General features: G+C 40.6%; 3 protein-coding genes across 4 annotated transcripts; 1 reads left to right on the top strand and 2 right to left on the bottom strand.

Moving 5' to 3' along the window:
- Positions 1-2806: 2806 nt before the first annotated feature.
- Positions 2807-9765, bottom strand: tdrd6 (tudor domain containing 6). The gene is made up of 3 exons (XM_061705100.1): positions 5698-9765; positions 3708-4524; positions 2807-2817 (listed from the first exon to the last, which is right to left on the bottom strand). The coding sequence occupies exons 1-3, from the start codon at positions 9763-9765 to the stop codon at positions 2807-2809; spliced, it is 4896 nt and encodes a 1631-aa protein (XP_061561084.1).
- Positions 9766-17417: 7652 nt separating this feature from the next.
- On the top strand, positions 17418-21228 carry sf3b6 (splicing factor 3b, subunit 6). The gene is made up of 4 exons (XM_061704362.1): positions 17418-17545; positions 18283-18401; positions 19627-19765; positions 19937-21228. The coding sequence occupies exons 1-4, from the start codon at positions 17516-17518 to the stop codon at positions 20024-20026; spliced, it is 378 nt and encodes a 125-aa protein (XP_061560346.1). The 5' UTR covers positions 17418-17515; the 3' UTR covers positions 20027-21228.
- A 1978-nt stretch (positions 21229-23206) lies between these two features.
- vsnl1a (visinin-like 1a) lies at positions 23207-51148 on the bottom strand. 2 transcript variants are annotated; one of them, XM_061704360.1, is made up of 4 exons: positions 50767-51148; positions 45518-45684; positions 26649-26864; positions 23207-23541 (listed from the first exon to the last, which is right to left on the bottom strand). In XM_061704360.1, the coding sequence occupies exons 2-4, from the start codon at positions 45677-45679 to the stop codon at positions 23344-23346; spliced, it is 576 nt and encodes a 191-aa protein (XP_061560344.1). In that variant the 5' UTR covers positions 45680-45684; positions 50767-51148; the 3' UTR covers positions 23207-23343. The 2 variants fall into 2 exon arrangements, with proteins under 2 accessions (XP_061560344.1, XP_061560345.1); XM_061704361.1 differs by lacking the exon at positions 50767-51148 and adding an exon at positions 31150-31232 and having other exon boundaries at positions 45518-45607.
- Positions 51149-59464: the final 8316 nt, after the last annotated feature.

Below are 59464 nucleotides of genomic sequence, written 5' to 3'. Positions count from 1 at the left end.
ACATCATTGTGGGACAATCAACTATTCTTAATAAATCCACGAGCTAATTCTTTTGGCTTGTTATATCTATTTTAACCTATATTATTATATCTAATTGAATCAAATTTTAGACTGTTATTCAAGTTACCGTGGACAAGGTAAATATAGAGATTTTACGGGTGCTTCATACAGACGCAATGTTTTATCTATTTCCAATATTTGTTTTTGACTTCATTATGTAAGATCGTTCAAATGTCCAAATAGATCACAGTCATGTCTTATTTATTGAATAAATCTATGAAATATATGTTTTCACAACTTTTAATGTCCCGTGTCTTGAGATGATACACACCAAGTTTGAAGCAAATGATTAGCCGCGAACGCCATCCCGAGAGTTAACCGCACTGTTAAAACGTTAGCGGCGGCCCTGACGTGTGTTAACTTTAACGTCAAGTTAACAGCCAGTTAAAGTTAAGAGTTTTGGACAACAAGATAACGGTGCCGTTAAAGTTAACGCTCGGTTAAGTCTACTTAACCAGTGGTTAAAAAATAACAGTTTTGAACAACCGCGCCCAGGTCTGTTATAAGCAAATGGGTTCTACACATGCGAAGATGACAACCTGTTTACACCTTATGTTTTGACTCCAACGCAAAGACTCATGAACAGAATGAAAAAAAACAGCAGATGTGTATGAGGAAACCGTGTGATGCAATTTACCATGCAATTTACCATTTCCTCTCCAGTCACAGTGATACAACAATGGTTGCTCGCAGCCATTACGCCATCAATCTGCTCATTTGGATCTGCAATGCAAATGTGATATTAGGTTATTTAATCTGTTTCCTAGCAGCAAATTAGTTACATCTTGAATTGAAGGTATTTTGGAAGTGTTGCATATTGATGGATTATTTTTAAAGTTTGGCATGCATTAGTAGAATGGAAATACTGCTCTCTACTGGATGATAATCTCATGACATGTCAATCATCATCTTGAAGTGTTCCATTATCAACAACCTAGTCAATGTGTCATCAGAGCGTATTCCTGCATGTGAGACTATGTAGATACCAGTCAACCCCTCAAAGAAGAAAATGTTTTGGTTTTTTTATACAGAAATTAGGTATTTATGTAAAAACCCCAATTCCAATTAAATTTGGGACGTTGTGAAAAAATAAAACAGAATACAATAATTTGCAAATCCAGTTCAACCTATATTCAATCAAATACACACAAAAAAATGATTTGTAATGTTCAAACGGAAACTGTTTTTTTTTTTTTTTTTGCAAATATTCACTCATTTTGAATTTGATACCTGCAACATGTTCCAAAAAAGCTGGGATACTGGCAGGTTTCCCACTGTTACATCGGCTTTCCTTTTAATAACGCTCAATAAGCGTTTACAAACTGACAACACTAATTGTTGAAACTTAAGCCTATTCTCTTTACTTTTAATAATGTTGCAATATTGCATGCATGTCTTGTCACCAAGCCCCCTTTTAAAATGCACTGAATAAACATTTTGTCACCGACTTCTGATTTCAAAACTATTTATCCATCAATTTGTTGTGTATATGTAATAATATGAGGCGATAATACTTTTTTTATGGGTTCACAGGGTTTAACAGCACTCTGAGGGAAACCATAACTACGATGTGGCCCACAACAAAAATGAGTTTAACACCCCTTCTGTACAAAACGATGCCATTTTTTTTTTTTTTTTTTTTTTTTTTTTTTTTTTAAATCCAGTGGCGCCTCAGGGATCGAAGGTCACGGGCATTCAACGTTGGTTTTCGTTGTTGCAGGCATCAGTGTTTCCCCTACATAGGCTTTCCTTGGGCAGCCCGCCAATGTATATTAACAGTCTCCCAAGAAGATGAAACTAGATTTAATTTCTAATTTCAATCAAAATAGCACAAAGTGAAAAATGTCAGTTCATTTTCTTGTGCCATCTTCTAAAATGGTTATGCAAGAGCCTCATGCTGCATGCATGAGGATTAGCATAAATGGACGTGACTTGGACTTTCAACGTACGTGCAATAAATAAGCATAGTTCATAAACCTTTGACTAGATTATTTTGAATGCATTTATTACACATTACGGCGCGACCCTGCACCACCCTGCCCATCACAAGTAATTTCTCAACCTCGGGGCAACACTGAGGCATTAAATTCACAATGAGGGAATATTTGCAAAAGAACAATAACATTAATCAGTATGAACATTAGATAGCTTGTCTTTGCAGTGTAGATGATTGAATATATGTTGAAAAATATTTGCTAATCATTGTATTGTGCTTTTATTTACGTTTCACACACTCTCCCGATTTAAGCACAATTGGGGTTTGTAGGTTTAATGGATCTGTATAAAGAGCTTCACTTTTTAAATTGAACTCCAGTGTGTGTGTGTGTGTGTATATATATATATATATATATATATATATATATATATAAATAAAACTGCTATAATTTGCACCTAATTATTCAAATTTAGTTAGGTAAACTGCTCACCGTGTAACTGCTGCACAACAGGCACAAGGAAAGGCAACACTGATTCACTTGGAACCTATGAATAAGACAGCAATATAAATACATTTCACTCCATCTCAAAAATGCGACAGAGCATAGAGGTGAGAATTTAAAAAAAAGTCCAACTAATGAAGCAAACTTTTAAAACAAGTGAGCTCTTCACTTAAAAGGAAATTAAAATGTATTTTCATATACTGTCAGCAGTGCTGGATTTAATTTTTTTTTTAAAGCAAGATACCAGTTGAGAGTCTGCAGAAGTAGTGTCAACAACGGTTTCATGAGGAATGTAGTTCATCACAGCATCACGGGCGACCTTAAAAAGGTGACAAAAATGTCATTTAATTTTGGGGATGATTAACAAGGCAAACAGGATAAAAACCTTTGACCATTCATTTACAGAGACTAAAATTTGATTGATTGTTAAAAATATGGTCAATTGTAAGGAATTTATTTTGGATTATTGTGTCTTCAAACATTTGGCAATGGCACTTTCCTGGCATTGCGTTCTCTTTGAAATCCACATATGTTTGAGAATGCCACTGAACCCTTGCCAACCTGGTGACCCGTCGCATTTCCTGTATGACAGCGTACACCGCTGTAAGTCCAACGTTCTAGTTCTGCATCAATTTGAATTGTATTCATTTAAATTTTAATCACCCACTACACCATTTTATTTATGTTTTACGCATGTTAGTTATTATCCATGCTATATTTTCATGACTTTTCCAAAACTATATATATTTAAAAAAAACAATAATAATAATAATAAATCCATAACTTTTCCAGCACCTGGAAAATATATTTTCAAGTTCCATAACTTTTCCCAGGTTTTTCATGACGGTGCGATCCCTGATTATAATAGTAACTATATTAATTTTTCTACCACTGTGAGCTCATGTGGTTGTATGTGGAACAGAGTCACACAGTTGAAACTGCGTGCCACCGTTCTGCCATTTCAAAGACGACACAGCATCGTGCATTTGAAGACCCCGATTTTCGGTTTCGATAGAGAATCGTTACAGCCTTAAATAAAATATAAACGAATTTTACCATTTTCACGTTGGTCCCACTCATAACTGGATTTGAAATTACATCCTTGTTGTCATCAGTAGCAACTTTTGGATCTGTAAATACAACATAAAATATCCAAAACTTAACTGTATATAGTTCTGACATGCATTATACAAAACATTAAGGACTTACCAGCAGAATAGGTCCCAACTTTATAGCAGCCTCTCATGTTCTGGATATCCACCACTTCAAATGGGGACAATGGAATCCCACAGTCATCTGCGGCCTCCTGAAGGTTCTTGTCTGGTGGAGATTTTATCTCATCTGACAAAGTTGTGTCCAGCACAGAGGCAGCTTCCTCAAAGTTTTTGTCACTCTCTGCCACGTTTGTGTCCATATTTTGCCAGGGGTACACATTTTCTTCTGTTCCACTATCAATATGTGAAACATTGGATTCCATATCATGAATCAAAACACTGGGGACTGTGTTTACCCCTTCACTTGTTTCACTTTTGCTCCAGCTTTCAGATAAACACTTGTCTTCTTGTGGGGACTTGCTGGAAAGAATTGAAGTGTGAAGATAATCCACAGGGCTCTGAAAGTTCTTTGGAGAACTTGTTACCACAGAGTACAAGTCAGCATCATTAGGACATTTACCAGTGTGAGCACCAGGAATAGCAAGTCTTGTGTCTTCATTCTCAGAGGTTTCGTTTTCTGTCTCTTTCGCAGTTGCATCAATTGGGCCTAGTTTTTCATCCAGTAAGCACTGTGGGACGTCCGGTTTGTTTTCGAGTGTGGAAGTCATCCACCACCTTTTCATAGTCTCATTTAACTTCTGGCCTTCACATTCAAGTTGCACAAGGTGCATGTTCTTTCCATCTTCTCTGGATAGCTTGGTGACAGTTAGCTGCAATAATTTGTCTTCTGCAATTGAAGCTAATTCATCGAAAGCACTGTCACACCAAGAGCCATGCGACTCATCAAAACCTTCAAGCTTACACAAAAATGCCTGTGGATGAGTTTCTAACAGGTTAACGCGTATTTCCCTCACATCTGCGCAAGTAACTTCAGCTGTGTTTCCATAGTCGACAAACAGAACTGACAGCTCATCTCCATCTTTATTCAGTACTTCAGCACGGCACCAAAGCTGGTCCTCTGCAAAAAATGCAATGCATGGAGTGCCAGGTAAGAGAGCGCTCATGCTGAAATGTGTATCATAAGCTGCATTTCCGAATTCAGAGAGACTTTCAGATATATTATCAAGTGCAATCGAGTCAGCAGGCTGACACCAAAATTTATGAGTGTCAAATATAGCTGAGATGTAAACATCGAGCTGTTGTCCCTCTGTAAATTCTATATAATGGTAACTGAGAGAACGAAAATTCTGTGATGTTTCTGAGTTCTGCACATTCTTTCCCATATTCTCTTCAGTGTCAGATGGGATTTCAGGACATTTTGCTGGTGCTTCAAATGGAGACAATGGAATCCCAGACTCATCTGACAAAGTTGTGTCTAACAAATTGGCAGCTTCCTCAACGTTTTTGTCACTCTCTACCACGTTCTTGACCATATTTTGCAAAGGCAACACATTTTCTTCAATTCCACTATCAATCTGTGAAACATTGGTTTCCATGTTATGAATCAAAACAGTGGGCACTGTATTTACCCCTTCACTTGTTTCATGTTGGATCCAGCTTTCAAACAAACACCTCTCTTCTTGTGGGGATTCAGTAGAAAGAACTGAAGTGTGAAGATAATCCACAGGGCTCTGAATGTTCTTTGGACTACTTGTTACCACAGAGTACAAGTCAGCATCATTATGACATTTACCAGTGTGTGCACTAGGAACAGAAAGTCTTGACTCTTCATTCTCAGGAGGTTCATTTTCTGGCTCTCTCGCGGTTGCATCAATTTGGCTTAGTTTTTCATCTAGCATGTGCTGTGCGACGTCCAGTTTGTTTTGCAGTGTGGAAGTCATCCACCACCTTTTCATAGTCTCATTTAACCTCTGGCAATCACATTCCAGCTGCACAAGGTACATGTTTTTTCCATCTTCTCTAGATGTCTTTGTGACAATCATCTGCAATAATTTGTCTTCTGCAATTGAAGCCAACTCATCGACAGCAATATCTAACCAAGAGCCATGTAATTCATCAAAACCTTCAAGCGTACACAAAAAAGCCTGTGTTGGAGTTTCTAACAGGTCACTGGGTATTTCCCTCACATTTGTAATGGTAACATCAGCTGTGTTGCCATAGTCTACAAAGAGAACTGACAGCTTATCTCCATCTTTATTCAATATTTCAGCACGGCACCAAAGCTGATCCTCTGCAAAAAATGCAACGCATGGACTACCAGGTAAGAGCGCGCTCATGCTGACGTGTGTACTATAAGTTGCATTTCCGATTTCCGAGAGATTTTTAGATATCTTATCAAGTGCATTGGAGTCAGCAGGCTGACACCAAAATTTATGTGCGTCATATATAGCTGAGATGTAAACATCTAGCTGTTGTCCCTCTATAAATTCTATATGGTGATAACAGGGAGAACAGAAATCCAGTGATGTTTCTGAGTTCTGCACACTCGCTTCCACTTTCGGTTCAGTGTCAGATGGGATTTTAGGACATTTTGCTGGTGCTTTACATGTGACCTGCACACCATTATCCTCAAGAGTGACTTGCCACACTACCTCAGACTGCTGCACAAATTGACATTTCAGCATTTTCTCTGCATTTGAGCCAATATCTCTTTTCAGAGTGGACACCACTTCTGCATCAAGCACCTCAAGAGATTCAGCTTCACTTAACATGCAGTGTGTGCTGTACCTTGGCAACTGCTCAAAAGCCTGATTGAGTTTGGCTAGTTTGGAAAATGGTAACTGAACTATGTTGCCAAAATCAACAAACTCAACAACAGCCATAGAGCTGGACAGCACTTGTTTTACACATGCCCGGTACCATGAGGAATCATCAGCAAACTCAGCTTCAACGAGGTCACCTACATCTACTTCAGTAATGCTGATTTTGGGGGTGGATAGTGGGTCATTAAGCTTGTGAACTAGGGAGAATATTTCATCCTCTTCTCTGACAAGCTGCACATAGAAGCTTGACGGGCTGTTGTAATGTGAAACATAAACATCTGCCTCCATACCCAATGTGATCAAATCTTTGGGCAAGTCTTCAAGTTTAGGGAGTTTTGAATATTTGGCTTGGTGGAGCACATTGCCAGACTCTTTAACAGGTGATTTACAATCCAACTTTGAGTCGTTTATGACTGTGAGATTTTCTTTTCTTTCATTATTACTATTTTGCTTGCTCTGATGTTGCCTTTGGTGTGGTGTTTGGTACAGTTCTTGTGAGGTTTTAACCCTCTGATCATTGTTCAAATTCTGTCTTGAAGATTGTGTCGCTTGTCTTACTTTATGTGCTGGTTTTGAGACAGGTACATTGTTTTTGGGGATGACTTGAGGAGAAACAGGTATTGCTTCTTTTTCCTTATTTGCATAAGGAGTCTCAAGAGCTTTCTGACGCTGGCAGAGAACTTGACCTTCAGTCTTCACCTCTAGCTGAAAGATTTTCTTCATCTTTGAATTGATTTGAGTGTTTTTGTGATAAAGTTCAACCAGTAGATTCCCACTGGGTTCTTTGGCTACGACTAGAACTTGGAATTTACATTCTGTCACAGATGTTTTAAACCAGTTATTCACCTCACTGTGAACATCTGTTGGGACATCAGAGAGACCGCACACTACTGCTTGTACAGGTATAGACATTATGTCATTGGCCTCTTTGGGCACTGGAAGCAAGTCTGATTTGTCCACTTTAGCTGTATCGCCATAATCAACAAAGTGAACCAGGATTGATGGCTTAGTGGCCTTGATCTGTGCCCTGTACCACAGCCCATCAGTGTACTTTGCAAAGCACAATTTCCCAAATACTGTTGGGGGCTTCACAATGCCAAGCTGATGGCAGAGATTGTTGACCTTCACATTAAGATCCTTTAGAACATCAGCATTCCTTTCAAGTTGGCAGTAGAACTGACTGACACTGTTTACACATGTGACTGTAACTTGTTCTTCAATTCCAGTTTTGATATTGTGTGTTGAGTAGTAATGTGTGTCCAGGCGGAAAGATGGTCTGGGGACTGTCCTGCCAGGCGCACTATGGGCAAGAGTGGCCATACTTTCAGAGATGCTCTCAAAGGGGGTTTCTAGGTCCACAATGTTCAATGCTATTTTCTTTTCATTGTACATGACTGCATATATGGTGCACTTTAATGTCACGGAGTTGGAGGCAGCAATTTCCACAAATTTGTAAAACTTTTCCTTTGCCTCATCATTCCAATCATTTACAACTGACATGAATTTGGGAGGGTTAAATAGACTGCATCGAAATGCTTGACTGTGCAGATTAAGAAATTCAGGATTGATCGTCCTCAGTTCGTGGAGAGGGACTGTCTTTGTTTGGCCGTAGTCCACAAAAAGAACAGTCACATGAGTTGTTTCGTGTTTGTGAATTACACGGGCTCGGTACCAGATTCCATTGTCAGGGTGGTGAACAACACAAACTGCTTCTGTAAGAGGCTCATAAATGCTGCCTGCATAGTGTGCTTGTATGCTATGCATTAGCAATTTCAGCTGCCAAGAGTTCCGGGCGAGTTGGCACCAAAAATCATTTGGGCTCTCAATATAAGACACGCTGACATCAAGGACAGTACCAATAGGAAACATATGTTCCTTGAACTTTCCAATTTGTAACTCTTTGCTTGAGGGGTCAACATTCTGGGTCGGAAAAAAAACCTCAGTGTTTCCGCAAACACCCAAGAGTCCAGCTTCTGAATATTGTGTGAAGATTTGGGATGTTTTTTCAATCTCATTCCTTTCAGCAAGGCCAGAAGAACACAGCATCTTACTGGTATCCCTTTGTCCTGGTGAGTGATCCTGGCTGCTGTATTCCCCGTTTCCAATAGCATAATCACCAAGTGTTTTTTCACTCTCCTGCAGAGCGTTCTCCTTGGAACAAAACATGTTGTTGAGGTTTTTATTTTCATCACCATAGAGTGTAACATAGTAAACACCCTCTGAGATACTTTGGTACTGGAATTTGGCAATGAGAGTCTTGTGCAAGAGTAGGGATTTGAGATATGTAATCTGAGTGCTTGTCCATCCAATCCCTTTGTCAATAATTCCATGGAGTGAACATACATAGGTCACAACAGGCATTCTGAAGAACTCTGGAGCCAGTGGTCTTACATTTGCTATTTGAACCAATTGTTTTGTACCATAGTCAACATTGAGTACTTCCACCATCTGGTTTACTGGAAATACTTGTTGTAGAACACAGCGGTACCAATTGCCATCATTTCCCCTTGCAGCACAAGGATATCCTATCATTTCAGGATCTACAATGCAATTGACCTTTGTGCCCCTACAGCGCTGTGTGATTTGCTCTGAGAGTTTATTTAACTCTTGAGAAAAAACCTTCAACTGGCAGAAAACCCGCTGTGGATTGGTCACTTCTGTCACGAAAACAGTCTCTACAGCTCCTGCTGACACCTCTGGATACATGTACAACTCCTCCTTGTGCAATTGCTTGACTTCGCCCATGGAGGTTTGATAAAACTTTTCAGCTTCACTTTTAGGCTTTAGTGACTTGAGAACAAAGTCCAGGAACACGCTTGGTTCCAGTTTCTTCGCTAATCCCATTTCATACATTTGTCTGGATATGCATGGAATGTCCAGAAGAAGCTTTCTTTCATGTACTAGTACATCTTGCACATGTGCCTTTACTGTCTGTCCTCGAAGAGACTGCAGGAATTCAAGTGCGACTGGAGACCACCTATTTTCAGGAGACAGTGGAAATACATTGGCAAGCACACACAACTCCACTGCAGGTGACAGGTGGAAGTGCTCCCTCTTACCCAAAGCCAATAACTTTGTGGTGGTGCTACATGTGATCCCTTCGTCAATGAGGAAGACTTTGCAGTTGGATCCATTTCTTGTGACTATGCGGGACCTATACCATGTACCATCGATCTGAACCAAGCACAAGTCACCAGAATTTCCTTCAAACTCCGGAAATGCGTTTGCAGGAGACTGAATGTTTTTGGCCAGGGATTGATAATCCGCTGCCCTTGCCTGGGCAAAATTGGCCCAGAATTCTATGAGCCCACAAATGGGATATGAGTGAACCCTGGTAATCAGGATTGTAACAGTCGAGCTTTGTGCCGGAAGTCCAAGGATGGAAGCCATTGCGGCAGTTTTACTTGCTCAAACTCTCCATTATTTGTCACTTTCAATCACTGTGTGAGAGCAATGGATGTGATCTGGAAGATAGAAATTCACAAACATATTACATATGACCATCAGGTATGGCTGGGTGACATGGCTTTAAAATAAAATCTCAGATTTTTTTCCACAAAAAGCTGATTTTGGACTTTAATCGATTTCTTTATCCTTTAACAGAAAGGGAACTGACATTGGGGGTGGGCAATATGTGCAAAAAATAAATTATATATATATATATATATATATATATATATACACAGACCCTTTCCAAAACAAATTTAATATCATGGAAAAGTTCATTTATTTCCATAATTCCTTTCAAAAAGTTAAACTTTCATAGATTATAGATTCAGGGCCCACAATGTAAACAATTTCAAGTATTTGTTTATTTTTACATAATTTGGGCTTCCAGCTCATAAAACCCATGAAATCAGGAATTCAAAACAAATTTTGAATAATGTGAAGAAATCAGTCAAAATTTTGCAGGCCATAAATGTTTTAAACTGAGTGTCACACACTAATCATCTACTAAACTCAAAGCAGCTGCACAGGTTTCCCCGAGTGTCATTAAATTGCTTCAGTTTGGTTCAATTGTCTCAGTTGGGTTCAATATGGGGAAGACTGCAGAATTGACAACTGGCTAGAAGACCATCATTGATGCCCTCCATAGCATGGGTAAGCCACAAAAACGTCATAGCTAAGGAGGTTAGCTGTTCACAGAGTGCTGTGTTCAAGCATATCAATGGAAGGACAAAAATGTGGCAGTAGAAGATGCACCAGCAAATGAGACGATCATGGGCTTCAGCGGATTATCAAAGTGAGAAGATTCAAGAATCTAGCAGAGATCCAGAAAGAGTGGAATGAGGCGGGAGTCACAGCTTCAAAAACCACCAGATTCAGACTCATCCGGGAGATGGGCTACAACTGTCGGGTTCCTCGGGTCAAGCCACATCTGAGTCTGAGCCAACCAGAATGGTTTAGAGGACTTTATAATTCCTTCTGCTGATGATCTGTATGGCGATGCAGATTTCAGCTTCCAGCAGGACCTGGCCCCTACCCAAACTGGTAGAAGCACCAAAACCTGGTTTGATGCCCATCCCATCACAGTGCTTGACTGCTCAGCCAACTCGCTGGATCTGAACCCCATTGAGAATGTATGGGGTATTATCAAGAGGAAAATGAGGGGCACCAGACCCCAAAATAAATAAGAACTGACAGCAAGCATCAAGGAAATCTGGGGTTCCATAACTCCCAGGCAATGCCACAGACCGATTGCCTCAATAATATATAATATATATATATAATATATAACAATATATATAATATATAATATATATATAATAGCTGAGCTAGGCTCCAGCAGCTCGTGACCCTAGTGAGGATAAGCAGTAAAGAAAATGGATGGCTGGATAGCTTATATAGTGGGGGACGGAAAGTATACGCCCAAACCTCTTAACGTGACAAGGGTGTTTTTAAAGCTGATAAACAAGTTAATAATAATAATAATGACAATAATATTAATATAACTGAGTTTTGGGGTGGAACAGATTGATTGTATTTTCCATTCACTGCAGTGGGAAACATTACCTCAGTTTACCAACATTTTGGGTTACAAACGGGGTCACGGAACAAATTAAGTTTGTAAACGAAGTTCCAGTATATACACAGTAAATAAAGAATATCTAAATAGATACAATATGTTGCTCCATCTTGTGAGCAGTTTGTTTATCGGTTTATTGAAACTCGCTGATTGGTCCATAAATCCTGATCGTGTAAAGCTTAATTTTAACTGCACTAAAAAAAAAATTCCTGTAGAAAAAAAAAAATCCGTTCTGCTGGCAATTATGTAACGCAAAGGGTCCAAATAACTTCCAAAAATTATACACTGCAATTTGAATGCACTTAAAAAAATACAACAGGTTTGTGGCCACTTAAAATCCAGAAAGCCTCGTGCATGGCAAATTCACGTCACTCGCTTGGGTTTGTGAATCAGCAGGTATGTGCATTTATTTTTGAGACAAACGTAATGCAGTTTTCCGGTTTGGAAAAATTACAAATAAAATAAAATAAAAACACATCAAAACTCAATCATCCACAAATGCACCATCAAAACAATTCACAGGCAAATTGAAAATTGACAAGTTATGATAAATGCAGACAAGATTTTTAAAAACCTGTAAATCGAGGACGTATTTTGGGATTTGAAGAAAAAAAACGCTAAAATCGCGGATATAGTTGTGGATTTGAGAAAAACGTTAAAATAATTTTTTGACATATCTCTCCATATATAAATACGTCGGCTTCACCTCAGATGAATGACGAGCACAAATTTGACACATTTAACACACTTTAAAAACAACAAGATTTTAAAATAAAATAAGTTTTGTTACTTGACACAAAGAAAAATCTCACCTTTTGTTATTTTTCTGGCACTGTCGCGACTTTGGTGCAGAAGATGGCGCCGATCGTTTCACCCAATGAACTTCCGCCAAAATGCACGCTGGTGCCGATGTGCTAAATTGTTAGCAGGCGCCCAAACGTCGCGGAATATAACCCGGATGATGTTGCTTTCGTCCACGTTTTTGTACTGCCGTGCACTATTTAACCAGATAATAAGGAAACTGACTCATAAACTACTTCAAGGTGAGAATTTAAACTAGCAAACGTCGTCAATAAATCGAAGACTGCGTCCCCATGCGTGTAGCTACCGTAAAACACGCCCACTTTCTTTTTGACCCGGAAATTACCTACTTCTTCCTTGGCGCTTATTTTTCATCGTTTAATTTTTTTTTTTTTTTTTTTTTTACTCTTTCAGAAACGTGAGAGGATTAAAATAGATTAAGCTAAAAAGATAGCGAAACACAACTATTACATTTGTCTCTTGTGGAAATTGTTTTAACAATGTTGTCTGGGATGTGAGGGTTTTATGGCCTCTCTTATTCTTGATCATCCTTAGGGGGTTAAAACAAACTTTTTTTCTGTGCAGTTATTCCCCCCCCTCCCCCTCTCCAATCATCACAAATTGTTTCCATAGCAATTGCCGTTAAGAAATGGAATCACCGATGTAGTTCTAAGTAAGAATACCTGTAAGAACTATTACTGTCAATTAGTATGTTCAATACCTGTTTTAATAACTTGTTTGCCACAACACCAACAACAAATTTCCCTCTTTTATTAACTTTTTTTTAGTTTTTGCATTGAGAACCACGAAAAAAAAACAAAAAAATACACTGGACACAGCTTTGCTGAAAGCTAAATTCTTATTGGATAATTAGGATTGAACTGACAACAGACGCTGTATGCGCAAAACAAAACAATATCACACAAAAGAAGGTAATTTATGATAACAACAATGCATAAAATCCACACTACTCACATAAAGCTTGTGTCTATAAAAAAAAAAAAAAAAAAAGCCTGGCACAAGACACCACACATCCGCCACGTATCATTTTTTTCTCATAATCCAAATCTGTTGCGTCATCGTCGTTAATGCTCTTTGGTTCCCTGATTCACTAATTCCCTTTCCCTGTTTTGCCACATTATACTGTGAGTCCCCAATATCTTAATCAATCAAGCAATCAATCAAGTGACTTTAGCTGTCTATTTACACCGTGTCATCCATCATCCACGGAGGTTGAAAAAAGTAGGTTGTCCATTTGGACAAAGGTGTAAGACATATAGATATCTGTTTTTGAATGCAGGAAGTAGACCTAAATGTAAAAAGTAATCAGAAAACTAAATACTCAAGTAAAGTACAGATACCTGAAAAATCTATTTAAGTCCAATAACTACAAGTATTTGTATATTAGGCTACATTGGTTTACAATATATTCCATATTCCTTTTGGGAATAAAACATCAGTGTCATTTTTAATGAAAACGTAGTCCTACTACTCCACTGTTATATTTTAATGTCGGTCATTCTGGTGGTCCTTGGAGAGCTAAATGATAATCCTGCCTCTTACAGCTCAGTCTTGAATACATGACACACGAAAGGCAGTCAGAACACAAGAGTGTCAGCGAACCCGACTGTCAAGCTCCTGAAGTTTGCAGATGACACCACTGTCATCGGCCTCATCGAGGACGGTGACGAGTCTGCATATCGACAGGAAGCGGAGCGGCTGGAGCTGTGGTGCGGGCGACACAACCTGGAGCTGAACACGCTCAAGACGGTAGAGATGATCGTGGACTTCAGGAGGCATCCTTCGCCACAGCTGCCCCTCACGTTGTCCAGCTGCCTTGTGTCAACCGTCGAGACCTTCAAGTTCCTGGGAATTACAATCTCTCAGGACCTGAAGTGGGCGATCAACATCAACTCCGTCCTCAAAAAGGCCCAGCAGAGGATGTACTTCCTGCGGCTTCTGAGAAAGCACGGCCTGCCACCGGAGCTGCTGAGACAGTTCTACACAGCGGTCATCGAATCGGTCCTGTGTTCTTCCATCACAGTCTGGTTTGGTGCTGCTACAAAAAAGGACAAACTCCGACTGCAACGGACAATCAAAACTGCTGAAAGGATTGTCGGTACCCCCCTACCCACCATTGAGGACTTGCACGCTGCCAGAACTAAGACAAGGGCGTGCAAAATCCTCTCGGACCGTCTGCACCCCGGTCACCAGCTCTTCCAGCTCCTTCCCTCAGGTAGGCGCTACCGATCAACGCAAACTAGAACTAGTAGACATTCCAACAGCTTCTTCCCTCTTGCGATCAACTTCTTAAACACCTAACCTATAATTCCATTCCAACAAGCTGGCAATTTTTTGACTTGAGTTCGTTGTCACATTTCTGTGGGGCCAATTATGTATTACTTGTGCACTCACTGTAGTTGTTTCGCCATGCTGCACTATTTGCATATACTGGCCACTCATGCCAGAGTAGCATCTGCTCCATTTGCACACTGATTGAGGAGTATCTGTAACATTTGCACAACCGACATTGTCCCAGATGATCGCACTACTCGTCACTTTAAACCGCATACACTCCTTGAAGTCTCAGCGCCCTTTGCACAATGGTCATTGCACCGGACTATTGCAATATTAGTCGTTCGAACTGCTCTAAGTGCTAGAGGACTCTGCATCTTTTTGCACAATTGTTTTTTGTCAATGTCTTTATGTCCCCAAAGTGTTCTGTAAATTGACTGTTTGTTGTACTAGAGCGGCTCCAACTACCGGAGACAAATTCCTTGTGTGTTTTGGACATACTTGGCAAATAAAGATGATTCTGATTCTGATTCTGATTCTGACATGGCAATATTTTTTTTTACTCACTTGTGGGGTCGCTCACATTTGTAAAAATCGACTATGTTCGAACTCGGTATGTGTGTACCCTGCTCGTGTGAATTTTAAAAAGCAAACAAAGATACATATGCACTTGAAAGTGAACTTCCGTAGAACCGACTGATGTCAAGTAAGATATTTCTCTCCCTAAAAAGAACGACAGGGAACATTACACTAGGGAACACAATTTTTGTTGAGTTAGGTCTGACAGCTGTTTTTAACAAATGTTTGGGTGCGGAATCCAAAAGTGATCTCAGTTTTTCTCTATCACGTCACGTTTTTGAACTATAGATCCCCATTTTCTTCATAAATATGAAAAACTCTGTACTTACAGATATGTGCTTGTTTTATAAAACATTTCAAATATTGACATAGAAACAGGCATGATTGCAGTGTTTATATAACACTATTATGTTAGACAAAGGATATGGCACAAATCCAATTCAGTCCTACTATGCTAGCTTTCTGTTTGCAGATACTGATAGTACTGACCTATTGGGAGCTGCACGCACCTCTCACCGCACTGACTCAATTGTGACTGCGCAAACAAGTTGCTGCATAGCTGTAGATGAGTCTAATCGTCATCAGCTGTCATGTTTTACTACAGCTAATCAGTGGAATTTTGCTTATCTGGAGGGTAAGCTACGGAGAAAAAAACTTGATGTGCTAGAAAAAAAAAAACTGACTGACATTTTTGGAATCAGCATGCCGATTTTTAATTCAATAAATTTTTAATCAGCATAAAAATCTAACTCAACAGATTTTTTTTCTTTCAAATTGTCCTCCAGTGTTATTAGACCACGGCAATCTGAAGTCCAAACTGACCAAGGAGGTTATTGTTTTTGCTGTCTGAGTGTAACTCATGTTTGGAAATGTTTCAACTATCCAAACCATATTGTTGAGCTTTGTGTAAAAAGCTTTAGGTTAAACATACAGTATTTATGGTGAAAACTAGTTGGATCCCTAAATATAGGATGTAGAAAGGACGGTATAGCTTGATTCATGGTTGCTTCTGTTTACTTGTTTTGGATAATAATGTTGTTACCAGTTAGATCTATTTTTTTATTGTTGTATTGTATTATACCAATGATTCTCAAAATGTGATAATAGTACATCTTTTGGTACACGGACTCCCTTTAGTGAAATATGAAGTAATCCCTGTCTAAGTGCAGTTCAGTTTTATTTACCTTTTTAGGACAAAACATTTGCATTCAATATTTAAGAACTGTTTCTTTTGAAACTTTTATTGAGGTGAAATTTTGATTTAACTTCACGACACATTTGAATTGAATCACTATTTAATTTCAGGTTTGCTATGTTTAAGCGCAGTGCTAATGTTCAAACTGTACACAATGTTACAGTGGCTTACAATAAAATTAAATAAAATCTGTGCTTCATGTTTGATGAACGCTACGCTTTTGTATTTTGATGTCGGTCATGATGGTGTAACTTGGAGAGCCAAGTATTTTATTAGGTGGTACTTGATGTAAAAAGTTGGAGGTACCGAGGAGGACTAAACGGAGGCCTTGCCGGTCCATCTCTTTGGAATAATCTCCCTCTAAATATTAGGCAACCCCCTCACTGTCCATTTTTAAAACTCGTCTTAAAACCCATTTTTATTCTTTGGCTTTCAATTCACTGCACGTTTTTGTTGTTGTTGTTGTTGTATTGTTTTTAAGGTTGCTATTAATCTATTGTTTTAATTTCACCTATGTTTAAGTATTTTTATTTTTTATTTTTTATATAATGTACAGCACTTTGTGTGCAGCTATGTTTGTTATGAAGTGCTTTATAAACGAAGTACAGTTGAACTAAGATTTATAATATAGAGTTACAAATGAGAAATAAAAACCAAGAGTACTCAAAGAACCATAACAATACTTACAGGCTGTTGAGACACTGAATGTCCTCAGTTGATGTGCAGTACTACATTTATGCCACAGTGAGGCACTAGATCACAGGCGATAGGACGTACACCTGTGTCATCTTTATCCATTTTATGTTTGCTTTCTTCCTCTGTCGGTTTTTCTTTGAGGCCTTAGTTCTTTGATAGCTGTAGTCTCCGTGAGGCTGATGTGAGCAACAGCTCCTTATTAAATATGCCATGCTTGGCGAAATATAGTTTTATTCTAAATCGCCCATTCATCCGAATGGAACGTTTAAAAAAAAACTTACGCAGGCTTATATAAAAAGTGGGACAAAATATAGCAAACATATTGAATACTGTGCAGGAGAAACACATTTTCAACATTTATTCAGTTTGATGAGATTTGTTTTGGTTTTCTTTTTCCTGTAGGGGGCAGGCAAGCCCACATCGGATACCGGATGTCATGCGTCACCAACATGCGACGGTGCCTTTCTTGACACTGTACGCGCAAGTGTTACTAGTCTGCTTCTTTCTATTTAGAGTTCCTCCCTGAAAGACAAGAATATTTAGTCATCATGGCTATGCAAGCAGCAAAACGCGCTAACGTAAGTGTTTTCTTACTTTATGCTGTTTGTGTATGTACATTCTGACGGAAATGTTACACTTTTACGCACAGTTTGTGTACGCAGTTAGCTAACTAGCTAGCCCACTAACGTAGTTAAGCTAAATTTACTGAGCAATATCCATTATTCGCCACTCGTTTTGCGTCTCAACACCATCAATTAGTGAAGTTACTACCCCAAAAACATTTTACTTTGTCACTCGTATCCATCTTCACGCTCCGGGAACGTTTGATATGTTTGTATACGCATGCTACTCATTATTGATCATGCGGTTTGTTCATCAAGTCGAAAAGCTACCATTTGTCAGATAAAACGAATGATGCCGTTTAATTTATTTCATGTTTGTACAGCTTCGTCGTAGCGTCGTTTTACTGAAAACGTACATACTCTTTAGGATAATAGTACTGTAACTAATGCGAGGTTTTGACTGGGACCCTTGTGTTGGTATTATCGAACAACACGTTATTGTGACAACCGCTATCAGTTGTTTAGCATTTGCATTGTGGTGGAAAAGGTTTGTAGTATATACCTTGACTTTTGGTCACCACTGTGACCTAGAGGTTAGCATGTCTATATGTACCCTGTGACTCAGTCCAGGGTGCTTCTCACCCAAAGTCAGCTCACCTGCGACCCGAATGAGGACCAGCACCATAGAAAACAAATGGGTGGATTTTACTTCTAATGTTGTTGGCCTGTGAATCTCTTTGTCCTGTGTGCAGATACGACTGCCCCCAGAGGTCAACAGGATCCTTTACATCAGGAACCTTCCCTACAAGATCACAGCGGAGGAAATGTATGATATCTTTGGAAAGTACGGACCAATACGTCAAATCAGAACGTGAGAACAACACACATTGATTTGTCAGTGCCACCTAAATATACAATGTTACTGTTGAAAGGAAATGTCTTGCTTGAGGCAACACAGTGATGAAGTGGTTGGCAATCAGCCTCAAATTTCCGAGGTTCAAATTTTGGCACAACTAAAATATTGTTTCCCGGGTACCGAGCTAGATGCAAGCACTATTAATGTAGTTTATATATTGTCTTACAATTACTATTAATAATGTCTTACAATTATACTTGGGCCTAACTGTGTCATTTAATATGTAGATGAGCATGGCGAGTCTCAATGTCACTGAAATCACGAGTGCAGTGAATGAAAGGAGATTGCCAGCAGTCTCTCAAATATTCACCCTCTCTCCTTTATTCTCACCCGTTTCCTCTTTGTATTATTATAATATAACTACAGCGGCCAAGGCAATCCGCCTCTTCCTTGACAATCGTTCCATGTTGTTTGTGGGTCAATAAAGTAATATATGTGGTGCCTGAAAAGATACGAACGCCAGGCGTTGTAGGTTTTCTGTTGCAGCGAGTTGGCAGGTGTGTGACAGTCATTTGCCAAGTGTGCGAGGGTGAGTCGTCCATTGAAATGTATTCACGATTGTCCAGTTCCGTCGCCTTCGGCTGCATCGCTGGGTGTGCCGCTGGCCTCAAAAACATTCAAAGTTCTTGGAACACATCACTTAGAGAAACTAAAAAGAAGACTTTCCCCCTCAATTTAGAAGTGTGCTTGGTTCAACCTGTTTACAGTGGTACTCTGACCAAGCTCGTAATTCAATTTAGTTGTATATCGAATAAATTGTCCTTATTGAAGTGAATTGAAATCCCATTAATCTACTCCAGCCATCCAAAAACAATTCCAAAAGAATTCACTCCTCCTTCGAGAGTGCAAATAGCACTTGTTCATTCAATTTCGATTGTGGGTAAGAGCACTCAGGCACAAAACTACAGCTACTGCAAACCAAATGTTTTCACTTGGGCTATCAAACTATATAAATTTGTGACATGAAAGGCCGTTATCTTAATGCTAACATACAAAACGGGGGAGACGGCTAACGGAAGTTAGCATAGATGTTACTGTAATTATGACACTGCATATGAAATATTGATCGAATTATTTTAGCACAAGAAAGCAAAGGTGCAGAGTGGTTGCTACCCTTTTATTTTCCTTGAAGGATATAGAGCAGCTTTTATTCATTGAGCATTTTTTTTTTTCATTTCAGAGGAAACACACCTGAAACAAGAGGAACAGCCTATGTGGTTTATGAAGATATTTTTGATGCCAAAAATGCATGTGATCACTTGTCAGGCTTCAACGTTTGCAACCGCTACCTGGTGGTTCTCTACTACAACGCAAACAGGGTATGTGCACACGTTTTGTTTGATCCATATTGTAAATCAGCATAATTTTGTTTCTTAGATTTTTGAAGTCACTGTTAATCTTAATATAGGTCTCACCATGTAAAGCATAAGATATTATCAATGCATTTGGTATTTTAGGTGGCTAATTTTTCTTGTTTTTTTTTATAACAGGCATTCCAGAAAATGGACACAAAAAAGAAAGAGGAACAGTTGAAGCTCCTAAAAGAGAAATATGGCATCAACACAGACCCTCCCAAGTAGCATTCAGAAAACATCCTTCCTCTTTTTGTCTCATTGTTGTCTCAAGCTAGATTTTCCGGCTACATTTGTGGCAGTCAAGTACTTCCGCAGTTCATCTTCATCATCATCATCATTACAAACATAATCTTTTTTCTTAATTTTTATTTTGTTAAGTTCTTTTTTAAACAATTATAATTAAATATGTGAAAACGTTAAGGTTAGCCTTGTAACTTTAGAATTAAAGTGCAGGAATGCTGTTTTGCGTCCTGTGATATGGTTTTACCTGTATTTAGATTTTAGTTTTTTTTTTTTTTTTTTTTTTTTTTTTTTTTGCAACATTACAACCTGACTTTTATGTTTCCCCTGCTTTTTCAACAATCTTTGACTTTAAAATAGCCTTGATTGGAATAATTTCTTGCTGTCTGTAAAATATATTTTCTTTCTCTTAAGGCCATTGTCTCTTCCCTCATTTACACATTTTAGATTTAATCGCAGTGTAAATATTGGCCTTTCTATTAGCCACTCACATTAGTATATGTAATAGTTTACACTAAGTATGCTTAAAATCCATCCATTTTCCCTGCTGACATTGGATGAGAGGTGGTGTACACCCTGGACTGGTCCAGCCAATCTCAGGGCACAGACTGTATCGACAAAGAACCATTCACACCTATGGAGAATTTAGTTTGTGAGGTAAACATGGTGACCACTAGGCGGTATTTTGCATAACATCCAAATTTTAATCAAGTCATTATTATTATTAATCAGTTTATTTGAAACTCATGAACTAATTTAGCTCTTCTTATTGCAGCCTATCCCTAAATTTAGGGATTGGACCCAACATCATGTTTAGATAACAATTGGAGTGAATGTTGTAAGCTATCGTTGACACAATTTCTTTTGTTTTTGGGTTAATGATTGTAAAAAAATTGTCTTGTTATTATACAGAGCACGTGTCAATTGTCATGTATGTTAATGTTATGGCAATATGTTAAACAATTTTGTAAGTCTGGGTCTTGGGAAGGAACCAAATTTATAATTTGTTGACATTGCACTTCTGTTTTGTAAGAAAAGTAAAAAAAAGACTATTTCTACAGCATAGAATTCTTTGGTGCCAGTTAAAAAATATTGACCAATACTATCATTTATAATTTTTTTGTGGCTCGTTGATTGGTTTGTTTTTGTGTTGTAACAAGAGAGGTGAAACAGCCCATAGAGTTCCTTTTATTAGATTAAATCACAACACAGGGTATGTAGTGCAGCCATGTCATCAGGAACACAATACATGCTACAAAAGAATCCTTCTGCACAATTGCCTTTTGCTTACATTTGGTATCTTGAGCTTTGCAATAACAGACTTGTAGTTAGGAACAGCAAAAAAAAAAAAAAAAAGGTTCAAAGAAGATGAAACCTACAAGGACAAGTCACCTTGCTGAGGAATACTGCTGTTTATCAGGACATATAGGCTAATAAAACACAAGGTTGTGTTGAGTTAAAGCAGGTCATAATGAGGGCAAGGTGGACCTATTTACTGAAAGATAATGATGGGCTCTCAGGAGGCACCGCAATTCCATTGACCTTTGCAACACTGGCTACTTTGCAACCATACAAAGAGAGAGAGAGACGGGTAGTAAAAAAGTACAAAAAGGTTTAGTTTGGAGGTGGGTAAATTGTTTAACCTGGCTCTACATGAAGCGATGTCTTCTTTTGACTGTTAGTCAAACGCACTTGTTGGAACTGACTGGGAAAAAAACGTGTTGAAATGCAGGCCTAATTTTCTTCATTAATTGAACTGATATGCAACCTGCAAACTCTTGATGATGCCAATGAAGGTGAAACTAAAGCTTGGAATTACTGATGGGCATAATATAATCAATAAATAGTTGGGTAAGAATGTCAATGATGTGGCATTGATTGTTGATTAATGTTAAAGCAAGCGAGACAAACTGAAATGCACTATTTTGATTCAGTCTCGATCACATAATATTGAAAACAAAAAACATCAAGGATGTTTAGCTTTGTACCGTGTCTTGGCCTGTTTGGCACCTGAAGCTCAAGCACAGCACCACACTTTCCTGGCCCAAACATTTTTTGAAGAGGTGGATTTGACTATGGTATGCTTGTTCATGCATTAGCACAAACACGCACTACACAGGTGTAGGTATAATTGATGTGACTTTTTCCTCCTCTCACCAGTTATTAACAAGCATTAGAATATTGTGCCAAACTATGGTATGGCAGAAGAGCCTCTGTGTGAGTGCACACTTAGTCAAGTATCCTACTTTGAACCTCTCCAACTCAATGATTTCTCTCGAGATAAAAGTGAAAAGTAATTTTTTTTCCAACTCTAATCCAACTTGCTTGTGATTGTTTTTAATTTCCCCCTTTCTCTCCACAAACCAATGCCATACAATTTTGCAAAGAAGGTTCGTTTCGACGCTCAAGGTTCGGGGTTGGGGTCTTAGCGACATCTACGACGGCTAATTTACAAGGACACATGCTCCCACAGTTAAAGCAGTCAGGAAAAAATTGTCACCAAACACACGACGTCCCACAGTAATGTGGTGCCCCGCCCTTTTTGTTCAAACTGTTTTCTTCACAGGTATCAGCTTTGATAAGGCTTTCTTGTCTTCAATCGCAGGATGCAAAATGACGAGAGTTTTAAGGCAGAACCTAAAGGCATGCAAATTAACTACATTTACATTTTTTTTAATCTTGTAGTTTTGTAGTTGTTTTAACTGACAGTACAAGCATGTTTGAGAAGAAAACGCCAGACAAACCACTTCTCTGTTTTATTATCTAGAGCTAATATTTGACGGATAGAGGCAGATGCATTAACAGGAATTTGGTTTGGTTGACTTGAGTAAACACGTACAACTAGCATCAGTGGAACAACAAATATAGTATAAGCGGCAAATCCAGTGTAGGACATCATTGATGTTCCAATAGAATGAAATTGGAGGGGAAAAAAACATAGCACACTTCACATTTTGGCATTTGTTCTTTATATATATATATATATATATATATATATATATATCTTTATATATGATTTGTGCGTGGTATTTAATATACAGTGGCATATTTTGTGTGTGTATGCATGTGATTGTGTGTGTTTATTGTTTGTTAAATCAAATAACATTCTCATGCACACAAGTGTTTCAAACACAAGAAGCAAGATCCATTGAAAGGTTGTCCAAGCATTTTTTTTTTTTTTTTTTCTGTAGTTGTTCAGTGGAAATAGCTGCAAACTGAATGGAACATGAAATTCTTTCTTTGCAGTCTGTGGGAGGAGCGGCGGTGTTGTCTGGTCTGGGTTGCTCCGCTCAGCCTTCACCTTATTTCTGGAGGTCACACTGCAGGAGTAATACGATGGAGGGGTCACTCTTGGCCGCCTCTTTGAACTCCTCCAGCGAGATCTGGTCATCGTTGTTCTTATCCATCTTGGAAAAGATCTTGTCCACTCGCTGCTGGGGCGTCAGACCGTCCTCATTCATTTTCATCATGATCACCGTGCCCACCATTTTGTAGATGGCCTGCAAGAATGAAGACAAAAGAGGAGACAGTTTCCATGTGAATTTGTTTTTCTGTCTGCATAGCTCTCTGTAATGAATAATTCACTTAAAGGGGACATACTGTATAATGGAAAATGTTCTTTTGAATTGCTTGTATACAAATAGTGAGGTGTCTGCACAGTGGCGGGAAGTAACTAAGTACGTACAAATATTTTTTTGACTTTACATAAGTAGTTTTTCAGGTATCTGTATGAACTTAGATCTTGTTTGGCAGAACAAAAACAAGACAGCAGTTACATGGAGGAACGTGAACCACGCAGCATTAATGATGATGTCAACAGATTCGTAGAAGCAAGAGATTTCCAATTCATGGCCCTATTTTAGAGAATCCTATGATGTTGTCGGTTACAAGAATTATTTGTGACAAATGTGGCATGCCCTGCAATAAAAGTAAGGTGTAGTTTTCAGTTGTTATTAACAGCTAATTAGCATTTTTATGTTAGATCAGAACGTTAGCAAAGTTATGGGAAAATGTTGTTTTGACAGCATCCATCCATCCATTATCTCATCCTCACAAGCGTCACGGAAGCGCTGGAGCCTATCCCGGCTATCATCGGGCACGAGGCTGGCTACACCCTGAACTGGTTGCCAGCCAATCGCAGGGCACATAGAAACAAACAACCATTCGCACTCACATTCACACCTACGGGTTATTCACACCAACCTACCATGCATGTTTTTTGGGATGTGGGAGGAAAGTGGAGTGCCCGGAGAAAACCCACCCAGGCACGGGGAGAACATGCAAACTCCACACAGGTGAGGCCGGGATTTGAACCCCAGTCCTCAGAACTGTGAGGCAGATGTGCTAACCAGTCACCCACCGTGCCGCACAAGTAGCAACCAAGTTGCAAGCACCGGAGTTATTAAAATAGGTATTGTATTTGACAGACAAAATTCATTCTTACTGTTTTCCATTTCTGACTTAGTTTTATTTATTTATTTTAGTACAAGTTAAAATGCTTTTTTTTTTTGTCTTTCCAGGGAATCGCTTTTTAAGATGACGAAAGCCAGCCCGCCAAGCATTATGCAAGAGGAGACCAAACCAAAAAAAGAACGAAAGTAAATGGAGTCGATGCCCAAAGTTGAACGCCCCTTGAGGCTTTCAAAATGTAAGCAAAACAGTGAAAACATGGCTTCTAAGTCTTATTTAAAGACTTCAAACTGCCGCCCGAGATGTCAGCATGTCCCGTGGTACAGATCAAGAGATACAGCAAAAGATACCTCACGGGACCTCAGCTATTTGGACACTTGTGCCAGTTGATTCATTTTAAAATGCTACTTTGAATATCTGTATGATTAATTAAAGTTTTATAACAATATATATGACTCTGGAATGGATTACAGTATTTCCATCCTTGGGTCTGTAACTTCGGAACAGATACTGAACAACTTCAGAGATTCCAGAGTGTAGTCTGATCTACAGGATGTTCTAGTTCATTCCATCCATCCATCCATTTTCTGAGCCGCTTCTGCTCACCAGGGTCGCGGGCGTGCTGGAGCCTATCCCAGCTGTCATCGGGCAGGAGGCGGGGTACACCCTGAACTGGTTGCCAGCCAATCGCAGGGCACAGAGAAACAAACAACCATTCGCACTCACAGTCATGCCTACGGGCAATTTAGAGTCTCCAATTCATGCATGTTTTTGGGATGTGGGAGGAAACCGGAGTGCCCGGAGAAAACCCACGCAGGCACGGGGAGAACATGCAAACTCCACACAGGCGGGGCCGGGGATTGAACCCGGGTCCTCACAACTGTGAGGCTGACGCTCTAACCAGTCGGCTAGTTCATTCCAAAGTTGTTTATTGGGGTTGAGGTCTTACATTCTTCTACATCAGAGCAGACTGCTCCAAGCATGTCTTTATGGACCTCGGTTTGAGCCCTGCAACAGAGCCGCGCTAGAACTGTGAAGGGGCGTCCCCAAACTGTTTCTACAAAGTTGGAAGCATAGCCAACATACTGTATCTTGCGGAAACGTATCATTAAGATTATGCTAAAATAATCAAATAGTCCTACATCGTATTGAGTCATTCGCACAGGAAAAGGTACAGTCACCTTGAAGTCTAATAATTTGCCCTATGTTGTATATTAATGTAGATTGTCCCTCTTTTACCCAAGTTCTTCAAGTGCACCATGAACAACTGCTGTTACGCCGCCGCCCTGTGGGAGGCGTTCCAGGACAATGAAAACTCACACGGTTTGATTGGTTCACACCTCCCTGATTTTCCCCTTGCCTCTTTTTGGAGCTCCCAGACAAAAAAAAAAAAAAAAAAGCCCAAGGCTGGAAGGAAATGTGTGAATTGGTCAGCAAGATCCAAGATATCCAGCAGGCTAATATGATGACTCATACCGACAGTCTCCCTTGTTTATCTCTTGTCTAAGTGTCTCTTTGTCAGTGACTCCATAGTTTCACATAATGTCTCCATAGCAAAGAACGAAATTGGCGTACATGAGTTAAGTGCAGTTTTGTGTGTGCGAGGAACCGGTAACTGAGCTTGCCTTCTTGTGCCGCGTGATGGCATATTCATGTGCCGCTGCGCAAACTAGTTTATTGCGTGCCATTCGTAACCTAGAATTGCTGTATGTCGAGAAAATCGGGAACGGAGGACTCCTGCACACCTTATTCCAAGCCACTGTCCTTTTTATCTACAGTGGACCCCTACATGCTTGCAGTTCGGTATCCGCAGATTCACCTATTCGCAGATGTTTTTCCTTTATATAAGTTTTTCTTATTTTCTCTGTGTTTCTTTGTTTTTTTTGTTTTTTTTTTGGGAGTGGGGGGGCAACCCCAGACAAACGTATTGGCGGTTTATCCTTGATTATTCAAGAATGTTTTGGGTTAAAAATATAATAATTTAAATGCAATTATAATGGCCGTCAAATAACAGATTTTCGCAATTCACTGTCCCTATCCCCTGTGAATAGAGGGGTCAACTGTATTCTAATTTGGAATTTACATTTCATTGCAACATCCAGCATGTATATGTTATTTAACAGTTGTACAGTGCATGTGTGTGGTGCACGTTAGACATAAAGCTAGTTCATTTCCCTTCAAGATATCGTCTTCCTACCTCGATGATTTCCAGCATCTCCACCCGTGTTATCTTGCCATCTCCATCCAGGTCGTACATGTTGAAGGCCCAGTTGAGCTTCTGCTCAAAGCTGCCCCGTGACGTGATGGACAACGCACAGATGAACTCTCTGAAGTCGATGGTGCCATCGCTGTTCTTGTCGAAAGTTCTAAAGGCGTGCTGGGCGAACTTGGACGCATCACCGTAAGGGAAGAACTACCGGGAAAAAGGAGAAAAAAAAGGTGAATGTTAAAATACACTTTTCGCTTAAGCTCAAAATTGAATGTGTTAATTAAAATCTAGTTGACATTATAGAGGATATGTTATATTTTGTCATATTTTTGGTCAAGTGCACAACAACACAATATAGTATTTGCACATTGAGACAAAAAAGTTAATTTTCAGCCACCCTTTAGGTATCATTCGGGTGCACCACTGGTTTTGGCACCCCAAATCAAGTGTGCCCAAAAGTGATAGAGTTGAATAGAAATTAATTAGTCACTGATGGTGTAGTGGTATACTCGCCGGCCTTTGGTGCAGGCAGCGTGGGTTCCGTTCCCACTCAGTGACGGTGTGAATGTGAGTGCGCATGGTTGTCCGTGTCTATATGTGCCCTGCGACTGACTGGCGACCAGTTCAGGGTGTAGTCCGCCTTTCGTCCGAAGTCAGCTGGGATAGGCTCCACCGCCCTGTGACCCTAACTAGGATAAGCGGTGTTGAAAATGGATGGATGGATAGTTTTACAGCTTTTGTTAAGGAATATAACATGTATTGATTGCTAGAAATGCGGCTTTTTGTTCAATTTATAGGAGAACCTAAGTTAGCGAATGCCACAGTTGCCCAACAACACGGTTCACGAACATTTTTGAGAAAAATTGGCTTGGTTCATGCATTTTGCTTCGGTTCACGAACAGTCTTGGAAAGGACACAGAAGCCTCAGTTTTCTTGCACACTGTCAACCTCACCTGCTTTGTGTGTCATGAATTGCAGGTTGTTTTTTATTTTAAATTAGCCATCAGTACGGCTCCAAAGAGAGTAAAAAGATGTGGTCCCCGGGCCTCGAGTTTGACACCTCTGCTATAAAATGTGAAAAGGCTAAGACGTTGAACAATTATTTGCGAGCGAAGACTGCGTTATTCCTTCATAATAAAGCGTGTGTGCCCTGGTTTGTCATGGTAACAGAAGTTGAACTCGCCATTGGGGCGGGATGGGGGCCAGGTCACTTGCATGAGACAGGGCCTCTTAAAAAATCCCAAGGTACTTCAGACTAATTAAAATCCATTAGCTGGCTCGGTCAACAATTCACTGGTAGTTTTCAACAATACCTCAACACTAACTGACTTTATTGGCTGTTGTAGCCTGGAATGACAGATGAACTACAAAAGCACTCAGTAGAGCGCATATGCCCACCGAGGCTGAACATTCTTGTCCATCTGACTTGTTTGACTGAAATCTCATGTCGTGCAAAACTCAAGCCCTGTAGGTGTATTTCCATCAACTGGAGCTTCCAGATATGAATTACATCAAACTTAAGCTTCCTACTCTAATAACGGCTCCTTCTGTTCTCCGCATTTAGTAAATGGAGGTGTGTGTACTTTTTTCCCCAGACCATTCCACGCTGTGTCCTTGCTTGTGTGTGTAGCAGACACTCTAATGCTACAAGGAACACGACAAGGACACTGGACTAGTCTCGCCTGAGCGCAACTGTGCCAGCACTGTTTGGAGTCACGACAGCAGGAAGAGAAAGATCTGCAGGGTCAAATGAAATCCAATACAAGAGCTGTATCAAAATCTGCCTATATAAAGATAATGATTCCGTGTTTTCATGGGCACTGTCAGACAGATATTACTTTTCTCAATGGTGAGCCAAGAATTTATACTGGTAGTCTGCATTGCCAAATGTTACACGTGAAAATGTAGTAGCATCAGTTCTTGTGAGTTAAAATTTGAATGCTACAATTTTGTTCCAACCCACATCAGTTGCCAACAATTTGATTTTAAACTACCAACACTACTGCAAATGCAACCACAATTAAAAATCACTGTTAAATTAAATACCTCTCTGACAGCGTCAATCAAATCTGAGCATTATTATTTTTTGTCGAGGCACAATTTACACCTCGTGTATTCGCTCTGAGCAGAGTGGACACGTGAACCTCATGTTGTGTCCGGTTGACTATATTTTACAGAAGAAGTATGAGGGAGTGTGACAGCTCTGTTTAGGAGACAACCCACTGATTTGTGAAGAAAAGCCCAATGAAGAAGTAAGTGACTGCCTCACACTCTCCTAACAACACACGACAAGGACCTGCCTCTCCTCATGCTGCCAAACCATGGAAGAGGGAACAGCAGGAGATGTGGGGTTGGGTTGGCGTGCGGATGAAAGCGGAGATGAAGGAGGGAAAAGGAAGCAATCTTTCTTAAAGGGTTAAGAATCTGCAAAGTTATGAAACACATTGTGTTATGTAAAATCATAAAAGAGAGAGCGAGAGAGAGAGAAAAAAAAAGTGGGACGAGAGGGTGGGGGGGGGGGGGGCATGAGACTGTAATATTTTCGCAAATGGAATAGTTTGACTTTTAGAAGCACAAAGTAGCAGCAGATTGCACAGGAATATTATTTTAAATAGGCGTGAGCATTTGACCACATTTCCTTGATCAACTATAGGAACAGTTACCAGTCAGATAATGGATTAATTAAAGGAAAAAGAAAACAGTCGGGCCTAAGGCCTAGCGCCTCACTGAAAACCCACTGTACATGACTCTACAGGCGGTCTATGGTGGAAAATTGGGGAAAACTGTACTTGATGCTTGCGCAACACCTGTCTGTTTCCATCACCATGTGAGGTCCGGCCATGGAGATCTATCATGCAAATTCTATGGGTCCTGCAAAAAAATCATATGCACTGCATACTGGACGCGTATTTCTTTTGTATGCCCGAAGTAAGTCAGCATGACTGTTTGCTTTGCGATGACAGTAAGACACACAGTCATACAAAAGTACTCCACACTTAGGCCTACTTTGTATGCAGACCCCAAGACAGGAGTACTGTATGTCTCACTTTCGCCCCCTAAGTCTGCCATGCGCACAGCACTTGACATGCACGCAAAACACGAACGGCAATACTCTCTCTGTGGAACCCCATGCATGTAGCATTGAAGAAGTAAAGACAATGTTGACATTATATTCCCGAAACAACTGAGGGAGTTGGCCCTCTAAAGGCAGATGCTAGAATCTGAGGCGAGGCACAAAGAGATATTGGCTTTGCTAATACAGGGACAATAACATCAGAACATGAGGCTGAAGAGGCAGTGTTGGCGCATGGGTACTTTCTGTCATACATGTGGATACCTCCTGACCAGTTTACACAGCTAATTGCATCCCCCTGGATCATGGCTTTCATCACATGCAAGTGTGTTACCCAGGCTCCTGGTGTGGAAAAAAAATGGCATTTTTAAGGGCTGATGCATTTCTACGGGCTGATGACACATTTTTTTCCCATGCCTCCGGGAAGTCAGGCATTCAACCAGAATGTGATAAGTACTATCCCCATACTCTTTATTGAACCTTTATGTTGGGTTCTCCATAACCGTAAAGACCGGTTGCGAGCTACCAAACCTTGAGACCTGTGCACATCCAAAACACTTATGGTGGGTTTTGTGTGAGGCATAACTAAAGCAGGATACACACATACCAATAATCATGGCGTGCTTTGCAACCCCCATGATCAAAGTCAAGAAATGCCAGATTCTTGGATGTCTCTAAAAGATCATTCTGAACAATTATTCTGTGGCGTGGGGTGTGTTGAGAGTCATTTTTCCTTTCTGATCTGCTCTAAAAAATAGTCGGGGTGACAATTGTCAATTTGTTGAAACCTGTTTAATATTTACAATCGCGAAAACATATGTGTGGTCAACCATGAGTTTGGCCAAGCCACGGACTCCATGATTGTGATGTAAAACTGAACGATAGCCAATTAAAGAAGCGACATGAAGATTGTTGCTGCAAAGAGAGGAGCAACCGATTGTGTTGACTCGTTGTATAACATCACTTCCAAGTCATTCACCACAGTAAAAATGACAAGAAGAGTTCATGCAATGAAGTTACCAGATAAGATAACAGTTAGCCTAGCTTCTTTCTCTATTTCTACTCTTTTTATTTATTGATTTATTTTCTGGATGCCCTGTAGCTCAATGCTGCCTCTCATAGGTCAGTCATGGCTTCTGGTTTGGGAGGGGAGACTCATGATCAACGGCTGAGATATTGTTACGTGTTTGGTGTGCTGTGTTGGTCATCTCGAGTCCACCACGCACTATAAGGGCAGTAAACACAGACACAGACTTGTTTTTTCTCTCGTCATATGTGGGCTCTCACATTTTAAAAATAAATTAATATGTTAAAAATCAATATTTGTGAACCCCGCTTAAGTGGTTACCATCTCCATTAAGTCTCATCCCTATCCTGTGGTTGTAGTTCATGGTTGTGTGATGAGGTCGGGCTTACAAGTTGAATGTCAGGCTTTCTACAGGCACAGCTGGCTTGATGAGAGAACATCAGTGGTTCGTGTGAGCCTGGCACAGGCCAGTCTGAAGAACACACACAAAAAACACATACACACACTGTTGTTAAGCAGAACATTAAAGCCTCTCTAATCAGGCAGCAAGCTGGCACTGGTGCTCATCCAGACAATTTGATTGGCAGAGAAGGGAAAGGAGGAGACACTTAACGAGTTGCACTTCAGAGAAAGCCATTTCTTACAGACTGGATGCAACGTCGAAGAACAGATGCATAATTCAGTCCACGATGGAGCACCCACACTGGTGGAATAGCACAAAGAAGCTCATCAAGAAGTGAGAAAAGGATTTAGCAAGTTTGGGTTGAAAATAACCCCCTTAGCAGCAACCCCCAGATCCACATTTGTGTTTGCTTGCTGCTCTTCAGATAACAGCTAAGCTGGACAGACATCTTGCAGCTTAAAAGCTTCCAGTGATGAGCTTGCAAGGGTCAGGATTTAAAACTGGGCGATTTAGTTATTTTATGCGCATTCTGTTGCAGTTTGGGGAGTTGCAGATTGCATGTAACTGGATTATATTCGACAGCAGTTATCTAGAAACTAAAAAGGATCAGATGGAGCCAAACTGTAAAAAAAAAAAAAAAAAAAAAAAATCCCTCACAAATGAAACTGATCTCCAATTTAAAACGATTAAAATTTCCTCCCTTCACTGTGCTTGTCTTGTACAAACTAATGTATTGTGTTTGAGGTTCCACTTCATCTCTTGCTTGATTGTTGTCAATAATTAAGGAACGTGTTGAAATACATTAACAAAAGTGGAAAGGAAAGTGTGATGACTGTGTTCCTGAACACTGAGTTTCTCTGCTCATGACATGGCAAGTTAGGTTGGGAAAATATCCAGAGCCACTTTCAAGCGATGGCTGGAATCAAGATGTTGGACTATAATGCAAAAATACACATATCCCTCACGGCTTTGACACCCCTACGTACAATGCCAAAGCCAAAAGGTAAGCAGAGCTGCTTTGCGATTTGTTGGATGCGCAGCTTAGCATTAGCTATCAGTGTTAGCCTATGATAGGTGGTGTATACTTGATGGCTCAGTGAAGTTGTTGACGTGGGCAGTGTCTATTTGTGTTTGGTGATGCAGAGCTGCCAACCTATAGAAATTTACTTCCAGAACAATTTGTCCAAATGTGTCTGAATTTGATCTCCAGTGACGTATTAATTCATTTCCGGTTCAGAGGCCGTGAATTATTCTACATTTATATCTCCAGACTGGTATTAATTGGCTTGTTATTTTGTTGTTCAAACTTGGGTTACTTTCTGCTATAACGCGGTTCCAGCCAGACCTATGTAACAAGTGTAATGTATCACCCAATCACTTATTTGGGTGTATTGCGACTTCATGACACGATAGCTTAGCAATTAGCATCACGCTTTTTCGTATTTTCTTAGCCACTCCTCGCCCTCCCTTCATGATAACGTAAACGATACGTCTAAGACGCTTGGTTATGAAGTGAAGTTTTTTTCGCTAACCTGAAGGCGATTATTAGTGACTTACAATGCGTTGACACAAGACTCAAAGAGAGCTTTCGCCTCCGCGGCTTGGCAGCCGGGGGGCATAATAAAATAGCGCGCTCCCAACCAGTTTTTTTTCCTCTCCTTTTTTCAAACAATATAGTGTTGATTTCATTGAATTCATTGATGAACTTTACATCACGGTGGCCAGTCACAGCGCCATACTGGCTGGTAATGTTGGATGCTGGATTTTTTTGCCTCCAATATCCGAAACAATTGATGTTACGGCCGTAACGAGTCAGCGTTTAGTGATTTCCGTGACAAAATACGGATGATGTGTCCATGCGCCACAAACACACTCGTGGATGTAGTGCTGCCTCCACGAGTGCTTTGATTGTCTTTACATTACACTTGTTACATAGGTCTGGCTGGACCCGCGTTATAGCAGAAAGTAACCCAAGTTTGTCTTTACTTTGTTTTTTTTTTTTAAATAACCTCCATTGTGATAATTGTCGTGACGTTCACGATGAAGTGTGCGCGTCATGCAGCTGCTCCAATTAAATGTAGCGCACATCGTGGCTGTGTCCGAAATCACTCACTAACCACTATATAGTGCACGATATAGTGGTTACGCCATTTTGTAGTGGTGTCAGAGTGCTTAGTGATCAAATTCAATGCCCTATATAGTACACTCGAAATTTCCCACAAAGCATAGGAAAAAGTAGTAGCAAAAGACCAACTGATGGTCACTCACCGTAATACAATGCGTCTGCGTTTTTTTAACCAACCGCAACAGCCTACTTTGTTATTGTGCGGCAGCTGTGACATCATTAGCAGAGCGCCGTGTAGTGTCTAAAAGCTGTTAATGAATGAGCTCACTATATAGTGCAACCCTACATGGTGAGTAGGGAGTAGTGAGTGACTGGACGATTTCAGAAACAGTACACGTACTGTATATACCCGATCGGAATAGATCACGTCACATGTAAACAGTTGACCAGAAGGATTTCAATCGGAATGACAAAAAAGTCTCCATGTAAACCCGGCTACTGTGTGGTTGGTCCGCTGAAGACAAGCCCTTCCATCAACTATACTTTGACGCTGGCTGTAGTCAATTGCTGGCTGAATAACGTGTGCCACTGAGGTTATGCTTGATAAACAGTTAACATTCCCATGTTTGTGTTAATTGGGGACTAACACACAACAACTCGGAGAGGCAGCGACGTTTTAAAGGACATTGCTGCGGTGGAGTGAACTGTTTAGCTCCTTAATTCGCTAGCTCGTTAGCTCACGGCCGGGCTAGCGAACACAACAAACAGTTAACTTTCTCTTTAGTGTCTCAGTTGTCTGAATCTACACACTGCAAATAGAGCAACGCTGTGGTGGAGTGGACGGAGCCAACACTGGCAAGCGTGTACCAGTCCCACCAGCATGCCATGAGCTCACTAGTGGCTAATGACACAGCCGTCCAACTCTGTCAGCTCACTGTGTGAAATATCGTGACAGGCCTAGCTCAAAAGTTGAAGACGTCTAAAGTTTACCCTTAAGCCACTGGATGCGTGTACTTTGTCTTTGCTACAAAATGAATCACCCTCCAACCATCAGTTGTTTTCTTTGCTTTCTGTCAGTCTTGTCTGTAACCAGAGGGCTGCGTAAATAATGCCTTAGTCTCATGCATCACTTTACAAACGTTGTCAGGTGCAGTGAGGGACCTCAGGCTGACTGCACTGGCTGTCACTGCTTGGTTGTTACATTTTTTTTTGCATGGATTCTTGGCAGGGAAAGAGCGTGGGAATACAGCACATGCATAATCAATTGCTGGGGTATTTACAGTGTGTCATTGTAGTGTATGTGTTCGAGTGGGTCTGCGTGAGAGGGACTGAGCCTGCGTTCACTCTTACATAAACCCTCAGTGACACGCAAGGCACAGGCTGAAACTCAGCCAGCACACTGCTATTGTTGCCACTGCTTCCAAGGCTTCAGGGTCTTCACACAAACACGTGTGTAAACACACACACAAATGCAAACACACTCCAATATGCTCAGTTCTTATGCTCAAATTCTGCAGACATGCTGAACTGTCTTGGAGTAATTAGTTCACAACCACATTTTTCACCTATTTATATGTGCAATTAACATTTTGTTTGTGCACCAGCAATCAGATTTACAGGTATGACAGTTTTGATGACTTTTCCTTAACTCACGACAAATTTGAAATAATAAAAATGGGATTTCATTGTACTTGAACAGAAGCAAATTATCCACCTGCACTGTGAAATGCCATCATGTTAGTTTTGGAGCATTTGGCTGAAAGTGAGCAGAGAATATAGCACTATACATCTCACAATTTATCTTATTTCGATAAAGACCACTGAGGACTGTTTCATTAGCGCTCATGCATGCCCACCATAACAATGCCTTGAAGGGTCTCTGACTCGTACTCATTATTGCCTTACTTATCATAATTAATGGGCATTTTGGCTCTAGTCCAACAGTGTATGAAATAACGGGTAGCCCGACTTGCAAGCTAGTGGCAGAAATAGGCCCCGGTGTCCAAGATACTAGAATAAATGCTATAAATGTAACTGTAAAAGTGTAACTTTAACAGTATTGGTTAGCAAGCTTGTTTCACAGTTCTGAGGTTCTGTGTGGAGTTAAATGGTTATAGGTGTAAATATGAGTGTGAATGTTCATTTGTCTATATGTGCCCTATTATTGACTGATGACCAGTTCTGAGTTTACCTGGCCTCTCGCCCAAAGTAGGTTAGGAAAGGCTCCAGCTCACCTGTGACCCGAATGAGGAAAAGCGGAAAATGGATGGAACGTATACTGTAGATGCCCCTGTTAAATAGATTACAGATCATTTCAGAGGAATTTGGTGCAAACCTGACACTGAAATTTGTCTCTTGTTAATAAAATAGACTGCATATGGAGTGAAAAGGACAACTGCAGATGCCGCTACTGAATGTGGAAACAAATTCTATAGAACACATTTTATTCATCTGATATACTGTAAATGGGTAGATTTACAAAGAAATAGATGAAAGAAGGAAGCTGTGTGCACATTTGACCGTTTTTTTTTAACCTTAAACTCATAAAACATAACCCCACTGTGAATGATTCCCATCAGATTTCCCTTTTTGGCTTGAGAGTTGTATTCGTCAACATACCAACCTGACAAACGAGTGCAATATTCACACCGTTGCCGTTTCCTGCCTCCGCCGTGCTGACTATGTTCTAAATCAGATACAGACAGGCAGCCAAGAAGGGCAGCAGGCAGAGTGTGACGCATTGCCTGGCTGCCAGGTTTGGCAGGTAAACCTGGGGTTTACTCTCCGCTCCTTGTGACGCAATTTGCTTGGCAACATACATGTACAAGCAACTTGAGTGAGGTGAGACCACGTTTTTAAATGCGCATCGTCAGCTTTTAACCTTCTCACGCTTATTCGGGCACAAAACCTATGCCAGAGAGGAGCGAAAGCAAGAGAGGGTAGACTGAGAATTCATGCGTAAGAGTGACATGTGATGCAACAGTAACACACAACCTCTTATTCATTTTCCGAATGTCCATAATGTGTCTCCATCATTTATACAGCGCCCCACGTCATTCAACTTTCTACTTCATTGTTGATATGATGCATACAGTAAATCAATAATACTGTACATGTCATGTAGAGTATATGTACTGTAAGACTGCATGTGTGCCTAATTTCTGATGTACTGTAACTATTGTCACGTACAGTATTTGTTGCAGTATCACAGAAATGTAAGCCTTAATAATAAAATGTTGTTAATAATATGCCCAATTAGTTGCCTCATGGTATTACTTTTCAATCCCAGAAATATTTAGTAATATTGCTTCACTCCGGCGGCACGGTGGATGACTGGTTAGAGCATCTGCCTCACAGTTCTGAGGACCGGAGTTCAAATCCCGGCCCCGCCTGCGTGGAGTTTGCATGTTCTCCCCGTGCCTGCGTGGGTTTTCTCCGGGCACTCCGGTTTCCTCCCACATCCCAAAAACATGCATGGTAGGTTCATTGAAGACTCTAATTTGCCCATAGATGTGAATGTGGGTGCCAATGGTTGTTTGTTTATGTGTGCCCTGCGATTGGCTGGCAACCAGTTCCGGGTGTACACCGCCTCCTGCCCGATGACAGCTGGGATAGGCTCCAGCGCTCCTGCGACCCTTGTGAGGGTAAGCGGTTCAGAAAATGGATGGATGGATGCTTCACGCCACTGTGTCTTGTGTTTCTGTTTGTCCCACCTTCCTGTATTTTCTGAGTATATTTTCATTGGTCAACTTTTAAGTCACTGTTCCACCAATTACCCAAAAGTGTATATGAATGAAGTTATTTAAAATTAGATGAGCCATCTGATTATTAGGAGTAATTAAATATTACTCCTAATATATATATATATATTAAAGGTACAAAAAATGGTTTATGTTTAATTAATGTCACCTCACCTTACCTCACCTTAGAGTACATTTGAATTATTCATAAGGCCCAGAGTGCATTGGGATGCAGTGCAAAACACTAATAAAGTGTCTGTGGTTTCTAACTATTTGTCATGGTTGTGTTAACATTGTGTTACAATTACTCTCCATAACGGAATGCTTATAGTGTTGTAGCCTGACTGTTTGTTATGGAATTCCCATGAGGGGTGTGAGCTGGAGCTACATAATAAAAGTAGAAACACTCATTGTAATTACAGATTTACCTAAGCTTCTGTATGTGAGGTTAATTGCGGGACTTTTTGAGTTTTGCACTAAAAAATGTTCAACATCAGAACGGTGCTGCCTTCAAATAAACTTTTATGCCTTCGCTCTACGTTATGATATAATCAGCCTTCAAATGCAGCCCCAGAAGGATGCAGCCCCTAAATCGGGAAACTGTTTATTTCAATACAATTCAACACATAACATCATAAATTAAATTCTGCCAGTGTATGTAAACTTTAATAAAAACAAAGTATTACGTGTTCAAATAAAGTCTTAACGTAGGAATAATTATTTTTAAAAAACTACCAAAATACAGCTAATACTTCATGTTTTGATCATATTGGAAGAAAACAATCACTTAAAAATTAGTGATATAGCAGGAGTTCACTGTATTGTTAAAGGGATACCTCTCTGACATTGGTCGTTGTCTGTGTCCATGTTTGCATGTTTGTAACAATCTCTGAGCGTGTGTTTAACATCAAAGCAAAAAGGAAAACTTTTGGACAAAGTCTTTCATGCCAGTGTTTCAAGAAACATCACCAGCTGTCGTTCCAAATGGCTTACAAAGCAGCTGATGTGTCTGGGATGTGAAATTTCACACACTGTGACATATAAGCACCTCGTTTTATGAATTGTCACAACCAGCCACCCATCCATTTTGGCTGAACTGGCGTCAACAATGGCACTGCATAACTCCAACTTAATTTGAAAGTCAGACTTTCCATTCATTGTTACTGACCAAGACATTTTCACATTAATTAAGCTGGAAATCATTTGGGACATGTTATTCATCCATTCATCCATCCATCTCCTGCCCATTCACACCCTTCACACTCAAATCAATTGAGCTTCTTCAACGTACTGATAATACATGTGTTTGAACTGCAGGTGAAAGCCTCAGTGAACCTATAACAATGTCCAAATTATTGTTCATTATTTTCACAGAATTCATTAGTGAAGCTTTTTCTTTTTAAGGATACTTCTGCAAAATCCAACTACAGTATATTCTCACATGAACAGGATTTAGCACCACAGCTCAGATTTATTTTTGTAACGTTAATAATAATAAAAAGTTAATAATAATAAACCAGTTGAGTGAAGTCAACAAGCACTGAGACAAATAGCAAAAATCTACGAGTAATTGACTCCTGACTCATGTTCTTCAGAATTGCCGACATTGACAGTTTAAAACAGAAATTATAATTCCAAACCACTTTAATATTATTTCAAACACATCATACATTGAACATTGGTAAGTAACAGTTTATTTATTTTGACTTCCCTAAGGCGGCATGGTGGCCGACTGGTTAGAGCGTCAGCCTCACAGTTCTGAGGACCCGGGTTCAATCCCCGGCCCCGCCTGTGTGGAGTTTGCATGTTCTCCCTGTGCCTGCGTGGGTTTTCTCCGGGCACTCTGGTTTCATTAATTGGAGACTCTAAATTGCCCGTAGGCATGACTGTGAGTGCGAATGGTTGTTTGTTTCTATGTGCCATGCGATTGGCTGGCAACCAGTTCAGGCTGTACCCCGCCTCCTGCCCGATGACAGCTGGGATAGGCTCCAGCACGCCCGCGACCCTAGTGAGGAGAAGCGTCTCAGAAAATGGATGGATGGATGGATGACTTCTCTAATGAGATGCATAATTAAAATGTTCTGACATGGTGGTTATAGTTTAATTAAACTGAAATATGTCATTTAACATAGCAAAAACTTACATTATATTATACTTATATTAACTTTATATTACCTCAAATTTCATATTTGCTACAGACAATTTTTGCATCAGTCTGCCTTCTGAATGGATTTCCCTTTTGCATTTAAATAAGCTATTCCATTTTTAATTAAACATGCTAATAGACATTCAAAATTGTGCTACCATCTCTTTTATTTCACAATCTGAATAGCATAATGGCACTGTACTTTAAAATCTAGTTCAATTCTTTTGTGATAATGCACCATGAGATAAGACTCAGCTCCAATTTTTCACAGATAACGTTTGAGGCAGCACAGTGAAATGGTGGTTAGCTGGGTTCCAATCTCACTTTGAACATTTTTGTGTGGAGTTAACATGTTTTCCCCAAGTTTGCGTGGATTCTCACCATGGACCCCTGTTTACACCCACATCCCCAAAACATGTGTCTTGGTTTAATTGAAAACTAAATTGCCCATAGGTGTGAATGTGAGTGCGAATGGTTTTTTGTTTGTATGTGCCCTGCGATTGGCTGGCAACCAGGTCAGGGTGTACCCCGCCTCCTGCCCGATGATAGCTGGGATAGGCTCCAGCACGCCCGCGACCCTAGTGAAGAGAAGCGGCTCAGAAAATGGATGGATGGATGGAGTAACCATTTTATAATTAATGTGCCTGAGTGTCATGCATCACATACTACACCAATGTCATCAGTCCTCCTAACTCCTTCCACACCACTTTCACCACCCTTTGCTTTTGCATAGCCTGAAGGATGATTACCTCGACAAAGGCAGTGGAGAATGAATTAAGTGACATAGCACAAAATGATTAATTAAATATATATGAGAACAGAATGTCTACCAACCCAAACAGTACATTTAGTCATCCTCGGTGCCTTAACAGTGTATTTTGCGGCGTGGCTGGGAGGGTCATTGTACAGACCGAACGGTGCTGATGGGAAAAGCGCAGAAATGGACATGGTGGAAAGAAGAAAAATAAGAACCGAGTGAGTCCGCCAATCTCATACATGCATGCACAGAGAGGACAAGGGCTCACACATACACTCACATTATCACACAACTGATCTCTCGTTGCTGTGTTGCATGACTCCATCAGTGCTACTGACTAATACAACCCCAATTCCAATGAAGTTGGGACGCTGTGTTCAACATAAATAAAAATAGAATACAATGATTTGCAAATCATGTTCAACTTATATTTAATTGAATACACTACAAAGACAAGATATTGAATGTTCAAACTGATAAACCTTATTGTTTTTAGCAAATAATCATTAACTTAGAATTTTATGGCTGCAACACGTTCCAAAAAAGCTGGGACAGGTGGCAAAAAGGACTGAGAAAGTTGAGGAATGCTCATCAAACACCTGTTTGGAACGTCCCACAGGTGAACAGGCTAATTGGGAACAGGTGTGTGCCATGATTGCGTATAAAAGGAGCTTCCCTGAATTGCTCAGTCATTCACAAGCAAAGATGGGGCGAGGTTCACCTCTTTGTCAACAAGTGCGTGAGAAAATAGTCCAACAGTTTAAGGACAATGTTCCTCAACGTACAATTGCAAGGAATTTGGGGATTTCATCATCTATGGTCCATAATATCATCAAAAGGTTCAGAGAATCTGGAGAAATTACTGCATATAAGCGGCAAGGCGGAAAACCAACATTGAATGCCCGTGACCTTCGATCACTCAGGCGGCACTGCATCAAAAACCGACATCAATGTGTAAAGCCCATGTGGGGATATCCCACATGGGCTTTACACACTTCAGAAAACCAATGTCAGTAAATACAGTTCAGCGCTACAAATGTAAGTGCAACTGAAAACTCTACTATGCAAAGGAAAAGCCACTTATCAACAACACCCAGAAACGCCGCCGGCTTCTCTGGGCCCAAGCTCATCTATGATGGACTGATCCAAAGTGGAAAAGTGTTCTGTGGTCCGACAAGTCCACATTTCAAATTGTTTTTGGAAATTGTGGATGTCGTTACTTACACATCTGTGAAGGCGCCATTAATGCTGAAAGGTACATACAGGTTTTGGAGAAACATATGCTGCCATCCAAACAATGTCTTTTTCATGGACACCCCTGCTTATTTCAGCAAGACAATGCCAAACCACATTCTACACGTGTTACAACACCGTGGCTTCGTAGTAAAAGAGTGCGGGTACTAGACTGGACTGCCTGCAGTCCAGAACTGTCTCCCATTTAAAACGTGTGGCGCATTATGAAGCGTAAAATACGACAACGGAGACCCCGGACTGTTAAACAGCTGAAGCTGTACTTCAAGCAAGAATGGGAAAGAATTCCAACTACAAAGCTTCAACAATTAGTGTCCTCAGTTCCCAATCTATTATTGAATGTTGTTAAAATAAAAGGTGATAAACACAATGGTAAACATGACCCTGTCCCAGCTTTTTTGGAACGTGTTGCAGCCATAAAATTCTAAATTAATGATCAGTTTGAACATTAAATATCTTGTCTTTGTAGTGTATTCAATTAAATATAGGTTGAACATGATTTGCAAATCATTGCATTCTGTTTTTATTTATGTTTAACACAACGTCCCAACTTCATTGGAATTGGGGTTGTAGATAATGCACTCTTGCATACTTTTCATGACTTTCCCCCCTGTGGTTTCCTGCTTTCAAGCAACACTGCTCCAAATATATGAACCCCCGAGCTTCTGCCTGCACTACCACACACACACACACACACACACATACACACACACACGCACGCACACAAGCACACACATGCACACACACGCACACACACAGACACACACACAATGCACTCACACTTCACAGGAACAATCTGTCCTGCTAATGTGAGGTCACAGCAGACTGTTTGGCTGGATTTAAATAAAGTCATATCATGGATTCACTGTTGCCTGGAAACAAAATAGGATGCATCAATAATGGGATTTTCCCCGCAGTCTACACGACCCGTTTAGATCCGCGTTGGCTTTGTGCAGATTTTCCACTTGTGAGAGCTTCTACTTTTTGTTTTTTTTAATTTCCATTTCCTTTGTATTAAAATCCATTTATCAGTTACTAATTGTGGTCAATATCCCATTTGTGTAGGTATTTTTTGTGTTGTTTCGTTTTAAATCACTTTAACAATTTTAATTTGACCAATGGGCCAAAATGGAAATTGTCATTTTACTTGGTTTCTGATGCTCGGCTGTGAGTTTTTCAATTTAAAAATTCAAAGCCATGACGCAAAACCTCTTTCTTTTCTGGTTGAGAGCTGATCCGTGAGCTCCTTTGGCATTTAAAGGAAGTGCACTTGTGACCTCAGTGCCCGTGCAGGAGGGTCTTATGTAACTGTAGCACCCTCTGGCATTTCCTGGCACCGGTGATAAAAGATTAATGCTTATTCTTACAGTACTCACAATGCAGGCTGGCATCTGAACTCCGAAGAATTGTACATTATGTGATTAAACACAAGTAAAATAAAAGAGACTCATGCAAATAAAAAATTTAATCCAAGAGACTCATGCAACTACCCAATTATACACCAATTTAACTGTTTTGTCAATTTATCATGAAATGTAATGCTGTAATTTGATTACATTTTTTAAAATTGTATATTTACATTTCTCACTCCATATAGATTAGTTTCCTCTAAAAAGGCTAGGCAGCCAACAAATAGCATTATTATTAGGATTTCTCAAACAATCCCTTGACGGGGGTTGGTAATTTTGTTGACAAGCGCAGTGTGGCGCATCTAAAAAAAGGAGGTCTGTGCTGCTACGGGGGTGATCACAGCCGATTTCAAACATATCCAATCAAAGTGGCTTTTCTCATTCCCTTCAAATGTGGCGGGCTTTTAGTGCACTGACAGTCTTTGACATGGCCTAGCGCAGGCATCCACATTTTTCCCAAGAAGAAACTGATTTGCTCGAGTCCGGGAGGTCGAAGCGCACAAAGTAATTCTATATGGAACTTCATGCTGACCTCAATGGGTGGATAATCTAAAGTTGGCTTGGGAGAAGATCCCAAATATCTGCAATCTGAAGTGGCCACTTAGATACCGCCCCCCACCCACGATCATTCATGTGCCCCCCTTAGTGTGCCGGCGAGTGGGATGATTTAAAAACATACATAGAATAACAACAACAACTATAATAATAATAATAATAATGTGTTGAATACATTGATTTCTACAATGGTTCTAAGGGTTTGATCCACCACATGTCCGCAGAGCTCAGAATCTGACTGTCTATGCTGTGATCAAATTCACCCAAATCACGTTAGACCAACTGCGCTGACAGTTAGACGTGGTCTGAGCAGGCATAAGTTGAGACCAACTTTTGGCCACTCATGGGTCAATCAGTTGGGCGCATCTCCAAGGACACACCCTCACTTCTGTCCTGAGTCTAGCCGCCACTACTCTTTCCCATTACTTCATTGTGTGGCTCATCAACTTTATTCCTCTATAGTTCCCACAGCTCTGCACATCAGCCTTGTTCTTAAAAATGGGCATGCAGCACACTTTTCCCCCATTCCTCAGGCATCTTCTCACGCGCTAGAATTCTATTGAACAAGATGGTCAAAACTCCACAGCCACCTCTCCTAGATGCTTCCATACCTCCACAGGAATGTCATCAGGACCAACTGCCTTTCCATTTTTCATCCTCTTTAAAGCCTTTCTAACTTCCCCCTTACTAATCATTGCCACTTCCTGGTCCACCACACTTGCCTCTTCTACTCTCCCTTCTCTCTCATTTTCCTCATTCATCAACTCCTCAAAGTATTTTTTCCGTCTATCTAGCACACTACTGGCACCAGTCAACATATTTCCATCTCGACCCTTAATCATCCTAAACTGCTGCACATCCTTCTCATCTCTATCCCTCTGTCTGGCCAACCTGTATAGATCATTTTCTCCTTCTTTAGTGTCCAACCTGGCATACATGTCATCATATGCCTCTTGTTTGGCCTTTGCCACCTCTGCCATTGCCCTATGTCGCATCTCAAGGTATTCCTTTCACCTCTCCTCAGTGTCCCACTTCTCCTTAGGTAACCTTTTTCCTTGTATGATTTCCTGTACTTTGAGGTTCCACCACCAAGTCTCCTTATCTCCTTTCCTGCCAGAAGATACAGCAAGTACTCTCCTGCCTGCCTCTCTGATCACCTTGGCTGCAGTAGTCCAGTCTTCTCAAAGCTCCTCCTGTCCACCGAGAGCCTGTCTCACCTCTTCCCGAAAAGCTGCACAACACTCGTCCCGTCTCAGCTTCCACCACATGGTTCTCTGCTCTGCCTTTGTCTTCCTAATCTTCCTCCCCACCACCAGAGTCATCTTACACACTACCACCATATGCTGTCTATCCACACTCTCCCCTACCACAACCTTACAGTCGGTAACCTCCTTCAGATTACATCGTCTGCTAAAATGTAATCCATCTGCGTGCTTCTACCTCCACTCTTGTAGGTCACCCTATGTTCCTGCCTCTTCTGGAAAAAAGTTTTCACTACAGCCATTTGCATCCTTTTTGCAAAGTCTACCACCGTCTGTCCCTCCAAGTTCCTTTCCTGGATGCCGTACTTACCTATCACTTCTTCATCACCCCTATTTCCTTCACCAACATGTCCATTATAATCTGTACCAATCACGCCTCTCTCTGTCCGGGATGCTCAGAACTACTTCGTCTCGCGCCTTCCAGAATTTCTCTTTCACCTCTAGGTCACATCCTACCTGTGGGGCATAGCCACTAATCACATTATACATAACAACCTCAATTTCTAGTTTCAGCCTCATCACTCGATCTGATACTCTATTCACTTCAAAGACATTCTTAGCCAACTCTTTCTTTAAAATCACCTGTACTCCATTTCTCTTCTCATCTACACCATGGTAAAATAATTTAAACCCTGCCCCTAAACTTCTAGCTGGTCTAGCTGGACACACAATATATCAACCTTTCTCCTAATCATCATGTCAACCAACCAACCAAGATTTTCCTGTCATAGTCCCAACATTCAAAGTCTCCGCATTCAGTTCTTGGCTCTGTGCTTTCCTCGTCTTTCTGTCGAAGAACCCGCTTTCCACCTCTTCTTCTTCTTCGATTTCGACCCACAGTAGCTGAATTTCCAGCGGCGCCCTGCAGGTTGATGGCGCTAGTAGCAATACAGACGATAGGACAAAATGCCAAGTCAAAGAGCAAAGAGATTTAAATTGGTGGTTATCAAATCTAAATGGAAGTAAATTACATTGTGGAAGTGTATGGTCGATAATGGCTCTTCTACTTAAATGTCTTTACTTTCCATTCACACTGCTCTACTTTGACTTTTAAACAGTTTCAACCAAATTACAGCTTTAGAATGTGCTAATTTACATGTAGGTGCAATGGAAAGCTAGTTATTGTATATAAAATGTAAATATAAACAAAACATTAAGGTGTGACTCACCTTGACATAGAGCTGCTGGAACTCCTCTAGGTTAAGCCGTCCGGTGGGACAGTCCTTAAGGAAACCCTTGTACCACTGCTTCAGCTCATGTTCATTGAATTCTGTATTCTTCACCAGATCTTCCATCACCTCGGGGGTCAGCTTGCTGTTCTGTTTCCCCATTTTGCCTGCACAAAAACATGTGCACGCACACAAAAGATGTTTGTCTTTCAATACAAAAAAGAGAAAAGTGACTCATCAGCAGTAATAATGGAAATTTCTAGAGAACTCTGATCCTGCAACCAAAGTAAAAAGTTGTAAAAGGTTCTCTAAGGAGGCATAATTCAGTTTGAAAAAAAAGTCCTGGGCTGTGTTTGCGTTTAGTAATAAGGTCAGCTGTGAGACATGCACCTTTTTTGTTTCCTTTGAACAGCTGCTTGTCCGAGTTTTATTTGCTTGTTTCATATTTAGAAGTGCTCAGTCAGAACCAATGAAATCAGTTCAGCCAGAAATGTCATACATTTCAGCAGCATTATTTTATCCCCCTTTTTTTGTCCTAACCTTATGATAGCTTTCTCCAATCCTTGGCATTGTGGTCTCTTAGTTTCCTACAGTATATATATATATAAAAAACACAATGAATAATAGATGATCTGAAGAGACTAGCATTTTGATGTATGTTTTGTCTCTTAAATTTAGTAGACTCCTGTCTGAATCATCATAAGGCTACACTTCACATTTATACACCCTTAATTATGTACGTGGAAAACCATATGTTGCCTTCCCCCCCTCCTTAAAGGTGGAGGGGGCCAGGCCCACCTTTCCTCAATGTGCCGGCTCAGCAAAGCCGTACACCAGTTGACGAACATGCATGTGATATGGTGTTCATTGACTCATAAGTTCCATAAACACACAATAGGCTTTAATTGCTTGTGCTGGGACCACTAATAATAACACGGGTTGTATTAAGATATCAACTCACAGATTGTTACAGGTGTTTAGACACTATAAAAAGTATCCCACCGTACCACTCATTAGTATCACTGTCTTGCTCATTTCCCACATCCTGTCCTGTCCTCTCTCATCTTGTTCTCTTGGATAGTTGTTGCATGTCCTCACCTTGTGTACCCCTCCCATCCACAAATAAGAACACGATTTGACTGTTGTAACGTTACTTGTGGTCAAATATCTAGACTGTCCAACTATTGTTCTGCTGTGGTTCGCACCCCTATTCGCCTTGTCTGTTCTGTCCCTCTGTCTGTCCCTGAAAATCCTTTTTCTGCATTTTCAATAAACATCAAAATAAATAAAATACAAAAATAAGAAGAGGGATTATTTTAAACTCCCCTGCTGCACAGCAAAACTGTTCCAGAAGAAAAGCCATACAGATCCACCATTCTGCATGGCCATGCAGCTGAACAGGACAGGTAAAAAATAAAAATAAAAATAAAAACTTGATTTTTTTGGGAGGGAAAGATTCACAAATTAGTCAAAAGTAAAAATTTTTGGGGTTTGTTGTTGTGGTAATTATGGTATAGAAATTATGGGAATCCCTGCAGGTTACATGGCAACCCCCTCATTGACAACAATAAAGCCTACCATCTGCACAAGCAATGGAAGCTATTTTGGTGGACGGCGGAATGTGCAGGATATTTGCAGGATATGCTGAACCAATGAAACACCCAAACAAGACTGAGTCTCATGAGCCATGTGATTTTATGTAGACTTCCAATGAACAGATTACCATGACAGATTACCATGACAATTGCTGAATGTCATCACAACTAGACATGAACAAATAAAGACTCTTATTCTTTTTTATTTGTGTTCACAACTTAAGAAGAGCTGATTGCAAACAAATCACTCAGAGATACATGTTATTGTCTTGAGGGAATAAGAACAGAAAATAAATTGGTATCTGATGGATTTGTGGACAGCTGTTGTATCCAAAAAAAAAATAACCTGACAATCCATCCATCCATTATCTGAGCCTCTTATCCTCACAAGGGTTGCGGGAGCGCTGGAGCCAATCCCAGCTATCATCGGGCAGGAGGTAGGGTACACCCTTTACTGGTTGCCAGCCAATCGCAGGGACATATAAACAAACAACCATCCGCACTCACATTCACACCTACGGGCAATTTAGAGTCTTCAATTAACCTACCGTGCATGTTTTTGGAATGTGGGAGGAAACCGGATAAATGGCTTTTGCACTTACGGATGTAGCGCCGAACTGTATTTACTGACATTGGTTTTCTGAAGTGTTCCTGAGCCCATGTGGTGATATCCTTTACACATTGATGTCGGTTTTTGATGCAGTACCCCCTGACGGATCGAAAGTCACAGGCATTCAATGTTGGTTTTCGGCCTTGCCGGTTACATGCAGTGATTTCTCCAGATTCTCTGAACCTTTTGATGATATTATGGACCGTAGATGATGAAATTCTTAAATTCCTTGCAATTGTACGTTGAGGAACATTGTCCTTAAACTGTTCGACTATTTTCTCACGCACTTGTTCACAAAGAGGTGAACCTCGCCCCATCTTTGCTTGTGAATGACTGAGGAATTCAGGGAAGCTCCTTTTATACCCACTCATGGCACCCACATGTTTCCAATTAGCCTGTTCACCTGTGGGATGTTCCAAACAGGTGTTTGATGAGCATTCCTCAACTTTCTCAATCTTTTTTGCCACCTGTCCCAGCTTTTTTGGAATGTGTTGCAGACATAAAAAACTAAGTTAATGATTATTTGCTAAAAACAATAAAGTTTATCAGCTTGAACATTAAATATCTTGTCTTTGTTGTGTATTCAATTAAATATAGGTTGAACATGATTTCCACATCATTGTATTCTGTTTTCATTTAGGTTTAACACAACGTCCCAACTTCACTGGAATTGGGGTTGTACTGTCCAATTGCTTGAGTGATTAATTTTAGCATTTAATGAATTAAAGTCGAATAATTTAATTGTGGCCCTTGTGTCCTTTGCTCTTTCTGGATGCAGCCCTCGGAGGTATATGTTGTGGCAGGGAGTCTATCCAGAGCTCAAACACAACCCTTTTAAATAAAATCAACAACAACAAAAAAACATGTCTTCAGCGGCACGGTGGACGACTGGTTAGAGCGTCTGCCTCACAGTTCTGAGGGGTTCAATCCCCGGCCCCGCCTGTGTGGAGTTTGCATTTTCTCCCCGTGCCTGCGTGGGTTTTCTCCGGGCACTCCGGTTTCCTCCCACATCTTAAAAACATGCAGGGTGTGCCCTCCGATTGGCTGGCAACCAGTTCAGGGTGTACCCCGCCTCTCGCCCGAAGATAGCTGGGATAGGCTCCAGCACGCCCACGACCCAAGTGAGGATAAGCGGAACGGAAGATGAATGAATGAATAATCCATCCACCCATTTTCTGAGTCTTTAATTAACCTACCATGCATGTTTTTGGGAAGTGGGAGGAAACAGCAGCACCCGGAGAAAACCCACGCAGGCACGGAGAGAACATGCAAACGCCACACAGGCGGGACCGGGATTTGAACCCCGATCCTCAGAACTGTGAGGCAGATGTGCTAACCAGTCGCTCACTGTGCCGCCACCCCTCTCCATTACAACTGACAAATATGGAGATATTCAAACATTGTCTTGAATGTGGAATTTGGATTCTGGTTGCAAATTCAGACATGCTCTGGTAAATTTCCAGAAGCTTTTCCTTCAGTTTAGCTGAGGAATTTTGAAAATATCATGTTCTTTTCTGTCGTTAGAATTAATGGCAACCTAAAACCTTTTCCTGTTCAAGACTACCTTTCTTTGCTGACTGGCTGGCCGCAATCACATACTGCAGTTGAGTTATTTGGTGTCCATTTTAATTCATCAAAGTAGTTCCTGTGAATGGCTACCTAATGTTGGGTCATCTATAGCCATTTGGTTAATTTATACCAACACAATGGTAAATTTCCTGTTTATTCCTATTCATTCTAGCTTTAATGTAACAAATACTGTATTTATTTATTTGTGTGTGTGTGTGTGTGTGTGTGTGTGTGTGTGTGTGTGTGTGTGTGTGTGTGTGTGTGTGTGTGTGTGTGTGTGTGCGTGTGTGTGTGTATCTATATATATTGTATCTCAAACATGGCAGTGAAAAGTTTTCAAGTGTGTTTTGCAATGCTAGAAAACATAAACCTGCAAATGCATCAAATGACTATAATGCCAACATTTCTTCTCTGTCCAACTGTGTGCACAAAAACACTGAACACACCCACTATCTTGCTTGGTAATATTTTACACCGTCTCACCAGAAAAAGATCCTCATGCATAAATAATAATTCTATGTACATTTTCGTTTCGAAAATGAGTTTCAGTGTCCAGTTCACTTTGTAGTACAACAGAGTACACCACGATGACTCCGGACTAAAGAGCATTTTGTATTAACCCTTGAGGCTCGACAAAAAGGGGAAACCAATGATGCACATTCGTAAGCATGTACGCAGATATGAAAACATATTGATAAGATCGATCTAACATCCCTTGTGAACAAAGTGCAGCAGACCGGCCCCTCAGCTAGGCAGTAGGCTGGCTATTACATAACACAGTCTCCCTTACCATCATTTGCTCACAGGGGATGACCTTCAGAAGGAGCCCTGATTGAGAGAGGAAAATAAGCTTGGACAATGCAGTTGGACGGTGTCCAACAGGAACATATTTACGCATCCGTGTGCCAGTGTACCTGTGTGTGTGTTGTATGCAGGATCGGCAAGGGTGCCATCATAATGAAAGCAGACCAGGAGGTGTGGTCAAACCTGCACTGATTGGCAAAAAGTAGCAGATGGGGTGATGTATATGAAAAACACTACAACCCCCCCCCCCCACCCTCTCTCTCTCTCTCTCTCTCTCTCTCTCTCTCTCTCTCTCTCTCTCTCTCTCGCTCACGCACAAACTCACGCACACAGAGTTGCAACTTACACTTGATCACAGCTATAATCAATGTAAACTATTTCTAACAATACTGAGCAGCGGTCTAGCATTCGCTTCACTTTTGTTGTTGAATCAGAACAGTGCGTGACGCAAAGAGACCAAATGTGAAATTTTGTGAGCACAACTCAGACAATGACTACATGGTCTGGGTCGTGTGTTTTGTGATATTGATGTCACTGTCAGTGAAACATCCCCCGTTGTTCCAATGGAAGTAGAGATTACATCATGCAGGTAAACATTCAAGAAGAACATGTGAGTAAATACATGTATAAATAATAAATATATGTATAAATAATGGAATAACATTTCCTACCTTGAAGAGTGGAAGAGAGAAGTCCGAGCTAACGTCTGGAGATGTCCAAAACTGCGAGGGCGATAAATTAAAAAAAGACAAGCGTCCTTAGACGAGCCACGAGCTTGTCTTTTTTTTTTTTTTTTTTTTTATCGTTCTTTCTTCCTTCTTTTGTTATTGTGTGTATTGTAATGTTGTACGGTGCAAGTGCGTAGGATGCTGCTGCTGAACGCACACTGCCGTGATGCACTGGGCGACTGACACGCAGAGCGAGAGGGAGAGAGATGCGCTTATCTCCGCTATATGTGTGTGCGCGCGTCTGTCGTCATTGTTTTCCCAAAATGACATAAACCCGCATTTGAGCGCACGAAACCAATGCAATGGCGATTATATAGTTAGCAAAGTGCACCAATCATCGAATATGACACCGCCTTAACGAGAAATGGGTTCTGAACTGACACCAGGTTGCTCACCACTAGTTTGCCGCCACGCAAGGTTCTCAAACCAGGAAGCTATTTCAAGCTAAATGCTAACTAGTTGTCTCGTCGTGGGCTCCTGGGTAAACGGCCAGGTTGGTTTAACGGTGGGTTGTGGGTGAGTTACAAATTGTTTTTTAATAGACACTATAACTAAATGAAGATAGATGAACAGAGAACTCTGGTATTCAGAAACTACTTACAATGAAACAATTTATGTTCAAACATTGTGTAGTGCTAGTTAGCATTGCTGGGCTTTTTCTTTTTTTTCTTTTTTTAAACACACCTACAGTAGTACTAATTCACATATAAGCTCATTTTTATAACATTTAGCCAAACTGTATGTAGCCTCATGTCCCACTTGTGATAAAATGTTACCTTAAGAAATTCTGACGGTAAAGTATGTGTGTGATAAGCGTGCTGTTCTTTGTTTTGTTTTTTTACCTTGAAAAATGATACAAATAAGCTACGAATAAGCAACCAAACAGAATGACAATTTTAACAAATGCTATAAATATGGGGAAAAATATATAAATTAATAAATCAATTAATATGAATATGTGTGCTGTAGTATTACTACTATCACATGAGTGCAGATATATTTCTAAAATTATAGACATATGGATAGATAGATGTATGTACCTCATTAATATACTTTAGAATAATACATTTTAACTCAACCAAAAAATTTTCTTATGTGTAATAATTATTTACGAGGATATGTCAGTAAAAAGTTACCATCAATTTAATCAGACAACTAACCAGCTCAGTTGGCCATTGTGCTATTTCCAAACAAAGCGAGCATAATTCAAAAAATGTTATTTGCTGTTTGAAATAAAAGAAATGTCTTACAGAAGCTGAGGAATATTGACGGTCCTCAAATATTTGTTGTTTAATTGTTATATAATAATAATTCTATATACATTACAATATAATATAATTATATATATAATTTCATATATAATTGTTGACATTTAAAAAAATATTTTGTTTGCTAACTGTCAAAATATATATTTTTAAACATGTTGTTTTAGTTGATGCATAGAGAAAAAAAAATTATTGTAAGAATTGGTAAACTATTTTTATAAACAATGGAATTTTTCCTTCTGAGTATATTTTTGACTTCTTATCGATCAGTGAATGACAAATAGGCATTTTTTGTCTCTTTACTTTGTCTTGGATAATATGCCACATGTAATTTTTTTTTCAGGCTTCAGTGAAGAGAAAATGGATACCATAGTGCAAGGAAATGTGTGTCTTAAAACAGAGATTGAAAGGCCTCTCCTTTCCCCCAAAAGACCAAAGATAGACAATACAGTGACTAACACCAATACAAGCACATATGACCTCCCAGAGCTTTTGACATCACAAACCATTGACTCCCCATCTTTGTCCTCACCCAGGGATGCAGACCTAATATGCTCAGAACTAAATGGACACATTCAGTCCAAAAAACCTTATGAGCAAATTCAAAACACTGAATTAACTGTCAGGCCTCAGGCTGAAGTCACAACTTCAAACACACCTGAAGTCTGTGTTACCACTAAAGAGAGTCACTTCCTTCATATGAAAAAATATGATCAGCTAGACAAGCTCAACCCAAGCCCATTATCAGGGTCTCTCAGTTTGAAAGACACTACTGCTCACATGTCCGGTCATCCCAAGTGTCAACTCCTGGAGAAATCACTTGAAGACAAAGCTCCTGCTGATTGCTGCTTGCCTTTTAAAAATGGAATGTCGATTGATGCGGAAGGCAGATATCAGTTAGATTTCTCTTGTGAGTCCGACCGACATAACGCTGGTTCGAGTACATGGAGCCAATCTGCTGCATTCGGTGAGAGTAATCAGAGGGAGGAGGACTTTACTGATACTATCTCCCGAAAGGGAGTGAAAGAGGCTGAGGGAGCGACATCTTTTTTCAGGTTTACTAAGGAGTTTCAATTATTAGTCTCTCCACCTGATGAGGACATCCCCATAATCTTGGTAGAGGATGAAAGAAAATTGGACATGCGTGATGGTCCTGTTGTGTGTGACTTGGAAACAAATGACCAAGCCAACGATGAAGGAAGGAGCGACATCTCTCCCGTTGAATGTACTGAGGTGTCACTTATCGCTTACCACGCTACACCAGCCAAGTACATTTCAACTGAGACAGGAAGCTCTGATGACTTAGGACAGGCAAAAGGAGAGCATTGTGAGACGGTAGCCAGAAAAGAGAGGGAAAGAGTTGTTCACACGCCAGAGAATGACATGTCTGCGAGAATCAGCAAAGAGTCTGCTGAAGGAGATAATGATGCAGACCCTCACAGAGTAATTGAGCTTGCAATCTGGAGCAAAACTGTCAGGGAGGCTGAAGGGAATTGCTGTAACTCTGAGACCACCGCAGGTGAAGAATTACCTTCATCAGTAAAAGTCTGTGAGCTGGAAATTCCTCTTTCTCCCACATCTGATGTCAGACCACTATTGCTGACTTTGGATCAGACAGTTCAGTCTCCTAACCAGAACAGACCACAGCAACATGAAGATGAAAAAAATAACTTGAGTGAGTCTTATTCTGTTCCATCTATTCTGGCGCACAACACATTTGGCTATGAAGGCCGTTGTTGCCCGACGTCAAGTACTAACATGAGTTCACAAAAGACTACAAATCCTCTTCCAGCTGGGGATGGAAGACAACAGAGTTGTGGTAGTGTGGAACAGAGCAGCTGTTTGCCTGTCAGCTGCGACCACCTGAAGGCCCAGCATGTTAAACATTCACCGCCTGGAACCGGTACATGGGATGAGCCAAAGGAAATCAAAGAAATGACAGGCCAAATTAAATCGGACAAGATGTTGCTGCAACAAAGTAGACCGAACAATGAGGACATGACTGAACTACCACCAGTGAAGGGCTTGACAGAGGACACCGAACTGACACCAGGAGATGAAGCTAAACAAGGCATCACACACTGCAGTTTCCCTGAATACCAGCAAACAGTGGAGATGCTGGAGTGCAAATATGAGCTTTTGTCAGTGTGTTTTCCTTTAGTCAGTGATGCAGTCGTACCAGGCCCTCATGAATTAAGCCCCACACATCATTCACGAAACACGGACTGCACCATGGCTCAAAATTGTAAGGACAGATTCTCCCTAGTGCCATCTGCCGTCGCTATGTACACCCATGTGCCAGGGAGCTTTGACAACTTCCACAAGATCCAACTGTCACCAGATGAAGATGATGCTGGCCAAGGAAACTGCTGTCTTCTCACCAGCTTGGATGTGCAGCTAATGAAATCCCCGCAAATGGACCACTCCATGCTCGAAGCAGAGGGTGAGCATGAGGATATGCCAAAAGAGATGGAGGAGGACCAAGTCCATGAGGAGGGGGTTAAAGTTGAGTGTCACACCGAGGATTTAGCCAGTGGAGGTTTTAACACTGATACTGACAGTACTAAACAGGTATCAGGGGAGGACATTGTTGCTTTTGAGTTTTCCAATAATGGGAGCAACAGCCCACCCTCCCACTCAATCCAGTGCCTGGAGTTTGAGATGAAAAAAGAGTATAACTTGGTCTTAAAGGAACTAAACGTGTATTTTGATGTCTGTAAAAGTGAATTTACATGTGACAATGGGACACCGCCTGAGCAGTGTGGTGAGGTGCTGTGCAATGAAGTCTCTAAGAGCAAATGTTACCTCAGCAGCCCAGAACTGGCTCTCCACAGAGATCCAACTCTAGGTAACTACATTTCATTTAAAATGCACTTTTAATTCTCAGTGGCACAAGACTATTAGGAACAGTACCTTTGAGACAGTTACTCAAAGACCATTGTTGAAGTAATTATTCCTTTCAGTATTCCAATTAACTGGACATACATTTTTCAATTAAAGTTGTTTTTGTGTATTAGTCTACGGCCACTGTTGCAGAGAACGTCCTGTTCTTTCACAAGTTGTACAAGTAATCAACCTGGCTTCACATCAAAAATCCAAGTTGGAAGGCTCTGTCTCAACTGAGCACATAGTTTTAGGTCTTTGGAAAAATCTGAAGTCAACATTCTATATACTCAATTACAAAATAATGTCAGACCCTATACACACGCAGTAACATTAGTTCATCCCTGTTACAATTTGACAGCCACTTGACTATTTAAAAGGTCCCATATTTTGGCTATTTAGACCTGCATCGAGTGACTCTCTAACATGGACTCAGTATAAAAGTATCAATTTCATTTCAAAAAACACCTTGGTTTTGTCATACGAGTGTCCAGAAAAGCCCCCTCTGACAGCTACTTCTCTTTGACCCAGTTTTGTGTCCGCTTTGTCCATATTTGGCTAAGACCGCCCCCTGTCCTCTGATTGGGTCCCTCCATATGGAAGACCCACTTGTGAGAGCACGTGTTTGTTATGTTGACAACACTGGCTCGGAAAGGGAAGGCGGAGATCTTCGCTAGTGACGTAGATAAACTTGGGAAATTTGGAATGACCTGATTTTAGGTCAGAAAAACGTCTGGAAATTTCACGTTCACTGAGGCACCACAGAGATAATATCACATCCCAAATAGTCGAAAAAGTTTGCTTCGAAAAATACGGGACCTTTAAATTGTCATCATTACAAAAGATATTTTGAGACCATTTTGTAAAATTATGATTTCATGCATATTTTCATTTAGATCCTGATGAAGACTGTAGCACTAAAATATGTGTAACAGATCCAGAAGCTTGTCGTATAACCAGCCGTGAAGGTGAACAGGAAGTGCCCATTGGCTGCCACATGTCCTCAAAAGCATCATGTCTTGTTGCAGAGAAACACAAAGGTTAATTTTCTTTTTGTTTGTTTTTGTTTTGTAGAGAAACACAAAGGATAATTTTCATTAAATAATTTAAGCTCCTGCTACAGAAAATCTAAACGGGCTAACTAGAGTTCATTTGCTTCAAAGGTGATCTTATTTAAAAAGTTGTAGGGGAAAGAAATATTTTCTAACCTTGTGTGAGCATTAAGAGGTTGATTTCTCTTCTTCGGTTACCTGCAGGGAAACGATAACACCGGTATGAATGGAGGCACATTGTGTGAGGAGGAACAGATAACAAATAAAATAGGATTAGCCACTCATCCCTGCCTGTGTCTCACTTTCAATATGTCCCTTCCAGAGCCCCAGCAGACAGAGCTGAAAAGGAGAGCGTGGTCACCGTCCTTCAGGTGTCTACCTCTCATGCAGCCACAAAACGACAGTGAGTCTGTGATCACAATCTTAATTCAAAGCTGGTGATAATTGTTACTATCAGAATGATGGGTTTCCCCTTCTGAAAGTTTGTTCCATTCAGCAAATTGTGTTTCAGCAAAAGTGTTTTCAAAAACAATTTGCACGGTTTTTAAACTTGAGATAATGGAATTACCACCTTTGTATTAATTTCCTATACTGCATATCCTGGTAAGGTCACAAGCAAGCTGGAATATATATTTGCTTACTTAGGGTGAGGGATACACTCTGCATTTATCACCTGTCAATCAAATGAATGATGCAAAAAATAATTCGTAGATACAGGCGAAGTCTTAGGCTTGTCTTGGTTTCGGACTGGCCGGACTCAGGATTTTCCGTCAAGACCAGTTGAGCACTAATTTGCTATTTTTCAACTTCATTAATGGGATAATAAGGAGAAGCACTTGGTAAAACAACAAATACCTTCAATTAATGTGTTACTAACCCCCATCCACCGCAGCAGTGACTAACTCAATAATTACATTTGGCTTCCTCAACCACAAAGACTTCATATGTAAAACAACATCCATCCATCCATCCATTTTCTTTACCGCTTATCCTCACTAGTGTTGCGGGCTGCTGGAGCCAATCCCAACTATTTTCGGGCGAACCGGTCGGCAGCCAATCATGTAAAACAACATGCAAAAGAAAACACTGCGGTCTGCAAATTCTTCAATTCACTTTAATAGTGGGGACAAAGTCAAACTTTAGTCAGTGTCTTGAAAGAAAACAAACACAGGTAAGCTAACGTTAACTGGAAGAAACACCAGCAAATGTAATTTTGATTTTCTGAGATAAGTATTTTTGGAAAGAGTTTTTAATTCCACCTTAAATTGGCGTGATGAGAAGCACTCTCTTATATTTCTTACATGCAACAATTTTTTTATTTAAATCTTAATTTCTAGATACATACAACAATGTATCTTTTTGCAAGAATTTAGTTGAAAAAAATGGTTATGACTTTTGCATATTATGCTTTGAAAGAGTTGCAGACACTATGCTTTTGGCTGACAAATCTGTATTTCAAAGAAAATTAAAGAGTGACTGTTTTTTAACTGTTCAACCTGGTCATGATTTTTATGGTCTTGGTCCTGTCACAGTCTCAGCTTTCTCGATCTTGGTCTTGTCTCAGTCTCGGCTTGTCTCGGTCTTGATTCTGTCTCGACTCCCAAAAGTCTTGGTCCTGTCATGATCTGGTCTCAGGCAAGTCTTGGTCTCAGATAGTGTGGTATTGAGCACAACATTAGAAGCTTCTTCTGTATAGTTGAGGCAGCAGTGCTAAGTACTCATCCACTCTGTAGACTTGGTCATGTTCTTGTAAGCACGTCATTGGAATACTTGACGTGGAACCAAGTGGAACCAAGATCAAACACAATTTGTTCCATGACCCTTGTTGACTTGTGCACATTTCAAAGCAATTTTCCCACAGTAAATAATAGAAGCAGCATGGTGGATGACTGGTTAGCACATTTGCCTCACAGTTCTGAGGATTTGGGTTGAAATCAGGCCTTGCCTGTGTAGAGTTTGCATGTTCTTCCCGTGCCTGCGTGTTTTTTTTCCGGGTGCTCATGTTTCCTCCCAAATAACTGAAAACTCTAAATTGCCTATAGGTGCAAAGGATTGTTTGCCTATATGTGTCCTGCGATGGGCTGGCGACCAGTTCAGGGTGTAGCCCGCCACTCGCCCAGAGTCGGCTTGCGACCCTAGTGAAGATTAGCGGTACGGAAAATGGATGGATGGAATAACGGAAATAGAAATAGATATGCTGTTGTACAATTATAAAAATTACAACTGGTAATCCATTTACTGAGCCGCTTCTGCTCACTAGGGTCTATCCCAGCTATCATTGGGCAGGAGGCGGGGTACGCCCTGAACTGGTTGCCAGACAATCGCAGGGCACACACAAACAAACAACCATTCGCACTCACATTCACACCTACGGGAAATTTAGAGTTGTCAATTAACCTAACATGTTTTTGGGAATCCCCGGCCCCGACTGTGTGGAGTTTGCATGTTCTCCCCGTGCCTGCGTGGGTTTTCTCCGGGCACTCCGGTTTCCTCCCACATCCCAAAAACATGCATTAATTGGAGACTCTAAATTGCCCGTAGGCATGACTGTGAGTGCGAATGGTTGTCTGTTTGTATGTGCCCTGCGATTGGCTGGCAACCAGTTCAGGGTGTACTCCGCCTCCTGCCCGATGACAGCTGGGATAGGCTCCAGCGCGCCCGCGACCCTAGTGAGGATAAGCGGCTCAGAAAATGGATGGATGGATGGATGTTTTTGGGACGTGGGAGGAAACCGGAGTGCCCGGAGAAAACCCACGCAGGCACGGGGTGAACATGCAAACTCCACACAGGCGGGGCTGGGGATTGAACCGTGGTCCTCAGAACTGCAGACCCTCTAACCAGTCATCCACCGTGCCGCCTACAACTGGTAATATTATGACATAATAAAACACGCACATACAACATAAATGCGAATGTGTGTTGCATCATGACATTTTAACATTACAAAGTGTCACACAGGTGTAAAAAGAGCTGAATCAAAATAACTAGAGCATGGCATATTCTGTCACACTGTACTAGGACAACATTGAAATCTTACTGCTTCAAAAGAGAGTCTGCATACTTCACGTCACTTCGGTATATATTTGGCTTCTTCTAATAATCTTCTCTCTTCTGATCGTTCTGTTGGAATTTCCCCCCAAAAAGCCAAACACACTCACTTACAATTACGCATCAAACTAATAAGAACACTGCTGACAGCAACAGGACAGGCTGAACGAAAGCAAAAGTATCAACGTCGTCAAGTAAATTTACACTACCGTAATTTCTCGTGTATAATGCGCATTCTTTTACCCCAAAAATGTGTCAAAAGTCAATAGTGCGCATTATACAAAGGTATAGGAGAAAAGTAAAAAGACTTTCACATTTTATAATTGTATGCTGCCCTCCAGAGGTTGTGAAAAAGCTGTAGACTTTAATTCCACTAGGCCACCGCCCCCTAGA

Source organism: Phycodurus eques, chromosome 18 (assembly GCF_024500275.1).
Source record: "Phycodurus eques isolate BA_2022a chromosome 18, UOR_Pequ_1.1, whole genome shotgun sequence".
Lineage (NCBI taxonomy): Eukaryota > Metazoa > Chordata > Actinopteri > Syngnathiformes > Syngnathidae > Phycodurus > Phycodurus eques.
The sequence above is the reverse complement of the archived record's forward strand: the minus strand, read 5'-3'. Positions and strand labels throughout refer to the sequence as shown.

Bases quoted from the DNA above. Each gene is read 5' to 3' on its own strand.
- sf3b6 (XM_061704362.1), top strand. From the start codon at position 17,516: ATGGCTATGCAAGCAGCAAAACGCGCTAAC. The intron at 17,546-18,282 runs GTAAGTGTTTTC...TCCTGTGTGCAG, and splicing joins AAGCAGCAAAACGCGCTAAC to ATACGACTGCCCCCAGAGGT. The intron at 18,402-19,626 runs GTGAGAACAACA...TTTTCATTTCAG, and splicing joins CCAATACGTCAAATCAGAAC to AGGAAACACACCTGAAACAA.
- vsnl1a (XM_061704360.1), bottom strand. From the start codon at position 45,679: ATGGGGAAACAGAACAGCAAGCTGACCCCCGAGGTGATGGAAGATCTG. The intron at 26,865-45,517 runs GTGAGTCACACC...TTTTCCCGGTAG, and splicing joins TCCAGCAGCTCTATGTCAAG to TTCTTCCCTTACGGTGATGC. The intron at 23,542-26,648 runs GTAGGAAGACGA...TCATTCTTGCAG, and splicing joins AGATGCTGGAAATCATCGAG to GCCATCTACAAAATGGTGGG.
- tdrd6 (XM_061705100.1), bottom strand. From the start codon at position 9,765: ATGGCTTCCATCCTTGGACTTCCGGCACAAAGCTCGACTGTTACAATC. The intron at 4,525-5,697 runs GCTTTTTTGTGT...ACTCATCCACAG, and splicing joins TGTTAGAAACTCCAACACAG to GCATTTTTGTGTAAGCTTGA.